Genomic DNA, 72,089 nt, shown 5'->3' with positions numbered 1-72,089 from the left:
ATTATTCAGCAGGTTGCTTAGAAGATACAAAATGTAATAAAAGATGCATCATTTGCTGACATGTACGATACATACAATAACTTTGTTGCAAAATATATAACAATAACGTTCAATCAAATAAAAAATACCAAAATTACTCACACCAATGATCTAACTGCAGTGTTGTAGTCTATATATAATATCTTGCTTTCTTCCAAATCTCTCTGGGTTGGATAATATTTTTTAAAATAACTTCTGTCTTTTGAAGGAGCACGACCCAGGTGCATTGGTTTACGATATCGAACTTGAAGAATACAAGACGGGATGGCGCATGCTTTGCATTGCAACCTACTCCAGATATTAAGCAAGGAGTATGTTGTGCACTGAGCAACACTTCCCATTACATAAGCTATGGGGCATGGGCGCTACATAAACAATTCAAGTATTTGCTCAGGTAAACTAAATCAAATCCTACTCCTGAAGGTTTGTATACAGACAAAATCAGTTAAGTGCATACTGCTTAAACGTATCAATAGTTTTATTGTATTAAAATCTGAAATCTCAAACCAAATCCTGTGTAATGTTAAATAAATCTAGCGGTTTAACATATCCGACTTAAAGGAATATATACTGTATCAGATAAGTGTATCAAGATTTGCTTCTCGTTTGCATGCTTCATTAATTTAATTGTATCATTGTCATGCCATACAAACATTTGGACCAGTAGCGTAGCATCTCAGGGGCATGGGGGCAAGTTCAGGATACACTACTTTATGCTGAATTGTTTTTATGCCATCACAATTTTCAATCGCAAAGCCATGAAGCAGCCAAAAAATTCAAATGCAACTTCCCAAAAGTCTAGACCTGATAAAAGAGAACGAATAACATTTTCAGATTCAACATCGAAAAGTACACCAAGAACCGTCAAGGCGTCAACAACTTAGCAACCTTAACATTTACCAAGCAAAGTTTTATTTTTGTTTACATTGAGGTCCAAAAAAAAGAAATTTTGTTCTGATATCAGAAATTACAACAAAGCTGTTTTCTGAGATGGAATAAAAAAACAAAAAATGTGTGATTGATAGAAAAAGTTCTAAGTTTTTTGCCTGCTTTATTTTGCGGTACACGACAACTGGGCGAGACAAAGTGGGCGATACCCACTTGGGCGAGACCAGGTGGACGACGAGACAAGTGGGCGACGGACCAAGTGGGCGACGAGCCAAGTGGGCGACGGACGAAGTGGGCGACGAGCCAAGTGGGCGACGAGCCAAGTGGGCGACGAGCCAAGTGGGCGACGGCCAAAGTGGGCGACGGCCAAAGTGGGCGACGGAATCGAAAGTTTAGCCGTTCGAAAAAATTTGTAGAAGGGAAGCCATGAGAGCTCTCAGCCTCTCACGCTGAGTTTCACGAAGCATTAGAAGCAACATTTTCATTATTTTTTGTGTAATAGCGCTTTGCATTGTGACATCATCTTGTCACATTATTTTGCAATTTGCGGCGTCAGGGTTTATCGTGAAGCTTAAGAGAAACCTCTCAGGAAAGAGACAAACGAATGGCCAAAGAGTGGTTGAAGTCAGTTATGAACGTTCCCTAACCGTTGTCAAAGCTTGTCAGTATAAAATATGATTTTTAATTTTTACTTTAAAATACAATGGTTGATTTGTGGAAGGGAAGCAATGAGAGTTCTCACGCTGAGTTTCACAAAGCATTGGAAGCAACATTTACATTATTTTTTGTAGTCTAGTAATAGCGCTTGCTGTTTGATGTTGCATTGTGACATCATCTTGACACATTATTTTGCAATTTGCGGCGTCAGGGTTAATCGTGAAGCTTAAGAGAAACCTCTCAGAAAAGAGACAAACGAATGGCCAAAGAGTGGTTGAAGTCAGTTATGAACGTTCTCTAATGATGATGAACTGTTTTATTTCGATCAACGACGCACGAGTACAAAATAATTGACACGGCAAGAAGAACACAATAAACATAGCCAGGTCAGAGACTTTAAAGAACCGGCCTGCCACGCCCCGTGGAGGCGGGGAGCGGCGTGATTATGGGGTGGCGATGCACCCGGAAGGTAAGTCCACCAGCTTAGGTCACGGGGGCCAGGCTGGGGATAAAATATGACTTTTAATTTTTACTTTAAAATACAATGGTTGATTTGTGGAAGGGAGGCAATGAGAGTTCTCACGCTGAGTTTCACGAAGCATTGGAAGCAACATTTTCATTATTTTTTGTAGTCTAGTAATAGCGCTTGCTGTTTGATGTTGCATTGTGACATCATCTTGACACATTATTTTGCAATTTGCAGCGTCAGGGTTAATCGTGAAGCTTAAAAGAAACCTCTCAGAAAAGAGACAAACGAATGGCCAAAGAGTGGTTGAAGTCAGTTATGAACGTTTTTTAACCGTTATCAAAGCTTGTCAGTATAAAATATGATTTTAATTTTTACTTTAAAATACAATGGTTGATTTGTGGAAGGGAGGCAATGAGAGTTCTCACGCTGAGTTTCACGAAGCATTGGAAGCAACATTTACATTATTTTTTGTAGTCTAGCATAGTCTAGTAATAGCGCTTGTTGTTTGATGTTAATTTGCATTGTGACATCATCTTGACACATTATTTTGCAACACACAATCCAGTCTCTGAATATTATAAACACTTGCGGTAGGTCACTAGGTCAGCCAGTGGTGAGATCTTAACTACTAAGTAGCTGGTTTGGTAGGTACATGCATTAGACATTTGAATGTTTGTAGTGATTTTCAAGCGAAACAGAAGTTTTTGTTAGTTGTTCGAGTGTGTTATTGTTTAAAATACATGTAAAAACTTACATACGAATCATTAACTACGGAGATAAGCATAAATTTGATGCTCTAAAAATAATCCATTAAGATAAAAATTTTGACAGAATATCTAAAACTAGTCATATTTTTCAATTTTTAGGTCATAAACAAAATGGCCCTAGTAATGACTGTCAGTCACAATGTGTTCTGTAAACTGCTGATGCGGCTACGCAGCGTCTAGACTAGAGCATTCGGATTAAAGTTTTATTGGTACTTTCACATACAACATTGTAAATGTAAGTTAATGGCAAGTCTCTATGAGACATTGGATTTTCCGCGCACATACGATTTATAGCGTCAAGAACACTAATTGTGCGCTGTTTTTTTTTTCGGTCATTGACCGATTTTTTAGAAAAATGTCCGAAAAAAATATAGCCTAGCCAATTCGGTCAAAATGTGCACACAAATATATAGTCAATTCGGCCAAGTGTTGCAAGGTTGAGTTTCGCTGATAAACGTTGAAGAAACGTTTGTCTGTTCCAACTTTTCTCAGATAAAACACAACGTTTCTCAGCGAAACTTAATGTTGTGGCGAGTCAGAAAGTGCAAATTTTGGTTTGTATCAGCTACTTGAAAGGAAATATTTTCATCAGAAAAAATGACCAAAATAAATAAAAAATGACCGAATTTTTACAAGTCATTTCGGACAAATGACCGAAAAGTCTCAGCGAAAAAAAACACAAACAGATTGCGCGTGCTATGTTGGTGGCTGCAGCGTTTTTATTAGCATCGATGGTGACCGGAAGTTTTTGCAACATAGGCTACTCCATCGATAATGACGTTTGAAATTCTTGATGATACGTTGGTCTGAAAGATGGACAGAAGAAGTTGTGTTTGCTGGAAATAAAACACAACTTCTAATTGCTTAAGGTGAGTTTTGTCGATGTTGTTGTTACGATGGTTGTTCAAGAGCTTTTCCCGTGCCTTCCATATCCGTGAAATTTGTGCCTGTGCCACATCAAATTTTGCTGCAACAACTCTCTGCGGCGTTTTCCTTTCTAACTCTTTGATTACAATTAGGCTACTCTTACTACCACTCTTTGGCCATTCGTTTGTTTCTTTTCTGAGGGGTTTCTCTTAAGCTTCACGATAAACCCTGACGCCGCAAATTGCAAAATAATGTGTCAAGATGATGTCACAATGCAACATCAAACAGCAAGCGCTATTACTAGACTACAAAAAATAATGAAAATGTTGCTTCCAATGCTTCGTGAAACTCAGCGTGAGAACTCTCATTGCCTCCCTTCCACAAATCAACCATTGTATTTTAAAGTAAAAATTAAAAATCATATTTTGTACTGACAAGCTTTGATAACGGTTAGGGAACGTTCATAACTGACTTCAACCACTCTTTAGCCATTCGTTTTGTCTCTTTTCTGAGAGGTTTCTCTTAAGCTTCACGATAAACCCTGACGCCGCAAATTGCAAAATAATGTGTCAAGATGATGTCACAATGAAAATTAACATCAAACAGCAAGCGCTATTAGTATTACTAGACTACAAAAAATAATGAAAATGTTGCTTCCAATGCTTCGTGAAACTCAGCGTGAGAACTCTCATTGCCTCCCTTCCACAAATCCGCCGTCGCCCACTTGGCTCGTCGCCCACTTGGTCCGTCGCCCACTTGGCTCGTCGCCCACTTGACTCGTCGCCCACTTGACTCGTCGCCCACCTGGTCCGTCGCCCACTTGTCTCGTCGCCCACCTGGTCTCGCCCAAGTGGGTATCGCCCACTTTGTCTCGCCCAGTTGTCGTGTACCGTTTATTTTGTTGTTTATTAGCCAAGCGAGATCGTATGATAAAAGCAAAACTAGGCTACTGTCAACCCAGGTGAACCGCCTACTGGCGTACGCAACGCATCCATAAGCCTCCTGGCAGTAGCGTATCGTCTAAGGGGCACATACCACCAATCATTTTAACACTCAGTAATTTTTTTTTTATTATTTGTTGAAAAAAAATTTCATAAGCTTGGTTTGAAAATTTTGGTTGGTTGGTTTTGAATCTTTATCCTTGGACTGACAAAGCCTTGATTGGTTATTTCTGGTAGTTTCACATACTTGTAGCTCTAGGCTCTTAACACAGGGCCGGTTACCGAGATTGGCAGAATAAAGTTTTCTGATTGTTGAAGTGCTGTTGCTGGGGAGTGGGGAATTGTTCCATTCCCTAGGTGCCGCTGAATGGAAAGCAGTCCTGAAATGTGTTACTAAAACGCACACCTCGAGAGTCAAACTTGCGCCGCAAGATCTTGAGACGAGATCTTGAGCATAACTACTGAGCTAACGGGGTGGACAATTTTCTAAATTATGAAGTATCAAGGGTGTGGGACCACGGATATTGTTTACCCTTTAATTGATTTAAAACATTCTCTGCAATGCAGTGAAATTGAAATTTATTTCAATGCAAATATCATCATCTTACTTAAAAATTGTTTAACTTTGAATGAGCAATAGCATTATGGAACAACTTGCTAATATAGCTTCAAGAGAGAGTTTGCTTTCTTGTACCAAAAACAGGCAAGACACAACAATACAACAGAGTTGAGCATTATAACAATATATTTTACATATTTTCAAATAATTTTAACAGTTGAACGTTTTCAGCTTAACTTAAAAGCCCTTATCAGGAATTTGAAAATATTTATAAAAATGCAATAAATTTCAACTTCTTGAAGGTAACTAGCTAACTGACTATAAGCATCAAGAAATATGCAGCGATTAAAAACAATAGTGTGGATAACAGACATAAATAAAACTTGCTAATAAGTCTACATGCTTTTCAGGCTGATGGGTTTGAATTAAATCCATTGCACTTTGATTAGAAAACTTCATCTTCAATTTTGTACAATCAATGTACAGCTACCGCAAAATGACTTCGGACCTTTCTAAATTTTCAAGAAAAACTAACATTTTGTATACAATGACCCCTTTCAATAAAAACAATCGACGATTCCTAATATTTTGTCATTATTAAAATCTTCTTCACATTTTTCACAATCTTTGCATTGTTAGTCATTATGCTTATTGTTAGTCGTGTGATCTGATGTAAAACGCACAGCTACAAACTGGCGTAAATTTTGCTGTACGCAAAAAAGTCCGAAGTCATTTTACGGTAGCTGTACATGCCGGTACCGTAATAGAAGTAGAACCCTTATTCACAGGTCAACAAAAAAGATAAAAAAAAATTGTGTCTGCAATGTAAGATGTGATTTAGGGTATATTGAGGCTGCTGATTTAAAAAATCACATTAAATTTTACCCATCACATCAGGTTTTTGAGATTTTTGCATGATATTTTCTCTCATACTATTGGCTTTTTGAACGAATTTTCTCTTGCTGTTACCGTTTTATAAAGACTTTATGAGCCAATAGTGTTTGAAAATTTGTCATAATCATGGAAATGATTTTATTTTGTAACATTTGGAGATGTATGATGACACCATGACCATTGGAGTGACCGGACGGTACACGACAACTGGGCGAGACAAAGTGGGCGATGCCACCCTGGGCGAGACCAGGTGGGCGACGGCCAAGGTGGGCGACGAGACAAGTGGGCGACGGCCAAAGTGGGCGACGTGCCAAGTGGACGACGGCCAAAGTGGGCGACGGCAGCGAAAGTTTAGCCGGTCGGAACGGTGTGACATATATAATTTATGTAGTTGCTTTGTGGCGTCACGGTTTATCGTGAAGCTTAAGAGAATAAAGTCATATTTTCTGTTTTAGATCATAAAATATGACTTTATTTTTACTATAAAATGCAATGATTGAACCCTAGTAACTTCTTAAATGCAGTTCAAACAGCTCCTGTAGACATTGAAATTTGATAATTTGTGGAAGAGAGGGGATGGGAGTTTCACGAAGCATGCTGTAATAGCGCTTGCTGTTTGATGTTAATTTGCATTGTGACATCATCTTGACACATTATTTTGCAACACACAAACCAGTCTCTGAATATTATAAACACTTGCGTTCGGTCACTAGGTCAGCCAGTGCTGAGATCTTAACTACTAAGTAGCTGGTTACGTGCATTAGACATTTGAATTTTGGCAGTGATTTTCAAGCGAAACCGAAGTTTTTAGTTAGTTGTTCGAGTGTGTTATTGTTCAAAATAGGCCTACATGTAAAAACTTACATACGATTCATTAACTACGGAGATTAGCATAAATTTGATGCTCTAAAAATAAAGTCATATTTTTCAATTTTAGGTCATAAAAAAATTGCCCTAGTGAATAGTAATGACTTATTAACTTAACAATGACTGTTGACTTAACAATAAAAAGTCATATTTTATGATCTAAAACAGAAAATATGACTTTATTCTCTTAAGCTTCACGATAAACCGTGACGCCACAAAGCAACTACATAAATTATATATGTCACCACCGTTCCGACCGGCTAAACTTTCGCTGCCGTCGTCCACTTGACACGTCGCCCACTTTGGCCGTCGCCCAGTTTGGCCGTCGCCCACTTGGCTCGTCGCCCACCTTGGCCGTCGCCCACTTGACTCGTCGCCCACCTGGTCTCGCCCAAGGTGGCATCGCCCACTTTGTCTCGCCCAGTTGTCGTGTACCGTGACCGGATGCAACCTAGTTCGTACCATGAACAGTTCGGACCGTCAGTTCGTACCTTGAAAAGATCGAGAAAAAAATTTAAAAACCCGAAGTCGCTGATTGCAGTTTCTGCAATCATTTTAAAATTTCCCTCCTGAAAAGATCAAGAGAAAAAATAGCTAAAAACCGAAGTCCGCTGATCGCAGTTTCTGCAAAAAATTTTCCGCAGTTTCCGCTTACCCTAACTTTAACCATCGAGTAATCTATGCTCTAACCCTTACCCTTGCTGATCGCAGTTTCTGCAAACATTTTTCCACAGTTTCCGCTAACCCTTGAGTTTGTTTCAAATTGTTTGGAAAAACTCCGATCAGCGACTTCAGCTTTGTGCTATTAAACTGCAATCAGCGACTTCGGCTTTTTTTAAATTTTTTTTCTCGATCTTTTCAGGGTACAAACTGACTGTACGAATGGTTCAAGGTACGAACTAGGTTGCACCCGGAGTGACCGACCTATCTTCAGAAGGTACACTAGTCAGAAGTCCCATAGCTAGATGGTCAAAAAAGTCACCTAGACCATCTGGCTAGTGGACCATCTGTCTATGGTAGACCATTCAACTTATGTACTTTCTGAAAACTGTCCATAAACCACCCTTTACAGGCAGGGTTACATTCACTTTTGCCTGAATGTTTAGTACCAATCCACTTTTTGATATAACATCAGTTTTATCTTTTTTGCTGAACGTGGAGATTTAAGCTTATGTGAAACTTGTCTATAACTCATTCTTATTTGAATTTTCATGTATTCAGGTTCTTTCATATTAGCAAGGTGTTAATTCTGTTTGTGGTGTAAATAAGTACAGGGGTCGATCTTAACTATTTTGTTCACTAGCCCACCGGACTTGTTGCTCCCCGTTTTCACTAGCCCGCACGATTTTTCACTAGTCCGACCAGTTAACTGACTTTTCACTTGTTTGATGATGTATTAAGATAAGTGTTCTGGCTTAGACTGAAACTAACTAAGGTAAAGGCTTTCAGATTTCAGTACGCACAAGAGAGCAACAATACGCACAAAATACCTTCTCGTACTACAGACGCAAACAATGCAATTTTAAAACATAAAAAATAAATGTGACCTCCTGACTTGTCTGGCTTGTTGGGTCAGCATAACTCTTTAGGTCACGGATGCTCACAAGCTCTTCATCTACGACAAGGTAGCAATCCAAAGAGAGAAAAAAACGAAATAAAAATCAAATAAAATATTGTTTTGTGCTGGCGTGCTCACTACCACCACGTGTCGTGTCTAGCAAAGTTGCGAGAAAAAAGTAGTCACGTGCTCAGTTGACCGACTTTGCACTTTGCAGCCTTCTTCGTGCAATCTCGCCTCTAGCAAGCAAGTTTTTGCAGTATTTCAGAGTGACCTCGCCAATTGCCATTTTGTAAACCAAAACTTTTCACGGTGAACGGTGACACCGGCAAATATTTTCACTAGCCAAATCGGACTAGTACTGCAACATTTCTACTAGTCCGCGCAAATTTTCGCTAGCCATTGGCTAGCGGACTAGCGTTAAGATCGAACCTTGAAGTAGCAGGATGGCATCTTCAAAAACGTGTGAAAATGACCCTGATGTTTTTTGTTACATATGTGGCAGTTATACTAGTCCTAACCAAAGGTAAACCATAACAAGTTTTGTAAAAAAAGTATATCTTGCATACTTTAAAATTTGCCTGGGTGATCAGGACAAATCATGGGCTTCACATATTGCATGTAAAGCTTGTGTGGAAACCTAAGACGCTAGATCATTGGAAATCCTAAATCCACTCACAACATTCACGAAAATCATGCAAGCGAAAGTTTGTCCCAGAGTAACGTTTCCCAAATGTGCATGTGAATTTCCATTTTTCTGTAGAACTGAACGTATTTTTATGTCTCTATTCTATTCAATTTTATTTATATTTGCTGGCGCAAACATATAGCGAATGACATTACAAACACACAACTGTAGCAAAAGGAAAAGAGGGCAAAACCAAACGGTTTAAAATATGCATTGGGGATTTGCACAGCCACCAAACCTACTTCTTAACACGAAAAATATAAAATAACAATGTAGGCTACTCTTGTAAAAAAAAGGACGTTGAATGTTTAGTGTCAGTGTTGTACGTTGACGCTGAGGCTAGCGCTGTCAATTTATTTTTCAGTTAACGGAAGTGATAGCGCCATCAACTATTTTGTCGATTTTAAGCGTCAAGCGCTAAGCGTCAATTTTTGTTTTCATGGAAAATCTCGTTTCACAATAAGAGTTTCACAATGTATTCTTGCCAGCGCGACTCATCCGAATTACCAGTTTTTGCGTTGTATAGAATGGCTCCCTGGAATACATGCGGAACAAGTTCGCCAAATGATGATCACCCATGTATTGAGAACGAGGGATCAGAGACAGAAAGCGAAAAATCCATGAATGGCATCGCGGACGTTGAATATACTTTATTTCAAAAGCTCTATGCCCCTGAAAAGAGCGATGTTGGTGTAGTGGACCTCGTTAAAAGATTTATACATGCTAAATTATCACAGCACGCTTGGAACAGTGATACCTTTTCGACTAAACGTTTTCAACTTGTTTTTGAAATACAACACACCAATAGGGTGGGCTGAAAAAAACTTTTTTTTGAAATTGAAAAAGTGGCCCCTCTCAAAAGTTGGCAAATTGTCCAAAACCATCTGTTTCACTAAAAATTTTCAGTTGCTCCCTCTAGTGGCCGAGCAACATCACACTAAAGGTTGCAAAAAGGTCAAATTTTTGGAAAGTGCTCTAACTTTGTAGCCGATGGTCATAGAGAACTAAAACTGGTATCAAAAGAAGCATGTTTCATTTGTCTTAAGAGAACATTTTGCCATAAAATGTCTAAAAATGAAATTATTTTCAAAAAACTCTATTTTGAGGCATTATCGCAGTCCTACAGGTTGTTAAACTGGGCAAGGGTTCCATAAGCATGCAAAAGTGAAAAGGAGGATAAGATCTTGACCAGCCATAGTAATCAGGTAACCACCATCAAATTTGACAATTTTTTAGGTTGCATCAAGATTTTTCAATAGCTCCCTCTAGTGTTGAAGTAACAAAACATTGAAAATTATAGAAGTGAAAAAAACTGGAAATGTGAAGTTTTATGTAATTCTACTAACTTTTTACAAGTTGTCATAGAGAGTTAAATATAATTATGTAATTTTAACGACCTGTTTTAGCCTAATGCTGCGAGTTCGCTGTGGTGATAATGGATTGCACTAGCTTTCAGGACACAGTTCCCCAGTCATGTGCTATGACGAATAGTGTTAAAGTCAGTGATTCGTTCTTTTATGCGGCTCTTTTGTTTGGCTATAATTAAACACAGCACTAAAATCAGTAGCCTAGTTGCAAGGAAATAACTAATTATATAGGCTGAGCAGCTAATTACAATACAGTCTCAAAACTTAATACCTGCTCTTTATTTATAGCTATTGTTAGCCTGAACTTGGTTGAAATATTTCCGTTTTATGAGATGCTGGCAAAAAATACCGTAGCGCTAAAAATTAGCGCTGACGCCGTCAATTTCTTTAAGAGCTTACGCAGTCCTTTACGCCGTAAAGTTTTTAGGCAATTCGCGCTGACGCTGACGCCGTCAAATTATTTCAATGATGCGTACAACACTGTTTAGTGTTTAGCAGATAAACTTTGAAGAATTGGGTTCAAGTTACCAGACTTCAATAAAATAAAAAATAAAATAAACAGGTCTTGAAATACCTCAATGTCTTCATTGTGTTTGTATCTCTAAATTGATGAAAATCTCATTAATATTATGTTTGTATCTCTTGTTTAGACTTTAGACTTGATCGTGATGAATTTAAACTTTATCACAGACCTTGTTGACAAAAAAGGGTTCAAATTCCATGAAACTCCATAGTCTACCAATATAGATCAGGAGTCGATTTACCAATTTTTACCAAAACAGCATTCAGATACTATAAAACCCTGACATGATACGAAAAATTTGATGTGATTTTTGAATTCAGCACCCAAAATATACCCTAGAATGGCATTTACTATGCTGACACAAAAAGTGTGTTGGCTTGTTGGTGTTACCAGTGCAGATTCCTAAACCCAAACATTCTATCCTAATCAATTGGTAAGCCAAATGAACTAACGGTAAACTTGTAGTTTTCAACTTTCATTACTGAAAATATTTTGGCTAGTTTCCACTTACCTCTAAAAGAAATTGCCTGTCACAAAAGCTCTCTTGATACCCTGTTGCCTGTTTTGCACCATTGAAAAATCAAAGAAAGTCTATTTTGAGTAAGTACTGTGAAATAAAGTTTTTTGTTTGTAACTGAAATTAGGCTACTGAGTTAGTGAAAAATAAACAAACTGAACTACTGATTTGGTTTGGTTTTGGTTTTTGAATCTTTATCCTCGGACTGACAAAGCCTTGATAGGTTATTCCTTGTACTTGTTCGCATACTTGTAGAGGCACTTGACGCAGGGCCGGTTACCGAAATTGGCAGAGTGAAGTTTTCCGATTGTTGAAGTCTTGTTGCCGAGAAATTATTCCATTCACTAGGTGCCGCTGAATGGAGAGCAGTCCTGAAATGCGTTGCTCAAACGCACACCCCGAGAGTCGAACCAGAGCCGTGTGATCTTGAGCCCGGCGCGTAACCACTGAGCTATCGGGGCGTTTCTATACAACGATCAATAATTTTAAGTTTTTGTACTTATTTTTAACTGTTTTCCACATTTTTAATCACTTTCTCACCAATTTTTTCTGTTATATATTTTTTGAAGCCAAAATTAAAATAAGCATCAAGAAACCTCACAAAAATCAAGAATGGTATCATAGATAAGTAGTCACGCATTGTTGATTTATCACGGGTGAGCGCCCACAATCTCATCAAACAGCGCGCATGCGCAGAAAAGAGCATTTTTGACATTCGCAAATCGTGAAGAAGTGCGGCCATATTTTTTGTTGATAGCTTTGAAGCGAACAAGATTTGAGACAAATCGGTAATGAATTTTTATTGTTGCGAGTGCAAGCAGTACCGTACGTTTCAAAAAGAATGTTTTGTTAGATTCTACACTATTAATAGTACAAACTTTTTTTGTGTTACAGTTTTTTTCGTTGGTGATTAGCCTTTTGACAACTGAGCTGAGGAACCATTACTCAGGCAAACGTGCTTGCTCGCTGTTTTGCACTGCTCTTGTTTTTATGTTTAGAACATTTGGAGGTAAATATGAATCCAGAAGAGTACGACAAGATATACAAGTATTTGAAAGTCGGCGATATTCCTTCTGGCTTCGAAAATTCTCATGCCAGATTTGGTTTCAAAAGAAAGTGTCGTAGTTATGCTGTGGATGAAGGTGAAAACATTTTCATTAAATTTTTTTATTTTGGTAAACAAAGCAATGGACTGCTCTCCATTCAGTGTTTGGAATAATTCCCCCGGCAACAAGGCCATTGCTGCCCCCGTCGGCAGCAATGGCCGAGTGTCGGCAGCAATGGCCGAGTGGTTAGCGCGTTGGGCTCGCAGTCGAGAGCCTGCATGTTCGACTCCAGCCACCCGCACTTGCTGTTGTTTCTCTGGGCAAGAAACTTTACGATAATTGCCTCTACCCAGTGATCGATTTCGAGTAATGGGTAGTACCAAATTTAAGTCATAAATAGAGTAGACAACCGGAAACAGACATTGCCGTCGGCTGCAGCGTGGGTCAGGTGTACGTCGGAAGGCGTACACCGATGCATAGCGCTCAAGTCCGCTTTCTCGCAATGCAGGATAAAGATAAACAAACAAAAACAAACAAACTTCAACATTTTATCATGCTTTCATTCATTCATAGTTTGGTGTGGCTTGTGTGTAATAAAAGGCAGTGGCTATTTGACCGGCTCCGGTCTTTGAATCTGAAACACTATTTGACCGGTCATGGCGTCACTACATAAGCACTTTTATCTTTCAAAGCAAAAGACGATAAGCGCGTTAAGTTTAAAATTTAACACGTTTTTTTCAACTGAGTCCGTGGCGCATACGTAACGTCTCGGGCTGCCAGTCTATAGGGAATGAGTTCGATACTATCCGGAAGCGTTCTTTTTTTTTTTTTTTTTTTTTAATTACAAAAGGATACAAACTGATATGAATGAATCAACAAGTGAATAAAAAAGTTTCAAAACGAATTAAAAAAGTTTTTTCTAGTCTTTATTTTTTACAAATTCCTTACATTTCTTAGCACAAATTCTCTGAAAAAATCACACCCTCAAATAGGCTGTAAGATTACGTTTCGCTGAAGTCCGAAGTTAAAAATTAAATCCAGTCTCATTGTCGCACAACAATCAGTCAAGTTTCAAATCATCATCTCAACCAACCCTTCAAGACAACTTTCCACTTTCACTTTACTACGCTACGCTGAAGAGGTCGGGAGATCGAAACACTGGCCTTTGTCCGTAGTTGCTTTACATAATGTCTTTTTAGACATTCTTTTTGGGTCAATAATGTCTTTTTAGATATTACTTTTAAAGAAATAAAAAGGAGTCAAAAGGCATGTAAATTTCACTCTGTGTGGAGCTACATGTACTTGAGAGGTTAACTGTTAGCCTATTCTTTTATTCACAAATTTAAAAAACTTAACTTTATTACTCACATTTGGAAAGATTTAAAAAAATGGGCTGTAGGCTACTCAAATTAAAAATTGACGACAAAAATGCACTTTGGGTCAAAATTTAGTTAAAAAAAAAAAAGAACGCTTCCGGATAGTATCGAACTCATTCCCTGTAGAATGGCAGCCCGGGACATTACGTATGCGCCACGGACTCAGTTGAAGAAAACATGTTAAATTTAAAACTTAACGCGCTTATCGCCTTTTGCTTTGAAAGAGAAAAAGAAAAAAAGTGCTTATGTAGTGACGTCATGACCGGTCAAATAGTGTTTCAGATTCAAAGACCGGAGCCGGTCAAATAGCCACTGCCGTAATAAAACTTGGATGCAACCTACAGTATTTCTTCCTGTTTGTCCCCCAATTTCCTCCCCTGAAAAGATCGAACGAAAAACTAAAACAAAGCCGGTGTCGCTGATCAGAGTTTCTACAGACATTAAGAAATTTTCCCCTTGAAGTAATCATTTGTTTGCTCCGATAGCTCAGTTGGTCAGCGCGTCACTTCTGGAACGAAGCAAGTTAAGGATTGCTCTCCATTCAGCGGCATCTAATGGATGGAATAATTCCCTGGCAACAAAACTTCAACAATCGGAAACCTCACTCTGCCAATCTCGGTGACCCGGCCTGCGACAGTGATTTAAAGCATCTACAAGTATGCGAAACTGCCAGGATTAAGCTCTGCAAGAAGCTTTCTCAGTCCAAGGATAAAGATTCAATCAATCAATCATTGAATTTTTATGGGCCACCACAAAATAGGCAGTGGCTATTTGACCGGCTCCGGTCTTTGAATCTGAAACACTATTTGACCGGTCATGACGTCACTTCATAAGCACTTTTTTCTTTTTCTCTTTCAAAGCAAAAGACGATAAGCGCCTTAAGTTTTAAATTCAACACGTTTTTTTCAACTGAATCCGTGGCGCATACGTAACGTCTCAGGGTGCCATTCTAGAGGGAATGAGTTCGATTCTATTCGGAAACGTTTTTTTTTTTTTTTTTTTAACTAAATTTTTAAAAGTGGAAAGTTGTCTTGAAGGGTTGGTTGAGATGATGATTTGAAACTTGACTGATTGTTGTGCGACACTGAGACTGGATTTAATTTTTAACTTCGGACTTCAGCGAAACGTAATCTTACAGCCTATTAGAAGGTGTGATTTTTTCAGAGCATTTGTGCTAAGAAATGAAAGGAATTTGTTAAAAATAAAAACTAGAAAAAACTTTTTTAATTCGTTTTGAAGCTTTTTTATTCACTTGTTGATTCATTCATATCAGTTTGTATCCTTTTGTAGTTAAAAAAAAAGAACGCTTCCGGATAGTATCGAACTCATTCCCTCTAAAATGGCAGCCCGAGACGTTACGTGTGCGCCACGGACTCAGTTGAAGAAAACGTGTTGAATTTAAAACTTAACGCGCTTATCGTCTTTTGCTTTGAAAGAAAAAAGTGCTTATGTAGTGACGTCATGACCGGTCAAATAGTGTTTCAGATTCAAAGACCGGAGCCGGTCAAATAGCCACTGCCCACAAAATAAGTGTGACTTTTTCTTTGTAATTTGGGTCTAGACATGTTAGTTGGAAGTGAATAGATCATTCCAGTGTGGCAGCTCAGGATAATTGTAATGGAGAAGCTACAATCTTAATTCGATAACCCTAACCCGAAAGTGAGGTTCGGTTTATCAACTACGCTATTATTTCAAAATACTTAGCATGCTCAGCTGTCTCGGCAACTCTGATCAGAGACTTGAAGTTTCTGTATTTTTTCTTTCGATCTATTCAAGGGAAAAAGTTTGAAATGGTTGCGGCAACTTCATTAGTGACTTCAGCTCTGTTGTATTTTTTTCTCGATCTTCTCAGGGGACGAAGTGTTCAGGGAACGAAATAGGTTGTACCCGTAAAACTTACTTGATGTTTAATTTGCATATTTTAGCAACATTAAAAAGTATCAATATTGATATCAGTACCGGTAGGGCATAACAAGGTAATTCCGGACAGAATTTCCGTATTCGGATTACCATTGCTAGCCTGTTGCTTTTAAATCGACCCCAATGCAAATTTAAGACATTCACGCATATGTTAATAGTATGCTACAGCAATTTTCTAAAATTATTTTAAGATGGCCACAAGATAAGGCCTACATTTCCAGTGTCTACATTTCCAGTGCCTAACTGTTCGGAATTACCCCGTCTGTGCCTGTGGCGTAATTCCGGACATGCACACTTTTAATGCAAAAAACGGAATTTCCCTGTAGCCTTACCGTTACAGGTAATTCCGGACATCACAGAAACTTTATTTTTTCAGTATTTCACCACATTTGGCGCTTGAAAGCTAAATTGTATGTATATAAAAAAGGAACATTTTGCTCACTCTAAAAAAGATTGTGTTAGAATGTTTTTTTATCCTCGGACTGGGAAGTCACTTTATGAACGCATTAATGTATTTGTTTGCGTTGTGTTGTTTACTTACTTTGTTATTTTATATTTACGTGTGCATTTATTCTTTATACTTCTGTTTTGAAATAAACTGATAACACGATTAGAACAGGAATTACCCCAGGCTGTCTGGAATTACCTCATGTCCGGAATTATCCCATTATACCCTATGGTAGGCCTACCCATAGGCGCCTAAGCCGTGGGGGCCAGGCCCCCACACATATTTCTGCGTGGGAGCAACTTTTTATGCTGCATTGATACATAAAACAATAGATGAACTAGCGATCGGCAGCAGGAAAACATTTTTAAATTCAAACCGCAACAACTTCGCGATAAATAATCACTAGCATGTCTGCAGATGTTGAATCAATGTAAAAATGACTGATTTTGCTGTCTGAGACATACCGTAGCAAAAATCTACCATTTTGCGTAGATTCAATATCATCAGATGTTGAATGCACCCAAAAACAACATAATTTGCTAGGTTGACGCAGCGTGCGTTTAGCTTAATGCGCTTGCAAACAGACTCGATGTCGCTTTCGAAAGTTGAAACATCTGCGGAGAATTGTCGCGGCAGTGAATCGCTTGCTGTGAAAATGAACTTGAAGTCTCGGCCCGAGGTAACCACTAACCAACGCAACAAGGGCTGGTACAAACCGCATTGCGCACACGCGGCATAATCAACACAACAACGGGCTCGCGCAAACTGCATGGCGCACAGAGGATCGTTGCCATGGAAACTCGATCAAAGGCGGGGAATATGTGCATGTTTTATTTTATCTGCCACACGAAAACAGGCGTATCACAACGAATTGAAACTTGAAAGCTGGTCAGCGATAAGTTGCGATATTGTAGTGAAAAGGGAGCAATGTCAAGTCGAAAACTTAATCAAACATCTTTCCGCAACTATTTTTCAAGGGCTGTTTACGGATGTCAGCAACTTTTAAATTTATTCAAGGTGACATGCTGTTGAATTGATGTAAACATGAATGATTTTGCTTTCAACAGGTATATTTTCAAGCATATGATCAAGTTAGCATTTTCATTCCATTTACAGTATACCTTTTAGTAAACCTTTTTGTCTCTTGTTTCATGCTGATATATCTAGTTCGTTGCTAAACTTTATGTTGTGCTTAGCTTAAAGAGTCGCAGTCCATCAACCGCTAGCCAACGCAGACGCATAGCATGTGTTTTGGTCGAGTTTTGTTTATACTAATTAACGGTAGGTTGAACGTAGCGATAACTCCGAGTGTGGCAATAAAAGCAATCCTAGTGTGACGACATAATTACGTCATCCATCTGCGTGACATTTTGCTGAATTTACGTTGCTGCTGATGAAACACGCTTTCGCCCCCACGGCCAAAAAAATAGTTAGGCGCCTATGGGCCTACCTGTAGTTCCAGTTCAATTGATGTCTTTATAAACGGATGCAACCTAATTCGTACCGTACCGTCAGTTTGTACCTTGAAAAGATCAAGAGAAAAAATTAAAAAAAGCTGAAGTCGCTAATCGCAGTTTCCGGGAACATTTTTAAATTTTTTGCAAAAAAATGAAAACTCTTAGAATCATTACCAGAAATTATAAAATGTTTGCCAAAACTCCAATCAACCGTAACCCTAAACTTTTTTAAATGTTTGCGGAAACTCCGATCAACCCTAACCCTTTTAAAATGTTTGCAGAACTGCGATCAGGGACTTCGGCAAACTCTTAGCATCATTACTGGAAATTTTAAAATGTTTGCGGAAACTGCGATCAGCGACTTCGGCTTTGTTCTAGTTTTTTCTCTCGATCTTTTCAGTTTGTTTGTTTGCGGAAACACCCTAACCCTTTTAAAATGTTTGCTGAAACTACAATCAGCGACTTCGGCAAACTCTTAGGATCATTAGTAATGATTCATTACCGGAAATTTTAAAATGTTTGCGGAAAAACGAAAACTGCGATCAGTGATGTTCTATTTTTTTCTCTCGATCTTACCTAACCGATACTCCGATACCCTAACCCTTTTAAAATGTTTGCGTAAACTGCAATCAGCAACTTCGGCTTTTTTTAATTATTTCTCCGGATCTTTTCAAGGTACGAACTGACGGTACGAATTGTTCATGGTACGAATTAGGTTGCACCCTTTTATCAAAGCTTTCAACAATTAATTCTACTTTTTAGTCGACTCCATTTCCACCTAGAATTGCATTTCAAAACTGTAAACAAGTTTTTTTTTGCTCTAAATATATCATACTTATTTGACTTGATTAAGCAGTGTTATGATCACATAAGTTTAGTGTTTTTTGTTGTTATTTTGTAGGCTATGCATTTGCTTTGTTGTGCTACATTTGCTAGTTGTGTCATCTTGCAGTGTTGTGCTGTCTACGATGTATATACCTGAGGTAGGGATGGGCAAAATAGAATACCGAATATAGAATAACCGGTTGTGAAGCCTAACCGGTTTCAAAATGCATATAAAATCGGATCTAATTGAAACCGCTTTAACGATCTACTCCGTTTGGTCGCAACGAATTCGCTGCAGCAAAAGTAGAATTGTTTCGATTTAGTGCGATGCAGCGTAGGAAAAACACACAAGTTTTGTTGTTCGGATTAAAGAGATCTTTCTTGTCAAGCGCTCTGTAGTCCTCACAGTCTTGCGGAAGTACGTACGGGTAGTTGGCTTTGTCTTAGCTTTTACTATGCGAGTACAGTGACATGAACGACTTGTTGAGCTATGGGATTGAAGATGCTACATGCAGTAGCCTAGTGAAGATGAATCAGCAAATTTGGCTTCCCCACCTTCAGAAGTAGATACCTATCTTACGTTGTTGAAAGCATCCAGTACATTTGTTAAAAACACTACATCTGTTGTTTGGTAGAAAGCAAACAAAAACCAATTAGTTTGAAAATATTTTTGTGTACCTGCCACACCTGCTTCTTCAGAGAGATGTTTTTCAAGTGCATGTTTAACTGCCACAAAGTTGAGATCTCGTTTGACTGATGAAAATTTAGAAAGCCTAAATTTGCTATACCGGTACTGCAATAAGAAATTTTTGTGATGTTCATTGTTTTTGTAAACTCATAAAAATCATTAAAATGTGTTGATGGTAAAAACTGTCAATTATTCTAGAATAGATATCTGTATTCTATATTCGGTTTCAGTATTCTAGAATAGCTAATTATTCTATTTTGCCCATCCCTAACCTCAGGTAGCATTTGACTATGTTTTCTTGGTGTTTGTTTCTCTGTTTTTGGTTTCTTTTGGTAGTATTCTATTTTTTCAATGTATTTATTATGTAGTTTCTCATGTAAGGTGAAAAAGCACTACTGTGCTTGCAATACCATTATTATCACCTAAGGTTTAAGGTTATTATAGTGTCTATAAGTTTGACTGTTCATTGATGAATATGGTCATGTTATTTCAGAAGAAGAAGTTCTTTATTATGTTCAAAAGCATAAAGATGGCACACTCCGGCGTAGAGCAAAGGTTGTGGTCGGAACAAGTGAAAATGCTAAAGCAGTTTTTCAGGAGGTTCATGCTCCAAATACATCTTCACATCCTGGGTTAAATCGGTCCATTCAACAGATATCAAAGAATTATTTCTGGCCTCGAATGACGTACGATGTATCTATATGGGTATGTTATGTTATGTTGAAATCTCAGGATTTTCTTGTAATGTATTGTAATCAAAAATGTCTTGGGTTGTTTAAACACTTTGTGATGCCATTTGCTTACACTTTCCTAGCCACAAAATAATTTTATCAGCCCGCAGTTGGATAAATTGCACCATTTAATTACACAAAAATTTTGAGTTTCATTGCAACTACATTGCTTTAAAATTTTGAAATTATAATCACTTCCAATATAATAAATTACACGTTTCAAATACAAAAAATATATTGCTCATTTATGATTTATTTACAGTTTGATTTTATCGAAGACAAGTAGAATTGCATATGATAAAGATCAGGTAGCAATGTAGAAGTCCCTTTTGGACCCTAATTAACGTCTTAAGCAAATTATTCTTATTGTTTGTTCGACATACGAAATGTTATTGTAATTTGGATCTAAATTTTTGAAATTACACTTACACAAAATAAAGTCCTTATTACTTCTGGTGGGATCTAATTCTGAATGCAATATGATGCTTTGAGTTTTGACCCCTCCCCCCCCACATACACACTTCCAGGGAAGTTATCTAAATATCCTCCTATTACTGTTAAGAAAAATTGTGAAGTTACGTTCTAATGCTACTAAGTTAATAAAGCTCTTGTCACTTTTTGTATTTAAAACAATCTTGTTTATTTTAATTTAGATACGAGAATGTCCTGTTTGTTTGAAATCCAAGGACACTGATAAAGTTAAACTGAATCAACTAAAAGTAAGTGTGTTAACTGCCATATTTAATGTCTTACATACAACAACATAGTGTTTGTTTGAAGTATTTGTGAATTAAAGTTTATACATTAAAAGTACACCACAGTTGTACACCCCTGTCCCCTAATGCATGTTACACTGCCTGCAAATGTATTTATAAATGTTGTTTGTCTCCAAAGGTAACTGGACCTTGGGAATTTCTCTCCATGGATATCATTGGGCCGGTGAATGAAACTCCAGAAGGTTACAAATTTATTTTCACAGCTACAGACTATTACAGTAAATGGATTGAAGCATTTCCAATTTGCAACAAATATCCTGCAGAAGTGGCTGCCTGTTTGAAGCTAATCTATTACAGGCATGGTGCTTGCAAAACAGTGTTATCAGATGAGTGCTTGGAATTTTTACGTGAGGTAATATATGCTTATATTAAAATACAGATTGTTAAATTTTGTTAACACCCCTAGAATCAAAAGGTTTTGTAAGTGAAAATTCAGTCATCGCTGCTTTGAGTGAAAGTTGAAATACACTTGTATGCTGTATTGCCAAGACTTTGTTTATATCCAGGTGAATAATGAGCTGGGGAAGCAACTTGGCATGCAACATCATGTGGAAACAATCTACCATCCTAATGTCAAGACTTTTGATGATACTTCCAGCGAGGAACAAAGAATGTACGAGATATAAATACCGACTAATTGAAATACAAAAGAAGACTTTTCATCGGGCTATTAATTGTGAAATAGTTTATTGCGTTCTTCCGGTGATTGCGTACTACAATACGTTTTGTGTTGTGTCATTTTGCTGTTAAACAGGTAGTTTTCACCTGTTTCAGACCTCTTGATAAAGTCAGTCGCGCTGGAAATAAAACTGGTTATCATTTTCAACATCTTGTACAGCCAAATTCTGCAGTAGCCGGTAGAACGCAAGTGATTACTTTATAACTATATGCGAAACGTAGCATTTGCTTGTTAACTATTGGAAAGACTAGAGCAAGCTTTCTTGAACAGTGTTTCTGATTTGGTAGAGTAAGCACTCACTGCAATATACTGTAGTTTGGTAAAGCCAAATTTACTTTAAATAACCTTGATATGAAACGTACTCTTTAAATTATCTTTATGACAAATTATCAGTTTTTTGAAGTTGGCGTGATCGTTAACGGCACACTTATGATTTTCAGGTCTTTCACTAATCTTGTTGTAGATCATGCTTTTGATTGGCCCCACTGCATTGATGGATTGTTGTTTGCACTAAGAACTAAAAAGCATTCTGTCACAAAGCACACTCCATTCTATCTCATGCACAAGCGCGAAGCACGAATTGCTCCTGCTCCTGAAACGGATCCCTTTGTCTGCATTGACGGCGTGAGTTCATGATGTTGTTGCGTAGTTACTAGTTAGCTATATTGCCGTAGCAGTCTTGCCCACCATCACCAGGTGGAGCAGAAATTTGTTTATCATCAATGCAAAGATCAAATTTTCGCGGCTTTCTTGCATCTTCTCAGTGGAGTTTGAGTAAATATCGAAAAACCGGCGAGGTGGATAGGTTCTCGGACTAAAAATGCTTTAATTCACTTTTAACGTTTTTTTTTCAGGACTTTTTGACCACTGGTATAAAGCAATAGACACCACTGACTTTTACTAGTTGCGTTTGGTTTATCTTAATGTTTTTTTGTGAACTAAAATCCATTAATTTTACGACCACCCGCAGGACTTTGATCTGGAGAATATTCTTCAACCAGACTACAAAAGCACTGCGGCAAAAGACCGTGCAGCAGATATTCGTTGCCATCAGCGAGTCATTGATGGCGTTGCTGCCGCTCAAAGAGAACAAATAATAGTAAACGCTAAAGCAGGCACTGAAGAAAATCACGAATTCGCTGTGGGTGAAAAGGTATTGTTAACCAACAGTAGAAAGCGTCCGATCGACAGTTCATCTTCGGATTTCACATGCACCGGTCCTCACGTCATCACCGACTTAAAGCCAAATGTGGTGAGGATCATGTCTATAAAAGACTACACTCAAGTTAAAGTTTTAAATGATACCAGTCGTCTTCTCCCTTTCAAAGAAACATACAAATTGACAATGTTTGAGTCTCCGGCTGAAAGAACTTTTCTGCTGCCGCTAACATCTGCACAAACATAGACTAGTACAGTCATTCTCCGGCCGGTAAAAAAAAGTGTCTTTTTCACACTGATTTTAACTCTGCAGAAAATGAGCTAATTTTGCCATCTTGGTTGGTTCAATCGTGATATTCAATGCTGTTTATTCAATTCGTTTTCCATCGTGATCACATAGTCATTAGTCAGCTCTGTGATTGAATTACAATCATTGTACAGGTGCTGCAAAAGAGCCTTTTGGAAACACTTGTCTTTGTAGTTGCATGTGTAGTACGCCACAATAAATTGCAATTTGATTTAGTGGTTTGAGTGTCCGCCTTGGAATCAGTAGTCATAGGTTCGATACCTTGTCAGGTCATTCAGAAGACCTTTAAAAGTGGAACTGAATCTTATTTGTGTTTGGTACTCCAGAAATAGATTCGTAGCGGCTGACACTTGTAAGACCTGTGAGCAACGGATAGGCTACAGCTCTTGTTTATTTTTTGGAATGACCCTTTATTATTTGTTTGGGATCTCACGCGTGTGATCTTTAACAAACGAGACTGCGTGAATTTATAGGAATAATCGTATCAATAAAAGGATGAAGAGTGCGACGAATTAGTAGTTTCTAAATTCCTGCCATGAGACGTTAGAAAAAGTTTAGTAAAGATTTAAGAAGTGATAATTTTAAATCAGTTCAAATTGTTTTTTCTGATCATCACAAAGAAACACAATAAATGTCATGTAAGCAGAGGTCTAAAAAAACGGTAAAAAAAACTGAACTGTTTTGCGTAAAAGACAAGTAAATTAGAAAGCTTTACCTTAAAATAAACATTCCTCAGTAAGCTACTAATTGGAGTTGAGTTTTTGCAATTTGCCGATGCTTGACATTTGTCACATTAAGAACTGGGAAGCAGCTGACTCGATGACTGAATATAGTCTTTCGCTGCTTCCTGTCTGTTGTGGTATTTAGATAGCTATGGTACTATTTTATTCGAATTGTGTATAACTGTACCGTACTATTGTCGCAACAGACAAAAAAGGTTTCTCTCTCTCTATTTCAAAATTAAGATAGCCTACTGTGGGAGTGAAATTACATAAAACTGAAGTGCCGTACAATATCAAACAAACTAAGTTGGCCTAAACGCGTGAATCAAATGGCGAGTTAGCCGGACAAAATGTTTCTCCGGCATATGAAGAGTTGACATTTAAACGAACCGGAGTGTAGTAGGCTACAATAGTACACAATAGATAGGAATTCTGTAGGGACCGGCACAAATAAGACAAAATAAACGATGACTAATTTCACTGTAGCCTATTATAATTGGAAAAACCTGATCTACCAGAAATATTCACTTCTTCCAAATTACTTCGTGAACTAGGAAGCTTCAAGATCAAACGGCGCTAGTTCGACTCTTGGGGTAGCCTAGCCTACCGTATGCAGTTGAGCAACGCATTCTATATGAACTGCTCTCCATTCAGCAGCAGCTAATAGATGGAGTAATCAACAATTGGAAAACTTCACTCGGTAACCGGCCCTGCGTTAAAAGTCTTTACAAGTAGGCTATGTGAAACTACCTTGGATAATAATCAATCAAGGTTTTGTCAGTCCGAGAATAAAAATTCAAAACCAATCACCCAAATATTTACTGCAGGCAGATTTAAATTTAAAAGCAGGAGTAGACTACCTAAAAATATCTGAGGCCCCGTCTGGGCTCAACCAAGCCAAATTAAGTTGTCTATACTGCTTATGACCAAGAAAACGTAGCAGTTGTGGACAGATTTTCTGGAATTTTGAATTCCAAAACTTGATGCCGCTGCCAAGACTAGCGGAATGCAGTCCAAGGCTACAAAACTTTTGGACACCCCTGGTTCAGAGCATGAAGATCAAATAATAAACTTATCCTATTATCTTTGACGTACTAATAGGCAGTGGCGTAGCAGCACCATTTGCCATATTTAGATAGTGCTAAAAATTGATCCCCTTGCACCAACAAACTTTCAAAAGTGCAGTGGGTTGATGAAAATTTTCCATTATATAAAAACTACCAGTTTTAAGAAATAAATTCGAACACAAGAATACATTGGAATTACGCCAGAAGTGTTCAATAATCCCAGCTTTTGAGCGGTATTTAGGAGTTGGACTGGAGTGGGAGTCTGAAATTCTCAAAAAATCAAGAACCGTAGTCTACAACATCCACTGGGTAGCTACGCCACTGCTGTGGTGTCGAACCGAAAATACGTTTCCGAGTTCTGAAAAAGCATATTCAAAATGAGAACCTAATACACAGTTTTTTGTTGACAGTTGAAACATAAACACCTTGTTGCGGTTGAAATTTGGGAAATTTACATGAAGTTGATAAAATTTTCCAACAGACTAGGAAGTTTCTTTGCAAAACGTCTGGCAACACTGTACTTAGTTCCTTTTTCTTTTCCAACTTCAGTTGTTCAGTCTTCACTCTTCACAGACTTCCACTTCACTGACGGCCAGTTTGTCATGGTTTGTCCCTGTGACATGCTCTCTCTCGTCTTTAAGCTTCAGCTTTTCTTTTAAAACTTTCACTGGTCCTCACAGTTGTCACCCTATTGAAATTTTATATTTATTATATAGATAAAGACTAAGGATAAAAAGGAAATGTAGTCAATTTTTGTAAACACAAGCAATGAGTGGGGAAAAAGTTCCGGTGATCAAGCTAAATGAAAAATCATTAAGACGTCTGAAAGAAAAAATTGGAAAGCTGCAAGATGATAAAAATGTAAAAGGTATAAAAACAGATTATTCATTAATTAACTAAACATAACTTTGAACTACATTAGCCCTGTTGAATTGCCTTGGCAGTGGGGCCTTTTCCAATACTGGTAATGCGAACCTGGTTCGACACTCGGTTTAAACTGGTTGTTGATAAACATCGCCCCCCTTCTACTTGGGTTGTAATAAATTGTGTGGGCATAGTTGCTAAAGGAAAGGTAGGCGAGAGAAAAGAACTGCCTACCCTACTCTCATTGTACTGATGGGCGATGACCTAAGTGTAACTGTAATAGGAACCGAACCTTATCTTATCATCCCCCAAGCTCATTAACTGAGTAGGTATTAGACCTTTACTATAATAATGAACACAGTTGAAATTTGGCTTCAATTCCAGGTTTGGTGGCTGTACAATTTTAAGATAGTGGTAGTTCAGCTAGTATGGTACTGTTTTATCGATGTGTATTTTTAAATTTTTGGGTTTTGCCATCTTTCCCTTTTGTTGGTGTCAAATTCGTATGTTTACTTTGTCGTTCCGTACATATTTGCGCCAGCAGCAAAAAATACAATTGATATGATGTCTTTGCCATTCTGTTTTTGCAAGACACTTATTGACATTCAAACGTTTAACATAAAGATGGTTACAAGATTTATATTTCTTTCAGTTTAAATCAGAGATCCCTGGTTTAAATATTTTCAATTTTTGTTGTTAATAAACCAGCACATGAGATGAAGGAAAATGAGTAATGGTGTATTATTAATACAAGCTCAAGTTAGCCGATGATGATGATGAACAATAAGAATACAAACACACAGTTGTTTTTTGTTTTCAGGTAACTTTGAAGCCAAGAAAACAGTGCGTGCTCCAAAATTTTCTGTTTATACACCTGGTGTTTCAAGATTGTCTAACCGCCAACCAACAAATGAAACTGCAAGTTTTTCATCTCCACTATCAAATACTAATACCAGGTAACAAGTGACATTGATGTAGGTAATGGAAGGTCAATTTTTGGTGTGCAAAATAATTCTAGTCCAAGTATACATAATTAATTGTGCCCAAATAGTTTTTATAACATGCCATTGTCTACACTATTTTTAACTTTTCCATTACTATCATTAGTCTGTTATGATATGAATATAAATGTTTCTTGTCAACTACTTATATCTACATTGTACAAATATTTAGTGCACTACTTTTATTATTAATAATCATTCGCTATCTCCGCTTGCAGCAGATTACGCATCAACAATGGTTACTTGACAGGGTTCCATGTGATTTTATGAGCCGTACTGCTTCCATGCTGGCTCAAGGCAGATTGGAAGAGGGTGATACATCACCAGATTATTACTCGGTTTATCCTCACTGCGTTATGCAAGAAAGAACACAATCGGTACCCTTTTTAAAGTCTTTGGTATGACCCGACCTGGAATCGAACCCAGGGCTACCAGCACCGAAGACGATAACCACTGAGCCACGGGTGCTTTTATTATTATTAGGCCATAAATTTGATCATTTAGAGACTAAACAAGTCTGAAATTTTGTGTCAAAATATTTACCTAAGCTGTCCAAATCGTAACAAGCTAAAAATATTTCTGAAATCTTTCAAATTTAAACATTTATAGTTTCAGCTGAGCATGTATGAACGAACTTTGTCTATATAATTATATAGACAAAGTTCAATATAGACCAGTGGTTCTTAACCGGGGGGGCGTGAAGCACCTCTCAGGGGAGGTGCGAGCTCTACAACAATTTCAATTTTTTTTTTAATTACGTTAATGTCCTAGGACCTATGCTGTTCGTCATATTTTGTATTTTATCTTATTTTATATTGTATTCAGTAATTCTTGCTTTATTAGTTAGACCAGAACTTTACAAAACTATTTTGCGCTGAACTCCTTCAGATTTATCAAATTTTCTCAACGCTGCTTCATTTTTACTTTTTAGTTCAAATTACTTTTTTACAGTTTTATTTACTTAATTCTCGATCACCTTACTTAATATTACATTGTTCACTCTCTGGAGTTAAACCTCACATTAAAAATCTAGTCGCTAAGAAGCAGTGTCAAGTATCTCACTGATGTGTACAATAAACAGACAAAAATGCAATTTTTTTGGTATGATACTTATTTAAAATCTCGGGAGGGCGCGAGGCACATGACCATTATTGAAGGGGGGCTTGATAGAAAAAAGGTTAAGAACCACTGATATAGACAATAGTCAAAATCATGGCCTTATAAAAGTACTGAAATGAATTATAATTCATTTTATAAGGCCATGATTTTGATTATTTATGAAAGAAAATCCACAGAAGTTTAAAATCATGTGGTGATTGATTTTTCAAGAGGTCAAAAGATTGTTTTTGAAATTTTACAAACTAAAACACGTTTTTTTTTAATTGAATATATAATGTGAAGTTTATTTGTGAACTTTCATTTAATAGTAGAACATAATTGTGATTATTTAAACAGAACACCAAAATATACTCAAATTTTAGTAAAATTTGGAGAACATGGTAAAGTTTTTTGCCTAAATTCTTAACAAATTGAAAAGTCTGGAGCCTTAAGCTTCTACACTCAGGACAGGTGATATTGCCAGATATTAAACAAAAGTGATGATATCACTGAATGTTGAATAAAAATGGTGGTGACTTTAAATTAAAAAGGTTTTTTATTAAATCACCTTTACATAATTATAATAATATGAGAAAACGTACATTTCCATGCATATTATAGCTGATCAGATTTTTTTGTTTGTTGTATATGAGTTGTGAACTTTCAAAAAGCAGTTTTGGCAGCAAAACATGCATTTTCTTAAGGTCACAAATATGTCTGAAAATGTTTACTCCAAAACTTTTTTCAGAATTTCTGATGAAAATGAGAAGCCACAACATGATGAAGTTGTTTTTTCTTCTAGAAGGAAGAGTTCAAATTATGGTGATAGCCCCGATAAACGAGGTGTAAAAGCAGGTGGTAAACTCATATTTTCGAGTGATTTTATTTTTTGACTGATACAGACAAAATCAATTGAATGCATATATTGGTTAAGCAATAATAAGCATATAAACTCTACAAATCATGATAATGTATTGCATTATACTATTATTTATGTATGCTACTGTAAAATGTTACATGTACTATATTACAAAGTTTATATAATAATGTATTGTTGATATAACCGCAGACAATGATACACCATTTTAGCTAATGTAATGTATATGTAGTACATTGAATTACTATTATCATTATTAACATCATTATTTTATCAATTATTCACCTTCACTTTGCGGATCATTAGAAGGTGCATATTGCTCTGCTTAGCTTTGTGCATGGCATTGAGCACTCTTTTGTAGTTACTAGTAATGTAGTATTAATACCATTTATCATACTACCATGTACATTGTACAATGTACAAAATCGTTCATGTATAGAATATATTGTGACATTAATATACAATATACATTGCTAAAGTAATGTGAAACAAACAATAAATACTATCAACACTACAAAAAGGCACTCAACGCCAAGCAGAGAGCAATTAAAGTCGGTGGTCTTCTGAAGACCTTAACAGTCTGTTTCACTCTTATTGAGATCGTCACTTGTCACGATTAATGTTTGTAATTTTTTCACCCTTATTTGGAATCTACAGTATTTGAGTAAAAACCTTTTAACAATCCCAAAAAAAGTGAAACAGGTTTTCACTATTTCAACTGTTTCAACTATATATATATATTTGCTTTACTGTGCATAATATGTATGTATAGCTGAAATCATGTGTATGTGCACTGTGCAGCATATATATTATTCCAGAGATAAAATGCAGCACTGCAGCAGTTACAAATATAGTTTTCCATTTTAATAAGCTTTTGTACCTGATGGTTGTATCTGATGAAATGTAATGTAGCACAAACTTGTCTGTCATTTTTTGCTGTAAAGTTATAATATAATATGCATAATATATTATTTGTAACATAATACATATATATATATGATATAATTATAAACAATATAATATCATTATAAGGAATAATATTTTTAATTCCAAAACTGTAAGCATCTATAAAAGAAAAAATATTGATTATATAATCAAAAAATTGCATATAATGATTTTGTTAATTATTCCTAAAACCAAAACGATTTGGCTTTATTATTGATATCTTGCTGACGAATTATGATTTTTACTCATGAGAACTTAGTTTCTGTAGCGTCATTAAGTGTTACTGCAACGAGAGTTATGTGCTTGAAGCCAATTTTTTTATCTGAAGCATCCACAAATTGCTAATTTGGACAATGCATATATTGGTTAAATGCACAGAAAGTGTTCACTAATTGACCCTGTAATTCAGAGGTTTTATCTGCAGCTCTAAATTGCAAAGTTAGTGATTGAACTATCACCAACGATTGAACTATCAACTTTTTTAGGTTACGGACGTGGACGTGGCCACACCCGTGGAAGATCAACACGTGTCACAAAGCAAGCTTTGATTAATAGAACAGACCAACAACGGTAATTTTGTGTATATAAAGTGTGTATAAAGATTAGGTTCCCACCAACGAAACATAAATCTTCAACTGCAAGTTTTATTAATCCGGTTTTTAAGATATATAGGTCTGGGAAGAGAGAAGCTGTCACTTGTCTTACAAACTGTTTATTTTTCTGCCTGTGGAAATACAACACTTCTTTCAAAGTCGGAAGTTGGAGTTGAAATCGAATTCAACCCACTTTAACTTTTGAGAAATCTTTATTTCATTTTGGAGACAGAGATGAGTTGTTTTCGAAACTGTAATATAATGTAAAATATTTTATGAGAGGTTTTGTTAAATAAAGATGAGCTGTTCAAGTGTTCAATAAACTTTGTTTTTTTTTATGGAATGGCGATTCAAATTATTGCCATGCAACAGAGAGAATTCTGTTGAATCCGACTACAGTGATGAAGAAGGGTTTTTAGCTCGACATAACCGAAGAAGAAAACAGCAAAATCCAAATTTTAATTCATCGCAAGAATATTCTGAGTAAGAAAAACTTTTACATTTTATTTGCTCACTTTAATGTTGCAAACATTTGTCAAGTCACACTATGTGAAGAAATTATTTTAATCCTCAGCCATGAACAAGGAAACAAACTGCATGACTCGGAAGATGAGTTTATATGGGATGATTACCATGGACACTTCTTAGAAGACTGGGAGGATAATAGACAATTGTCAACTTCTGATGAAGTTGTGGTTAGTGATGGAGATATAAATTGTTGAATGTAGGCTTAGAATTTTCTTTTGTTATCAACAGTTTGCCTTTTTGCTGTAAGTTCAAGGCCATGTAACGATAAATCTATTTGATTTTGGAAGATCTGTTTTTCTTTTGATTTTAGTTTTGCTGTAATATACGTTGTATATCAATGTCATAATTTGTATATACAGTATGAGTTTTTCAAATAAACCATAACTAGGGACATTGTTTTGAGTTTTGGCCCTATGCTCCTTTGAGTGCTGAATACTAAAAGTTTTGAATAATTGCAAAGCTTGTTAGTTTTTTATTTGTTGTCTTGACAGTAACCACACTAGGCACTTTCATCACCTTCCCCCAGTGCTAAAATGATTTGACCAAAAAACGTTATAAATTGCAAGCAACACATATATTTTAAATAGTTTTATTGTTGTGTCTACTTTGTTGCATTATGTACCCCCAAATAACAGTTCACAAATTCTCTTTGTTTCTAGATTCCTGTTGATCAGAAAATAAAACCAATTCAACAAGTAAACAAAAACCTCGAGCACCCTGACATGAATGTGAGTTAGAACAAGTGGCCACCGCCATACACCATTTTACTTTTTCACAGATATAACACAGCTATACCTTATTTCAAATGCATTCTCATGGATTTTTTTCCATCGTTGTTAAAGTTGTTTTTGAACTGAAAGTTTTTGAAATATATAATTTACATGTTGAATTAACTTCTACTCATTTTTGTATGTTCTTGTTTAGTCTCCAATGGAATCTGAGAAGGATATGGTGTTAAAGAGTGCTGGAGATGGCATAACAAAATCGAATCGAGGGCTTTTAATAAAAAAACCTACAGATGCCGAACAAGAGCCCCCAAAGGTATTATAAAATGCATGCTGGGTCAAAACTGTGAAGAATTAACAAAGAATTACTTTTTCTTAACACCAACAGATATTATTTTAATGAAACTATGCACCTTGACAGATGACACGAAAGCATCTCTTCAATCCTGCCAATCCGGATATTCCCATAGTTGTAAAGTCCAATCAAAGGTCTCAAAAGTACAACAAGGATAAGGCTGCTGTCAACCCCGAGCCAAAAGACACTGGCAAACAGGTTGGTTGTGCTGTGTTACATCCCCATTTTAATCTAAGAAACTTGAAATCTGTTATTTTACGCATTTTCTCAGATTTGATCGTCATTTTGTTTTCAAACCGATTTCATTCGTGTTCACAGGAACAACGACAGGTTGCTGCATCACCCAACACACTTCGACCTTTGTATCCACCCAGTGAAGGGTAAGCAAGAAGAGTTGAAAATCTCATTTTCGATTAACCTGTTTCCACAAAATGTCTTCTGACTGTCTAAATCTGGGTATTTTGATCAAATGTGGCACCAGGTTTAAACCAAACAAGTTGGTCCTGCCACACATATGAACAAATAGATGCTTCGTCTCGAAGGTTCTTGCACCAGTGAGAGTAAAATAGACCGACTTCTTACTCTCTTCTTACTCTAAATATGCTTGCCAAATTCTGGTTATAGGGATATTAGTAAGCTTTCAAGCACGGTTAATACCTTAAAAGTGCATCACTCTCTTGACTATGTTTTAAACTAGAAAAACATTCATTTTTGAATTTTTTTTGAAATGTACAAAAACTGAGTGTTAAGATGTAGGGAAACTTCACTCACATAATTTTAAAAACAGGTTTTATCCTAACGGCCGTCAGGATCAGGCAAGGTACACCAACTACTCCCCCGCGATCCCTCCCAGCTACAGATCACATCCTAACCACTGGGGAGCCTCTTCTGGAATCGATTATCACGAAGAGTACGACAGACACGTATCCACACCGATGGTACGAGGCTTAATTGCAAAATTGTTCCGTATTTGTAGATTTTGGCAATGAAAACTGTGAAGTAACCGAAATCGTACGCCCCGGTTTCTTTGTGTCAATATGGATTGTTCTGGATGGTGTTAACATATCTTCTTTATATGATGGGATTGAATCAGCACGTCATGTATATACATTCCCTTCTTGTCCCAGTTTACAGTTAAAGTAATTTTGAAAAACATCCACCGACACATCTTTAACGAAACGATTTTTATGAATGAAGAAAGAACAAGAGGATGTGATCGCTCTGTCTGCTTCCGACCATCCCCATCATTCTTACGAAAAGCTCCTCAAGGAAGCGGAGATTCTGGAATCGACCATCACTTCTCTTCTTACTTCTTCCAACTTCTCTCTTAAGAATTTTAACGAAAAGTTACAGATTTCAAGGTAAGGCTTTGCAGTTAAACAATGGTAAGCAAATAGGTTGAAAACTTGAACAAGTTTTACAGAAGATTATCGTGACTTTTCCCTGGATTAACTTGGTATCTACCATTGCCTTGAAGTTGAAATATTGGCCCTCATAAAGAGTTAGAGTTGTAGCAAAACCACTGTCATTATCAGGAGTGCAACTGAAAAGAGGTATAAACCAGCCCTGGCTAGTTAAGTGTGAAAACGGAGTTCATTGAACTTCTCTTGCCTTGTATGACGCAAAACTCTTCGTAAACTACTGCTGTATAAAGTAGTTCATCAGTACATAAAAGTCGGCTGCATAGCTGAGTGTTGAGAGCCCTGGTACGACGGTACTCGAAGGGGTGCTAGTTCGACACCACTCACTAGCACGCGGCTGAAATACTTTTAATGGCATGCCTGAGGGTGGACACGAAGATTGTGGCTTCTTTGCTTTTCCGTCCACTTTAATCTAAATCTTCAACCACCGAGTACATAAGTACGAATAAAAGCTCTTATCTTTGTCACAATGTGGTAGTGATTGCGGCAAGACTTGTTGTTTATGTTTTGAAATTCAAATTTTTACTTTTTCGTTTCAGGACGAAACTAAAACAAATTTATAAGACTTTGATCCTAAATTACATCGAAATAGCGACGAAACACAACGTTGAACAGATGCTTTGGAAGAGCGTTTATCATCAGGTTCGGAGCTTCATTGTTTTGTGCGAAATTTCTCCACCGATGTCCCAAATTATGTAGAAATTGAAACAAAATTTCTTTTCTAGTTAATGGAACAACTTCGTGGTCGCATTGCATCTTTATCTGGCGAAGAAAAAACTGACATGAAAAACATCTTGATTGTCGTTCTGGATCAGGTAACACTTGCACCAACATTTTGTTTTGTATGATGATATTGGTTGATGATGATGATGATTCTATATCCAGTTGTTTTTTAATACATAGAGCCAATCGCAAAAGATAATTTTTTCAAACGTAAACAAAATTAGTTACTAATGTTTCACTCTGTATGGACGGACACGTCATGTACATTTCAGGACAGTATTCGATCTGCGTTCTTGACAGTACGATACATTTGTTACAGACTAGCATAACACTTCACGTTCATAACTACTGACTACGCCATTTGACTCGGTGTACTTGGTGTACTTAGTTTTTGAAATTTCATCCAGGCAACAGAATTCTACGAAAATCTCTTGATGCGATTGCAACAGACTTATAAAATAAACTTGAAGGAACTACTTGCCAACATTATGTCTTCTGTCAGCAGCCATAAGCGCGCGGGAAAAAGAGTAAGACCTCTAGGTTAACATGTTTTAACAAATGCAATTTGTCAGTTTCATTGATTTGTTTTTAAAGAATATCATTTTCATAACAATCTCTGCCTGGAAATCAGTTGTTATTTTACATTGATTTAAAGTTTCCTGTTTACTTCTTCTTGAGATGCAGGGAGGTGATAAGTAATAAATACATCGTTTATTGGTCTACTAGGTAAGATGTCGACATTACATGCAATTGTTGTAATGGTCAACGGTCGAAGACGTTAATTTGTATAAACTCACCTTCTGAGCTATTTAGCTGACAATTCAAAAGTGTTGGTACAGATAAAACATTGATAAGCATTTTTCTCGCTTTGTCAGACGAAATTGGCGATCATGAGCTGCCAAAGAAGCTTGATTTGCTTGGGAGATATTTCTCGGTACAAGGAAAACGCAAATGAGACCTCGAACTTTGGCAGAGCAAGACAGTGAGTTGGAATTGATGGTCAATTATATGCTTTCTTACGTATACCCAATTTGGTTTTACGTCAGTCATCATCATCATCATCATAATCCATCGTCGGTTTGTTCCCCACTAGTGGGGGTGGCCGATTGTTTCCGCGCAGCAATTGTTTTAATCCCTTTTCTCCATTTCACCCTGTCCCTTGCATCTTCCTCCTTCAGTCCGACTTTTTTAAATTCATCCTTCACTTGTTGTTTCCACGTTCTTCTTGGACGACCGCGTTTCCTCTTCCCATCCACCTTTAGATCTAGTGCCTTTCTAAGAAAACTTCCTTCCTCCCTCCTTATCACATGTCCATACCATCTTACTCCATTTGCCCTTGCCAGTTGGTCTATGGTCTCTCTCATCTCTAGCATATCCAACAATTCTTCAGTCCTTTTTTTCCTTCTCGTTTTCACCCCACACATTGCTCTCACCATTGACCTTTCCGTTCTTCTCAGGATTGCCAGTTCACTCTCTCTCAATATCCATGTCTCGCTACCATATAGCATTGCAGGCCGCACACAGCTCCGATATACTTTCCCTTTCATCCTTAGTGAGAATTTTCTGCCATACAACATTTCCCCACATTCCCTGAACTTTGCCCAGCCCAATCTTGCCCTTGTTGTCACCGCTGCTTCACATCCACCACTTCCATTTATCCGATCACCCAGATAACAGAAGTCTGTCACTGTTTCGATGCCATGGCAGAACTCATCATCATGGCCTTCCACTTCATTCCTTCCTTTACTGCATTTCCCACAAACAAAACACTTCGCCAATCTTGTTGCGGCTCTCTTGACATTAGCACATCTTGCATGTACAGTACCCACTTTCCACATTCCTTGCATTGCATTGAATTTCTCATCACTCTCTTGCCACATATTCCACAGGGATCTACTTTGCTCTCAACAACTGTTCCTTCTGCTCCACTCACCATCACTTTTGTTTTTTCAAGATTCACCTTCATACCCTTGGTTTCAAATGCTTCTTTCCATTTCTCAAACTTTCTCTCCAGTCCCTCCATACTATTACTTGTCAAGACCAGGTCGTCTGCATACAAAATTTCACTCAATAAGCCCTCCCTCACTCCTTCAGTTACAACGTCAACCACAATAGCAAATAATTTGATCCAACTCTCACTTTTGTTCTTGCATCCTCATACATAGACATCACAGCTCTCACTAATACCTCCGGTATACCTCTTTTCCTCATTGCCCACTCCATCACTTTCCTTGGTACTCTGTCAAATGCCTTTTCTAAGTCGACGAAACACATATATAGTTTTCTCTGCTTCTCTCGGTATTCCTCCTGCATTCTTCTCAATATAAACAGAGCATCCACTGTACCTTTTCCTGGCATAAATCCAAACTGCATATCATTTAATTTCACCAATGTTCTCAACCTCTTTTCTAGTATTCGCTCCACAATTTTCATTCCATGCTCTAGTAGTTTTACACCTCTATATGCACTGCAACTTCTCACATCCCCTTTTCTCTTGAACAATGGAACAAGAGTACTATGCTTCCACTCCTCCGGCATTCCCTCTCCATCTAATACCCTTTGGCTAAGTTGTAGCATTACTTCAATTCCCAACTCTCCACTTGCTTTTATCATCTCTACGCTCACTTCTGATGGACCGGCTGCTTTATGCAGTTTCATTTGCCCCATTGCCTCCACCACTTCATCACGAGTAACCTTTCCCACTGGACCCTCCACCAGATCAACCTCTGTCATATGATTCCATACATTCTCCTTATTCATAACATTTTCCATATGTTCTTTCCACACTTTTCCTCTGCTTTCCGGGCTGAAATGCAACTTCCCATCTCCACTCCTTATACATCTTCCCCCTACAATATCATTCCCATCCTTTTTCATTTGCTTTATGAGTCTGAATACTTTGTTTTGGCTTTCCCCCATTTTATTAAGATGTTGAAATTCCATCAGTAGATGTTGAAATTTTGTTTAAAAAAAATGGTTTATTTCAGCAATCGTTCCGTGTTTGATTCTAGAAGCTTCAACAATTTATTCTTGCAGCTATTACATCCAAGCGCGTTCTCTCGAACCGAGGAACGGTCGGCCTTACAACCAACTCGCCTTGCTGGCCGTTCAAACCAGAAGAAAACTGGACGCAGTTTATTACTATGCTCGAAGTCTAGCCACCTTGGGGAACCCCATACTCACTGCTAGAGAAAGTCTGATCGCTTTGTTTGACGATGCTCGGAGAAAAGTAAGTTTGTTGTTGGAAAAGTGAACCAATGTTGGAACGAATGTAAGTTAAGTATTGAAGACATCACACATATGTTTTAGATTCAACATCTCAAAAATAAAGACCAGACAACGCAAGAAAAGTCAAAGTCATCGGACCCAGTCTCAGACTTAAAAAAGTCAGTATTTGTGATATAAAATCACCACATATGTTGTCTCATTAAATAGTCTCTCGTTTTATATGGCGTTATGCTCAGCATTGGTTATGTGACTTCAAAACTAACTTTGGTTTCACCTATTGAATACTGTATATTTAAACTGCAGGCGAGCTTCTCAGCCGAAGGTCGTCTGGGTACTGCCTGGTCAAACGGAAATGTCCAAACCCACCACCGATTTAAATAGGAAACTACCGGGTTTCGACCAGCCGAAAGAACAAGCAGTGCCTTCCACAAACGCAATGTCTCCTGGAGAAGTCAGTTTGTATTTTTCTTCTTTTTTTTTACAAAACCTAATGCGAGTGTCTTCGAAAGTGTGGAAGCTCGAATGGTTTATTTAAACTATGTTTCTTTGTTATCGTAGATGCTGAAACACTTCATCCTTATTTTCACCCACGCACACGGGAAACTGTTCACGAGAGTCGGCTTGGATTCCTTCGACAGCCTCAAGAATGAACTGCTTGGTTTGTTCAATAAAGTGAGTTGTGTTCACACACGATAAGCTGGTTGCCGTTTAACGAACTGCTAAATTATAAATAAGACTTACGCTTGCGTATGCAGCGATTCTGTGGATCTTCCCAGACAGCAAAATCCGTCGCTTTTTACATTGATTCAGCGTCTGCAGACGTTGAATCAATGTAAAAACGACGGATTTTGCTGTCTGGGTTGCGGATGTTAATTTTGTAAGTTTTCGCACCGCTTATTTTATAGAAAAATTTGAACGCCACTCCGTAGTCTATTTTCTTTGTTTTTCATAAGCATGTTCCGTAGTGTCACACCAAGGCTGCTTATTGATATAATTTTACTTTATCTCGAAAGATTTATTGGTTGGAAAAGACCAAACAAAATACTGAAGATTTTCCGCTTTGCGTTTTGTTTTCTATATTTTTTACTCGATTTTTTTTTTTGAGAATTGATAGACGTTGAATTAATGCAAAAGGGACCAGCTTTTTCACCTGAGTCATGATCACTAACTAATCTGTTGTTATTATTTTCTTACCTTTAGATATTGGGATGTGATAAAGCGGTGATAAACAAGCAAACCTTGCTTCACCTCTTCGCAATAAACTACTTCACGGTATTCGATCAACACCAGAGAAATAAAAAAGGTGCTCGATTCTTCTATGTTACTTAACGCTCAATTCTCCAAGTTATTTTGTTATTTGGTATAGCTTGAAAGATTTTATATTTATACCCCAGGGCTACGCTCGCAGTGTTGTAAAGCAAATTTTACGCTGTTGGCTTTGCAGATTGACCCAAAGTGTCAATGACCCTAACTCAGTAAAGTTACACCATAATTCTACTGGTTTGTCTGCCATCAGGAATGAAAGATTCCTTTCCACAGTATATTTCTACCTTACACAGTGGCAGATCCAGACGGGGCGTTCGCCCACCCAAAACACAGGAATTTAACTGCATTTACGGTGTATTTGCAAACTTAGATAATATAGACCTATACAATATCATCACTGCGTTTTGTTGAAATCCTTCCCTAAAGCTACTTAATGGATCCGCTTCTGCCCAACATCAACTTAGATATTGTAACGCAACACGTGTTATGGACATGGTTTGTACTGTTCTTTTGTTTAGAATCTTCTAGCTCTCAACTGTCATCCTGGGCTGTGCAACTTACCTTTTCCATGATCGCCATCCTTGCTCGTCACGTGACCTCGTTGTTGCTACAAATCCCTTCTGACGCGAGACAAGTCTACGACCCGAGTTACGTCAGCCAACTCACTGTCTTGCTTCCGTCACTCAAAGTATCCTTTGATTGGCTGTACAGCAACAAGATCCTGTGGTATCCGGACCTCCCTCGCAGACCAGACGACAAGTAAGTCGTTTTTATCGGCAGTCAATAGCTAGTCGAGTCAGTTAACAATGAGAAGGTGTAAAAACTATATTATTAAACAATGTTATCAGTGGTTACATTTTTTAAAGAATGGTTTGAGTGAACTACGCTAAATGCAGTGATTCTGTGATCAACCCTCATGTAAGTACAAAAAAATCATTTATTTTCTACTGGTAACGCTTTAAATCTTGTTTACAGAAGCCTGTGTAGAACTGTAGATACACGATAAAGTAATCAGTAATAATGTGATCACATTTAAACCTAAAATGAATTGATCACAAGTAATCATAATTTGGGTGATCACATTTTGATATGTGTTTTGTTGGCTTTTTTCGGTGTTCGACGTTTTCTTCGTAAACAATTCTTCGTAAAATTAATTCTTTTTGAACCATAGGCGTACGAAGCCGAGTAACATGATCAAGTTTAACACTTGTGTTAACGTTTAACACAACACAGTAACGTTTAACACAACACAGTTTAACAGTTTAACACGTTTGTTGATCACGTTACTCGGCTTCGTATGCCTATGGTTCAACAAGACAAACTTTCTACCGAAGCTCTATCAATTAATTCTTTGTAAAACAATTCTTCCCAAAGCATTTCTTCGTGCATGCAATTGAGATTTGATGTATACAAAGAAACGCTTTACGAAGAATTGTTTTACAGATTTCGTTTCACCAACAACTGTTTACGAACAATTGTTTTACGAACAACTGTTTACGAAGAATTTGCCTATAACCCTTTTTTCATACCAACGTCCCATTTGTTAACATTTCAATGTATATCTGTCACAGAGCGTATGATCTTTGGAACAGCCTGGCAGAGCTCTGTGATTGGTTGATTGGCGACTACAAGCAGTTCCCCATGCGTATTTACACCAAAAATCATCACGACCTCGAAGAAGTATGTAGTCTGACAACTTTCTCCTTTTCATATCGCTTAAATGTCGACAGACACCGATGCAATGCAAGCTCGTCTTACCAAGTGCGAGTACACTGCCTGAGCTAGCAGATTTTTTTTAGTTTGGCTGTTCAACTGAGTTGTTAGTGCCCATATTTCACCAAGCTGGAAGTTGCGTCCATTGACTCTAGTAACGGCGGAGAAATTTTGTATGTGTGCCTCTTCCACGAGTTCCACCTGTCAAAAAATGTTGTTTTACAGATTAACTTATCAGAAGACTTCGAGTTCTCTGGCTTTTCCCCTCTCGCCAGTGTTGAGTGCGAGCAGAGGTACGTCATGATTTCTGAATGCACCAACACAGAACAACACACGAGAGCAGCTGATTGCATTCGTCTTGATTTAATTCGAGACTTCCTTGAGTATCTTTGCGGCATGGAACAACCACCCCTTGCATTCAAACAGGGGAGGTATGACATACAAATAAATCTTTTTCATTTTTAACGTATTTTGCGTTTGTTGGCAAAGTTATCAGCCAAGTTTAAGGTGACTGAATTTTTGTTTGTTGTAAGAGAGAGAAAGAGCGAAACCTATTATTTTGTCTGTTGCGAGAAAAGTATACAGTACAAAATATAGACAATGCAAATAAAATAGCACCATAACTAGAATCTACAACAGACATTGTAAAATATCACGATCTTATCAAAAAATAAAAAGCCCAAAATGTAGATACTAAACTCATGTTCAGCAAACAAACGTTTCGAAAACTATACTGGGTTCATCTTCAGTGTTATAAATGTAAGCAATCCCTGATGCCGCATAGATTTAAATTGAATTGCGGCTGACGTCACAAAGACTCATCAACAAGCTATTATGAAAGTAAAAAACGTAATAGAAGTCAGGTTTTTTCATGAAATGATGCGTAAAAGAAGTCAGTATTTTACGATAAGACTTTACGAAAAAACAAATTACAATTTACTGGATCAACGAAATGGGTTTGACAAGTCAGAATAAGTGCTATACGGTATATCAGTTCAACAATTAAATAAATATAATGGTGCAGATGCCAAGTCCAAGTTCAATTGCGGTTCAAGTTGCAGATGCCAAGTTCAAGTAAAGTCTCATCGTAAAATACTGACTTCTTTTACGCATCATTTCATGAAAAAACCTGACTTCTATTACGTTTTTTACTTTCATAATAGCTTGTTGATGAGTCTTTGTGACGTCAGCCGCAATTCAATTTAAATCTATGCGGCATCAGGGATTGCTTACATTTATAACACTGAAGATGAAGACAGTATAGTTTTCGAAACGTTTGTTTGCTGAACATGAGTTTAGTATCTACATTTTGGGCTCTTTATTTTTTGATTAGATCACGATCTTGTTGTTGATCTTTACCAACTTTGAAGCTGATTGTGCTTTTCAAAATAATACTCGTATATAGCAAATTACTAGGCAACGACAACAGCTGAAGTAACTTGCTGCCTGTAGTTCGAAAAGTGTGCAACCCCATGAATTGGATAACCAAGCCACATAAGCTGCGATATGAACTTGCGAAATTTGTAATGTAAATCTTAACTTATATTTTTGGCGTACATCTTTTGATGATTAATTCTTCAGATACGTCGTGCTTGTTCGAACCCCTACCGTGTCAGAGGAACCTTGTCCAAGGCTTTCCACTGGTGATGACGTTTCTTCTGAATTGGTAAGACAACTTTTCCGTCTCTATAATGACGTTTGTTATTCATTTCAAAAAAGGTATCTGCTCGGTTCCATTTTGAATGTGTTTTTAACGTAGTAGTAGTAGTCCAGTTTTAATCCGGTGATGTCCCCGTTACCGAGGGTGGCCGGATTCACCTCCAAATGCCGCAATCGCCTTCACACCCTGCCTCCACATCGATCTGTCTAACGCGTCCTCTCTTGTCAAGCCCACCTTGCTGCTTTCTTCCTCAACTTGCCTTATCCACGTTTTCTTGGGTCTTTCTTGTTTTCTACGACCCTCCACTCGCAACTCCAGCACTCTTCCTAGTAGATATAGTCCAGAAAAAAAAATGAATAGAATTGTCCGTCACTACTGGCTTATGCAGATTGGAATAGATAGCATGAAAATGTAACGTTCTTCACAGGGATTTCTAGAAGTATCGGTACGGGATGCGAAACTACCTTCTCAGAGTAGGATGTGTTAAATAGCAGTGTTGCCAATTTTTTTTGTTTCTGCATAAATGCTATTCTTGGTTTGTGCAAAAGTAAATTAATGCGTGTTTGTTAAATCAATTTCAAAGTTTGCGAACACAAGACTACAATTTAATTTATCAAGTCATCATTGCAGTAGTGTAGATTTTCAGAGCGACTAAGCTACAACCTGAAACATTATGAATTTATCAAATAAGTTAGAGTTAGGCAACATCATCAGATTATCTAAAGATAGCATTACTGGATGAGTCAAGTAATGAGTGTAATCTTTGTTATTTCTTTTTGAGTTTTTTATTTTTGCAGGAATAATTGGTTTAAAATGTCAACACCATACTTTAGTTATTTTGTAGTATCATGGCTTACATCTCATTGATAAGTTCACAATACCATGCTCGAAACACTTTAGAAATTTAGATACTTCGTACGTACAGTTGTTGTAAATTTTAGTCAAGGCTTGACTAGAAATCTTTGGCTGATTTTTGAGCTACTTGATTAAAAATAACTTTTTGCATAAAAATGTTAAAAAAAATCGATAACATTTTTTCCTAACACACCCTACTAAGATGGCGAAAGTTGCGCTTTCCAGTGCGTTCTTGATTTCCCTGCGTTTTACACCTCAAGTTTTATAGATAATTGCGAAGACTACGAAATTATCTTAACTCAGATGATGTCTTCGTTCGCTGTCAACAAATCCCGAGTACCAACAAGACTAAGAACAAAGTTTACTTGAACCTGAATCATTACAATTCTTTTACGAAAGGTTCCAATAAACGCTTTTCTTGTCAGGTTGAAAATGAGCAACAAGAATTTGAGGAAAGTTCAGTTGAAGTCAAGCACGACGAAGACTTCAACCAACTTCGTGCTTTGCGGGATTCCTTGCAACAAACTAAAGATGTTCACGACAAAAGAAAGAACCACATTATGGTGAATACATCCTCTGTCTCTGCAGTGTTTCCGTATTTAAAACTGAGCGTCACAATGAGGGCTCTTCACAGATCATATTACGATCATGGAAAGGGCATTTCGGTATTTTATTCTGTACACAGGGTGATGAAAAATGACGTCATTTAATACTTTAACAGCAAGCACATCTTCTTTAGCATGATAGTTAACGATACCGCGTTATTTCCAGGCTTCTTTGGAGGCTAAAGAGGCAGACGACACGACCACTGTCTTTGTAAAACCAGAACATCTGATACCAGACACAAACTGCTTTATCGATCATTTGGCGAGTATCGATTCACTTCTCAAAACTGGATTCTACACTGTATTTGTACCACTTGTAGGTAAGGCTAAAACAACGAATGAAAAAAGTTGGGCTAAAAATAGTAGTGTCTGTGTAAAAGAAGCAATCTTCCTGGCAGTCAGCACAATTCAATGAAAACACGTGTCTGTCGCTGTTAATATTGCTACACTCGATTGTCGAGAGTCGGTAGCCTACTATTTTTGTAAGAATATCATACATTATACTTGCAGTGTTGGCAGAGCTGCAGGGCCTCGCACAAGACAGCAAAGGGAGAGACGATCACGCCTTGAAAGTCCACACCAACGCTGTGCGAGCTGTTGAATATCTTGAAGATAAATTTACTTCTGACCGCGATAATAGGTTGCAAGCTTTGACAAACCAGGGCTCAATGTTGCACACCATCACGTTTCAAAGTCAATCGGATGTTGGAAGCAAGGTAAGTTGATAAATGATATTGATAATAGTAAAAAATTTTGTGTTTCCGGTACGTATTTTTGTTCATACGGCAATAACTGGTGTATTAATTTTATCTGACCTTCATTGTGACGTATTTTGTTGGGGAGTTTATACAACTCATGCAACGTTTTGCATTTTCAGGCAACCAACGACGATTTAATTCTGCAGTGCTGTATAAAATATGAAGAAAAAAGCAACCCAAATCATCCAAAGACGAACTTCACAGTCCTGCTGTCTGATGATAGAAACCTACGCGTTAAGGCTCTTGCAAGGAACATGCCGACCAAATCAATACCAGAGTTTTGTAAATGGGCCGGTGTGGGAAGGACTTGAATGGTTTTTGGTGTCATTTTGCTTCCAGGTTTAACGTGCCTTCACCCAGTCACTGTTGTACTTTTAATGCCATCACTTTGCTTACATACTGTCATTCATCCCATTCCCGTATTAATTGCATGGCGGTGTTATAATAACACGATTTTATTGCGCTGGTCAAATACAGAAGCTTTATACTGAAAAGTTTGGGTGTTCACCAGAACGATTATCGTTTTTAGATCTAGTTGCAACGTTTATCTGATAAAAGTAAAGCAACTAGTGCTAGCAACAATACAGAAGCTTTCACATAAAATTGGCTTGAAGTTGAAATCACTGCTATTACAGTAGCTCACACAAGGCAGTGTACCACTATTGCACCAGCTAAGACGGCATGAAAAATAGCACGGGATTGACCAGGGATACGAAGGCTCGCATTGCAGTTCAGCTGGTACATTCAGCTACAGAAGACAGTTAGCAAACGTTACATAGAGCAGAGGTTCTCAACCTTTTGAGATTCAAGGACCACTTAGAAAAATTGTGTCTCAGTCACGGACCACTACTTCTCCCCCCTTCTCCTCTACTTGTAACGAACAAATGTCACTTATTGCTTGCTAAGTCATAAACAGTAGTTGGTTTTAGAAAGATTGCTACATTTAGTGCGAACCTTGAGTTTGGACATTTGAGCATAGCATATCCAAGCGAGGTGTAATACTTGAAAAACTCAATCGGAGTTCATCTTCGACTTAAAAGTCGAGAACAATACTTTCTTTTTATTGTAATCAATGCAGAAAATCCACATTCACAAAGATGAGATGTTGCAAAAGGTGGTAAAATTATTTTCAAAGCTTTCTGAGACAGCTGTGGATACTCATGTGAAGCTTGTATCCCAAATTTTATCAAGCTCACTCTCAGATGGATGCAACATATTCAAAATAGTACGGTAGTCAGAAATAAAATTCATCAACAGTTGTTTATTGATTTCAGCATTCTTTGGCTTCTCAGTAAATTCATGCAATTGATAAAACATGTCGAAGTTGCCCTGCAATAATCTCGTCCTCAAAAGATAAAGTTTTTTTTAGTAAAAGCAGACACTTTATCACGAAGGGTAATTAAATTTGTCTGCTTTTCTTGCAGCGATGAATTAAGTTTATTCAGTTTTTCAAAAATGTCAGCCAAATAAGCTAGAACAGCAACCCAAAAGCTATCGTTGAAATGAGCAACAAGCTTGGATTTTTTTTCTCTGAGAAACTCTCTCACAGCATTACGTAACTCAAACAATCTATTAAACACTTTTCCCCTTGATAACCAGAGAACTTTAGTAGGCTATGCATCAGTTGCTGTTCATGATCAAGATCCTTATTCGAACATAACGAAGCAAAGAGACGACATTTTAGTGGATGAGCCTTGATAAAATTAACAACTTTTACGCAAAGGGTTAAAAAACAACGATTTGAGAGTTTGCTCGTGGACCACCAGGCAAATGCCCGCGGACTACTAGTGGTCCGCGGACCACAGGTTGAGAGCCACTGACATAGAGCATATTTAAAGAACACTTGTTCGGAAAGACAGTTCAAAAGTTACCAGAAAGCTGTTTTTCTTGACAAAGCCTTTGCAGTAGGCTAGATGAAGAGCAAGTATATGGGTAGTTGAATTAACAAGTAGTAGGCCTAACCACAAGCAAGCAGTGAGTATCCAGGTCTGATGCTACTAGTGCAATGCAGGTTATCATAACACGATTTATTAAACAAAAGCACTTCTATTGTCAGACGTAATAAAAGCCTTCGCATCCCCTTCTTTTGATATCCCTGGGTGACTGTTTGAATCGACGGTAGAACAGTGACAAGGTATTGAGTGCAATGCACCAATTTCAAAAGATGTCCAGTATTGCTTTATTCCGGCATAAAGTCAGTCACTTGTAATCTCGACATAGAAAGGTTCATGACAATCTCTCAAGCTAAGCGACATCTCCAGTTGATCATCCTGTCACGTGGTTTCGCAGGAGTCAGCCATTGGTTGTTCTCAACCTGGTAAGAAATGATTTTAATTAAATTTGATAATGCAGATTCAAACTTGGTTGCGTTTACGGAACATTTGGCGGAGAAGTCGACAGCACCGACAATTAATTTAATCGTATTTGAGACGAACACCTAACTTAATTTAGACTTCAGAGGGTTCTAAAACATTTTGGGCAGCGCCCTCTTAACGTGAACTTGAAACTTTATACTCCGCCGTTTCTAGTTTGATATGAATCGAAGTCAAGCTATACATGTTTTGGATTTTAAAGCAAACAAAGTTTACTCTCCATCTTACATTGATCAAAAGATTAAGTGGAACACAATCTCCTTTTCCTCGCATTATTGAGAAAGATGTAACTTCTTTTTTAATTCGTGGCTTAGTTGAAGACAATGCTCATCGCATGTTAGAATAACAGTCAAGTTTGTTCCTAGCTTGTTTCTTTACACTTGCAAGTGCAGAGAAGCCACTTTCCCCCAAGATAATGTCACAAACAGCCATTGATACCAAACAACGAATTAAACAAAAACCGCGTGAATAGATGCAGGAAAATGAAGTCAAAACTACACTAGGTCACATTTCCAGTTAACAACCGTGACACAAGATAAAGTGTTACGAATATTTCTGTTTAACAATTGTACAATACATTGGCGACGAATTTTTACTGAAAGTAAGCCAACTCCAGGGGGCGAGAATTTCCAGTTAATTCAGAAAGCAGTTTCTGAAAGTTGCCTATCTTCAACTTAAACGATTATATTGTACTATTGTGGACATGCAGCTGCATGTCAGCCTGTCGCAATTGTCGTGCAAAATTCTGCGCATTATTTAATCTGGCTGTAATTGCGTAACGTTGACCAAACGCCCTGGAAGACACACAGCCATAGCCATCTTTAGTTAGATAATATAGCTAATTAGCTATATAAAGAAGGTCATGCACATAGCCTTCTAATTTGGCGCCTGCAATTGCCGAGTTAATAGGTAAAGTAAATGCTGAAGTAGCCTAATTGTACAAGGTATGAACTGCGTCGGCATATATCGGCCAGACATATATCGCCTCCCTATGTCTCAGACCCGAGGGGCGCCCCTTTGGAGAATCTTCACGCCTCCCAATTTAAGAACCACTGCCCTAGCCCGCTACATTCGGATTGGGATTTGACATGACTTTAGTGTAAACCAAATTGAACCACACCGAACGAATAACTCCACCAGCAATGTCGTGAGTAATTGCAGTTATTTTATCGTTTCTGCCTTGGAGCAAATATAATTTAGCCTACTATGATAAAGGCAATTTTGAACCGCATTTCAAGAATCACTGAGAAGTGGATGCATTTTATAGACGAAACAGATTGGGGTTGCCGAACAACCAAACATCAGAATGCTGCATCTCAACTGGAGCAAAGGAGAAAGTTATAAACGAAGTAGGCGAAGTCTTACATTTGTAATTCTCTATTGGCATCTTCTCCAGTGCACAGCAAACTCAGTGTTTGTTCTTTCACCACAACCTCTGCGGCTTCTTTTGTTCCAAAGTAAACACGGGCTGCTGGGGCCAAGTTACTCTGAAATGCATTATAAATGGGAATTAAAACCACGACACTTTGTGAATTGTGGAACCATCCACACCATACTTACGTCAAATAACGTCGTTTCTTTGTCTGTTAACATCTGCTTCGGTGGACTTGTGACTGAAAAATGAAAACATGTTATTCAATGTCAAGTACGTGACTTTGCGCACAAAGAAACCTCATGCGGCGCTGATTCCACTCTCGGGGTGTGCGTTTGAGCAACGCATTTAAGTACTGCTTTTTATTTAACAGCACCTAGTGACGGAATAGCTCAAAGACAAAAACACTTCAACGGAAACTTCACCTGTCGATCTCGGTGACTGTCTGCGTCAGTGGTTCAAATCCACTACAAGTATGTGTATACGAAACAGCGAGGATAAAGCTCTCAAAAAGCTTTCTCAGTCCTAGAATAAACATTTTGACAATCACAAGGGTTTAAGCAACTACAGCAGTTGATCTGGATTTTGTAGCGAGATATGTTGGACCAAAAATCCAGTCTGGTCGCCGACATCTGTGGTACACTAAAATCTCGCAAATCGAACCCACACTGGAATCTGAATAGCAACCAAACGGTCTCATTGGTTGGTTCGCCCAACCAAGCACACTGAAAACTGAAGCTCAACTTACACAAATAAAATGTTTCAACAGTTGTGTGCTCCTGAACAAACTCATAAAGACGATGAAGTTTTTCGAGGGGCCGAAAAATACCCTGAAATTAAGTGAACATAAATCCGTATTAAAACAATCAAGAGCCAACTTGAGAAAAGTAAGTTTAAGATGTTGTTAGCACGATTGGTGAGATGGTCATTAGTCACACAAACTATATTACTCCACTTAAATACAGATCTAACTCTTGATTGTGAACTCACGACCTGAATTAATTTTAGAGCTTTGACTAAGTACAGCATAGAACACTTTACCAAGAAACAGGAAAAAGACTTTTGCAACAAACCTGCAAAACAATCCGATCTGGTAAGATGATTCTGATGACGATATGGGGATACTTGGAAGCCAGTTGGACTTTTCGCTTTTGCCTCTGTTCCTCTGTAAGCATTTCTTTTTCTTCGAACTTCTTTCTAAATTTAAACTGTGGTATAACCTTCCAATCTGTCAAGTTTATGATATTTATTTTTGCAAAGGAAAATATCGGATCTAATATTTTATTTTTCACAAAATTACACTACGAACGGTCCATCCAATAAGATGCCTTAACATTGCTTCAACCTTTCCAGGTGTTGAAGCACAGTGAATGGGCTACCTTCACTCGCTCAAATAATAACATACTGACATCATCAAGAAACTGGAAAAGGTTCATGAAATGCGATCAAATTGACAATGAAGGGGACGAAAGCAAGTACCTCCACGTGGTCGTCCCCGCAATTACCGACTCTGGAAAACTAAATTTGCTACAACTGTCGCTATAAAGTTATACAACACGAGAGAAGAAACTGACAATATGCGGAGAGGGTCTAGGATTTATTTATTGAAGTTCTGGAAAAGAAGCATTAGTATCGTAAATTGTGTCGAACCTTTCGTGCTTCAGATCAGCCAGCATCTTGCGAAGATCGTCAACTGTGATGTCAAAAAACTCATCGGAAACGTTGGTGGCGGCTGAAATCGGAATTATGTCATTTGCTATTATCATCGACGTAACTTTTCCAGTGAGCAAATTTACACTGATTTGTTTAATTGAAATGTATAAAGAGCTTGATTGACAGTACCAGTACTTAGAGAATAAAAAACAAAAAAGTAAGCAATTGTAAATTAATACAAATGCCCAATAATGGAAAAAGTTGATTGATAAACGCCACAATGGCTGCTTCCTGTCTACTTCCCAGTCAAACGACCTCGATGTGTATGACCAGTCCACATATTATATGATGCCAGCTCCCTACTTTTCGTCATCCACTTTCCAAAGGACCCCAAATGTAAAGTAATATGATGATTCTGACCACTCCGAGAGTGTCATCTGAATAGCGCCCTTAGGTTGCACTTATTTAATATAGGATACTATAAAGGTATGGGTTAGTCACGTTGGTGGATACTGAGTTAGCATAGCATTACCGGGGCTTTCTTTTTCATTTCTTTCGTTGAAGAGCATAGGACGTCGTGGACATTCTTTGTCCAAAGCAAGATCTTTATGTTGTGGTTGGCAGGAGGAGGGGCTGAGATCGCTATTTTCAGCCGGAAGCTGATGCAAAAATATGTAAAAACATGATTGCAATCTGCTCACTGCTGCGCTCTTTATTAGAGGCTATGATGTATGATATACACAAGAAACCAAGCATGCTTGTCATGACACTTTGTCAATCGTAGCTGCATAGATAAAAACCAATTGTCGCTTTTAAAGAAATTTGCTGTACACATGGCCACCTAAAGATACGGCCTGATTTGTCACATTTTGCAGAAATTTCCAGGTTTTTCTAACTTTGGGCAAACGTTTAAATAATTTTTTCTAAAAATTAGATTTTTACGCTTTCTTTATTCTTTTCCCCAGATGACACAATAGGTTTTAACATCCTCACATGTTGAAAAACAAAGAAAATTTGATTTCGAAGATTTTAGTCAGACTGTTAATTTTCAATAACAGTCTGATGTTGCGTTTTTCAACTTACTTTTTCTCATTTGCTACTGCTTCCCCAAGGCAACAAAAAAGTTTTATGTCATTAGGAAACCGCAAAAAGTAATAACATCTCAAAAAATGTCAGTCAAGCACTAGCAGTAGCTGTAATCAAAATATGCAAAATGTGACAAATCAGGCCGCATCTCCAGGTGGCCATGCTGTACAGTAGCACCATGGCAATAGGATGGAGAATAAATACAATGACAGCACTTTAACTTGCTCGTATTCTATAAGTTACTTCAGATTGAGAGACGTCGATTAAAACGGGATTCGTAGCAGATGCAGGATGGTTCGTTTCCACTTTGGCAGCAGTCGCTGACGTAGTTTCAACTTTCAAACGCTTTTCCGAAGAAGCTGAAAACTTTTCTCCCTAAAAACACCAACATTGTAAAAGGCCTAGACGCATGAATTTCATTGACCAAGTATTGCAATTACAAATAAAAAAAAGTTTCAACTTAATACCGTCTGATTAACGAATAATTAGTTGACTTCCGGCAGTTCAAAAAGACAGTGAAAAAGAAATATTAAAACAAACTGATACTAAAAAAAAATTGACACACCTTGCGTTTTACCTTTCTTTCTGTTCGAGGCATAGATTGTTTCTGTGAGCTTGAAGTTTGCATAGAATTACATGCTTGAAGCGGAGGACTGGTAACGACAACATAGTCCATCTTATCAACAGCATCAACAAACGTGGTAGAAGAGGAACTGGAATCATGGTCACTTGTTAATAAGGCCACTTCTTGGACGGTGCTTGACGAGTTTTCAAACGTCGGTGTTGCAACTTTATGTTTAGGAAAAACGGCAGGAAGGTCATGATCTTGTGTCACTTCCTCTTGCTTCACCACAGCTACCGCTTTAGTGTCTTTGTTTGGTTTTTGCATAGACTCACTGCAACTCCCGGCATTGCTGTCTTCCGTGCTAAAGGACAATCTAAAACGACATAAAGTTGAAACTATACCGGTAACTTTGTTGAAGTTGTAACCTTTGACGAGACATAAGCACAAAACAATACCTCAATCCCATCAGGATCAAAGCTACCCTTCAAAGACTGGATGAGCCCAATCGATTTCGTTCTTGAGTGGACATTTTAATTACAATATGTTTGTATGGGTCTTGTCGAATTATCATCCTGTGTGTGTGGATCAGCTTCTCAAACCACATAACACATCGTTCATCAGTGTCCCATTTACAGATCTTAAAATGAAAATGCCAATCTCACAGCGCCTGGATGGAATAACATGACTGCTACCACCTCATGCGCATGAACAGCACAAAACACTTCTAAAAGTATATACCTCAACAATGCACTTCCTTTGGTAATTCCAAGCACTGCTAAGCTTGTGGAAGACAACACCTCATGTCCAACCAAGTTTTGTCTCATGTAAACTAATGTTGGAACACCCTCAACTTCAGAGTTCAGAATTCTGCATCAAAACAAACAGTAAAACAGTAGCAAACATTAAGACATCTTTGACAGTTTAATCAAAGAATGATATCTTAGGAGTGTATTTGAAAAAGTAGGCCTACTTTAAACAACAATACAGTTTCAAACCATAACATTACCTTTTGAAACGGTTAAGCTGCTGTTACATTAATAAATTTACTAACTTTTAGGCTTCACATCTAACCTTCGTTATATACTTTTACAAAATATATACCTTTTTAGTTGATCAGAAAAATGTTTAAGAATGTCCACGAGAAATGTAGTAGCAGGAAATTCGCCCATAAGTCGTTGACCGTTTTGTAGTTGGAGTGCAATATTTACATTGCCAGGAGTCTCATTTGCCTCTTCATTTCTGTGACACAATTCCAACTTTGCATTGTTGGGGAGATTTGCATATCTCCATAGAAGAGTTCTGTCTATGACAGCTTTTGAAGTTCTGAAAAAAAAATGCTTTTTTTTATTGCAAAATTATTAGCTAGATTTAAAATAAGATTGTATTGTTTTTTCCTGTCAGATACGTAAGAAACACAACTGCTAAAAACTATATAATTTCTATTTTATTTCATATTTGATTCCACAATGGAATGGTACTGTATTATAACACTATATATTTGTTTCATGGTGCAATAAATATTGTCTAAAAACAAAATAACAAGCTTAAAATAACAATACACTTTGTATTACAGCTGGTACAGTAAGCTACAGAAGACAGTTAAAAAATGTTATGTAGGGCATATTTAAAGAATATATACTTGCTTGGAAACACACTTAAAGATTACTCAGTAAGCTGTTTTTCTTAACAAAGCCTCTGCAGGAGGCTAGGTGTAAGGTCAGTATCCAATACGAGTTGTTGAGCTGACAAGTGACGAGTAACTATGAGCATGCAGTGAATATCCAGGCCTGATGCTAATAGTGCAAGACAGGTTATTATAACATGGTTTATTAAATTAATTAGTGCTAAATTGCCATTTTATAATAAATAGAAGACTTTTTATTGTCAAACATAATAAAAACCCTTGTATCCCCTTTCTTTAGATATCCCCGATATAAATTTTAGATAATTTTATTTCACAAAATATGCAGGCCTACAAAAACTAACCTCAAGTCATACAGAGAAGCATCAATGTTTTCTTTAGCACATACATCTTTTATTATCTGAAAATTCCAATGAGTTTAAACGGCAGAATTTCCAAATTGTAACTAAAACCAAGATTACACAGAATATGATTACAATGCCAATACATAGGCTGATCATGTCAGTTGCATAGCTGAACAATGAGAGCCCTGGCGCGATACACAAAAGGGTGTCAATTCATTATCTATCCAAAGCATGTAACTGTGTCTTTGGCAAAACAACTGAAGGTAGCCTATGCCTAAAGTGAAGACAGAACTGAGGATTGGCTTCCTTGCTTTCCTATCATAAAAATCTTCCATCACCACAGCAGATGTAAGCCTAGATATGACACAAAATAGTTTCTAGTGTAATATAAACAAGCGCTGTTAAAATTTAAATATCTATTGTTTGCACATACAAAAGAAACTCGAATTCATAAAATTTACCTGAGCAACAGTGTAGTTTGGAGTAAACTTTATTGTTCTTCTCCTGCCATTAAGACAAAGTATAACAACAGATTTTGACATGACCCAAAACTGAAAAGCTGACTGTTATAATCAAAACCAAACCTAGTTAGCCTACATAGCCTAATGGAGACTTCATTCCTATCACAAAATTTTCAGGTAACAATGTATTACTGGTATTTACTTTCTGCAAGTCAGCCAGCATGAATATAGTTTGATGTTTACTAATTTCAATTCTTTACGTGTTTTCAATAATATTTAACCGGTTGTTTTTGACGAGTTTATGTTATTTCTAACTGCTTATAACAGTGGTAACCTAAGGGCAAGCCATGAAAGAGCACCCATATTTCACCTATAGTCTAGCCCTATCCTAACGATGTCTGAAGGCCAATGTACTGTAATTTTGATTACTAACTCTAGGCTACATATACTTTTATTCTTTTTAAAATACAAGTTATCAGAAACAAAACTGCTCAAGTGTGATCACTCCAGCAGTCCTGCTTTCATTCTGGATTCTGGACCGTTTTTTTTTCATTGAAGTGATTGGTGGGTACGCACTTTAACATAGGACAGTTTTCCGTGCGAACCAGCTACCACCATTGGCACATTGGTTAAGAAAGGTAGGAAATTTTCCTTATAAACTCAATTGATTACAGTCATTAAGATTCTTCTTGCACTCAGTTCAGTTGCAGAAGAAAAAAGAACATTAGCAGAGGGGTGGGAATCGAACCCATGCAATCGAAATGACTATTCCCTTGCCCTACCTTAACCCATTAGGCCACGCTGCTTGTGGCGATACATTCACTTAATTTTCTTTGCATCAAAAATCTTTCGAGTAGATCCGTCAGAATATCACGTGCTGAGTCGCATGACTGAAATCAGCTGATGCAAGAAAAACTGTCTTATATCAAAGTGCCTACCAAAGTGGTAAGTGTCTAAGTCAAGGATGTCCAACCTTTTATCTCTTGCTTCACCGTAATACCGTTGGGCCGCATTGTCACTTGAAATAATTCAATGGGCCGCAGAACCTATTAAATTTCAAGAAAAGTCGGGACATAGCCTCTCTAAAGAAACAATTAAAAAGCATTAATTTCATCTTCGAAATCAGGAACAAATAACACTAACTTAGGCTACCCAAGTACTACACGCGTGCTTTAACTCTTCCTAGGCCTATATAATCCTGATGCTCCCATACTATAGGCTACTATTACTGCGCCCCTAAAAGCTGACTGGAAATAATTTAATTAGGCTAACATTCAAAGTTCAAAATACTACTTGGAGTGAAAATGACTGGCTGGCCGCACAAAAATCTCAGGCGGGCCGCACTGTGGTCCACGGGCCGCAGGTTGGACATTCCTGGTCTAAGTGATTCCCTTCAGAGTTGCTAAATTTAAATTTCAAAAAATGCTAAATGTTTTTTGAAGGTAGTCGGACTGGTTGGTTGTCAAGTCAATTTATGTTGTTTCAACAGCATCACATATAAACAAAAAAGCAAAGCAAATGAATAGTAAAAGAGTTTTTGCATCTTTTATCTTCGGACTGACAAAGCCTTTGCCCTTTGATAGGTTATTTGTAGCAGTTTCGCATACTTGAACCACTGACGTAGGACCGGTCACCGAGATTTTCAAGGTCAATAAAGTTTCCATGGTTGTTAAAGTGTTGTTGTCTGTGAGCTATTCATCCCTGGAGCTATTCCATCCGCTAAGTGCCGCTGAATGGAGAGCAGTTCTGAAATGCGTTGCTCAAACGCACATCTCGAGAGCCGAACCAGCGCCGCTTGATCTTGAGTCTGGAGCAGTGGGGCTTAACCACCGAGATAACTAGGCGATTAACCATTAGCCTACGTCGATCAACAAAAAAGTTTGTCAGATAGAGTTGTTGGATGCTTTTTTTTTCGAAACAAAAATAACATGTGGCTAATGCAGAAGGAATCGAGCAATTTAGACCATTTTCATATCATCTTCACTACATTTTTCATCATTCATGATCATCAGTTTAATATCATGCTCAAATAATAAGTTAATTAATCTAAATTCCTGTACCCATCAGTTATCAATTCCTATTCAACATCACACCACTGTCGTTGCTGCGAACACTCCATTTTACTTAAAACGATGCACTGTACAGTGTACATAGTATTTTCTATTTTGTATATGTAATATGTAAATAATATGTTTAATATGTAAATAATATGTAATATGTTTAATATGTAATAATATGCCGTATGTTCATTGTTTATTCTTAAATGCTCGTGTTGTTAATTTTTCTTTTTTATATTGATTGTAAGGTTCAGTCGTCCCCGCATGGTTTCATCCGTTTCATCAACTGGCACACCTCCAGTTGCTTTAGGTATGTGGAGCCAACTGGTTCTTCCAACTAATTCATCTACTTTAAACTGTTAGGTTTGGTGGCCGTGCTTAATTTACTTTCGTGTACGTAACCTTTAAATTTGCATCGCATGCACGTTTTAAACTTTTGTAGTTTTGCCACCTTTTCCTTTTGTTGGTTTTGTTGCCGTTCACTATTTGTAATTTTTTCATGGCTATGGTGCTATTCTATTATGGCTATGGTGCTATTCTATTTATGTTGTGTATAATTGTACCGTGCTATTGTTGCAACAGACAAAATAAAAGTTTCTCTCTCTCTCTCATTGCTGTTGTTTTCCGACAAAGAAAAATAAATTGAATTGAATCTATAGCCTACCTGACATGATGCACAAGACTTATAGGCTACACAGTAGGCCTAAGCCTACACACAAGTGCAAAAACACAAAGCCCACATAAGTTGGTGGATACTGAGCTAGTATCAATAACTGAAAGCAGAATTTGGTAGCCTACGCAGTGTAAACCCAAACACAAAAAACATGTTGTCAATCACTATGAAAACTGGATTAATAATTGTGCGAGTCAGACACATTCTCTCCAGGGCCGTTGACAGGATTTCTCGGGCCCAACAGTACCAATTTATTTTCGGGCCCCTTTCATCGACAATGCTATGAATATAAAGGTTGTGTACAAATTTTTATTGATGTTGGTTAAGCATGGTCATTTAACAAATCTTGAGCAATCTTAAAATTTCCTGAACCGCAAAACTTATTAACCTATATCTCTATCTAGCGATTGCTTTTTTAAACTTTTATTTGTCACATGGCGCTAGAGTATTAGGCTACTTCCCGATTCCATTGATGTTTCACTGGTCATTCGATCTAGACTCAACAGAAAAGAATTCACAGCAAAGGTTGTGGAGACAGTTTTCAATTTGATTTGGGAAAGATGTTTGGGTCTCGGTCAAACATTTGCTGATTGCTATAATCTGAAAAGCTGTTTTGGTATAATTTTTATTGCAAAAATAAGGATAATAATCTTCTTACCTGTACCATTAGTTAAGCAGATAACTTTAGATTTCTCGTAAAATACTTCATTTGGTGACACAAGCATGAAAAGTGGCACATGACTGTCAAATTTGTGAAACCCTTTCTCTGTCCATAGTAGGCTGAAGAAGGCTGTTACACACTTGTTTTTGTTGAATACCATCTTAAATCATTCATACTGTCTTAAAAGTAACATTTTCAAGGTAGTAAGAAATGAGACACATCTACATTGCTTTCATAAAGCAACTTTCCTACGTCAGTACAGGACCTGCATGGCGGCTATTTTGAATTTTGATGTCACGGGCCGCCGCTTTGAATTCGTTTGGTTAATTAAACTTTTGAAATCTACATGGTCCAAAGTAGGCTACATGTGTGCCAATTTTCATGCTTGTGTCACCAAATGAAGTATTTTCAGGGTTATCTACCTCACTACATTTCAGTTTTTGAGTTTGAACAAATATTAGACTGCTTATTTTGAAATTCATGTATCGGGTAATATTTGTGGTTAGAGAAACACTATCACTATAATAATCACTACCCTATACTAGATTAAATTCCTATTTTACTGTTTGGTGGCTGAAAAGGTTATTTTACCACCAGAAAGCTGAAGTGGGCCCGGTACTTTACCATCTGACGGCTGAAATGGCTATTTTAACCTCTGATGGCAATCTCTTTAGATCTGATTATATTAAGATCTTGATAATGTATGAAGTCGAGGGATTTTTTTTAAATCCAGGCCCCTTGAATATTCCGGGCCCGGGTCCAAAAGTACTACCTAGACCCTCCTGAATCTCAATGTGATAAATCAAACTTCATAGCCTAATCCTTTGTTATAGATTCGAGGTTGGTAGCCCAGATGTAAGCTACAAAAAGAGTCGGGGTTTCGGAGTATTTTAGGAGCCTGAGTCTTTGGCAGAAACAGCAGCCGGATTGGATCCGGCTGATTTTTTGTTAGTTGATATTTTTAAGTTTGTTTGTTTATCTTTATCCTGCATTGCGGGAAAGCGGACTTGAGCGCTATGCATCGGTGTACGCCTTCCGACATACACCTGACCCACGCTGCAGCCGACTGCAATGTCTGTTTCCGGTTGTCTACTCTACTTATGACTTAAGGCTGTAGGCTATTTGGCGCAGTTGTTATATATTTGTGCACCGCTACTTCTATGTCTACCAGTAGCCGCTGAATGGAAAGCTGTCTTTCAAATGCGTTGCTCCAGTGCACACCTCCAGAGTCAAATGAGCACCGCTTGATCTTGAAGTTTCTTTGTTCAAGACTTAACTAAGTTATCGAAGCAGGTTGGGATGCTTGCGAGTGTTGCGACTAACGCTTAACAAATAATCGGAACTTTTTAGCAAGGCAGTAAGATGTGTAGGAAATGCAGGCAGCTTTGTTTGAATAATACGGTACTGTAGACTAGGCTGAAGAAGGCTGTGAGCTAAGTAGGGTAGTTTCCGTAGTTGTATTTTTTTTTTTTTGAAGAGTTGATTGGTGGAACAGAACTTGAAAAATAGCGACTAGAAGGTTGCTCATAGCTCGAAGCTGCAGTTTTTTGTACAAAGACATTTAATCGACAAAGTGCATTAAAATACAACACAAATTCAGAATGTCGGAATAAACATGCTACGGTACATCATTAGACTATATATTTGCATCCAAAACGGTTTATGGCTTCGACTTAAACTACAGCTAAGAAAATAAAAAGTTATTGCTAAAAAACAACAATCATGAAGCTTATCAATAAATATGTTGAAACTACGTACTCTAAATACACTCACAGTATGAAGTAGAAAGAGGAACACTGCAAAAATACTTTTGAAAACAAACAGATAGCTAGCCTATAGTTTCAAGTAGGTAAAAAAAAGACAGCAAAGAATTACACGGTTTTAGTTTTAAGCACTAAGGGCGGTCCTTGTGCTAGATTGCATATCATCCAACACGTACTGTCATTGCCAGCTAGACTGACTCATTTATAATTTTCTGTGTTGATCTAAAGTCAATTGAACTTATGTGGATCAGCCAGGCAATACAGCATCACCTTCAGGTTTTTCTTGAATTAGGCTCTTCACCAATTTGCGGGTTATACCATAATTTTTGGAACTGAACTGTTGTATGACTGAATACAAAAAGTTATTACAAACATATCCAAAAGAATATAATGATTATTTTCAGTCTATAATTTCAAATATGTCAATCTTCAGTGGCCAGCACAGTTTCACTCCCAACCGATATTGCAGCCTTCAATGAATTGTCCAAGTGTTCCTATCGGCAAGGAACTTCTTTGAAGCTTTCCTTTGTCAACCGGGAGCTTGGTTATTTGCTTTGGAGTATAATCGAGATTATTGCATGTATCGAAATATCTTTCGTCGCGCAAAGGCTGGTTGAAGTGAGTTGTTTGCAGATTACCAAGAGCAGTGCGAATACATTTTGCGCTTCGTCTCTTTGGTGTAAAATCACTGCGCGTCGTGGAATTTATTTCGAGATCACCTGATAAAGAAATTATCGTAACCTTCCAATAAGGTTAGACTAAAAGAGTTTTCTACGCGCAAAGTCACGATGATACAAGGGCTACCTTATATTTGGAACCGGTGGCCTTCAACGCCAAAACTCTTCCTAACACTCTCTAATAGGCCAACTTGTTTGGTTGGTTTAAATTATATTAAAGTGTCACGTACAAAGACAAAATAATTGTGTGTGTGTGTACAGTATTGGAACTGTGTGATAGAATTGTGTTGAAGTTTACAGTGTGATTGGGCCTGATTGTTGGTAGCCTATTAAGGCCCGAAGCAAACCTGCCTAAGGTTAAAATTTCAACAAGCAAACGCAGTAGTTCATTTGATAATGTAAGCTACATAATGATAATTGTCACCAAATGTTGAGATGTTATCTTGCAACAAACTGCATCAAATCTTCCATTGATTGAAACAGGGGTGGGGATTGAGTCATCACTATCAACTTTATTAGTCATCAAATAACCGTGTTCTGTTTTAAGACAGACAATTTGCAGGGCTTTTGTGTTGGTTTATATTTTGATTGTGTTTGAATATTACCTATGCATAGTTGGTTAAACAAATTCAAGTTTAAGTTGTCCTTAGATATAATAAGACGACAAAAACACACGTGCAGCATGCTTTGATTATGGTTAGATTCGTATGATATGAGGATATGTTTTATATTGAACAAATATGAGTTCAAATACTTGAAGTTAAGTTCGCCTATTTTATTATTGAATAAGCATCATTGCAACCAGCCTCCGCACTATCAGTAATTTATTTGTCCCGTGAATGCAAAAAAGTTGCTCATCTCTGGTTTAAATCATTATCCTCGGACTGACAAAGCTTCTGAAAGGTTATTCCTGGTAGTTTCACATATTTGTAGAGGCTGTTGACACAGGGCCGGTTGCGGTTACCAACTTGAATAACTTGAGGATGAAGACATTTTTAAAGATCGGTCTGGGCTGATAGGCTACTGATTAGGCTGGCGCAAAATCTCGAAAAAAAAAATTTTTTCTTTTAAACTTTTCGTCAGTTTGGAATATTGTTCCTTTTGGTAAATGTATCTCCTACACCAAATTTCACAAAAAAATATTAACGTTTGACCCTGGTTCACCTGGTTTGAATTTTTTAAAAATATCGAATTTTTGCTTATCCCCGAAACTGCTCACCAGCTATCTTCTAATGCACTCTAGCATCTTAATGGACACAATAAGAGGCAGTAACACAAACTTGTAGCAAGCAAAGTGGTTTAATTAGCAACTCCATGAACACTGACACCTGTATTACTCTCAAAATATCGAATTCTACCACATTTCAGACATGATTTTCTTTGTGCACCCTTCACCGTAGTAAATATATACTGCTTTCAGTTTCTTGAATCATTTGACGATGTTTATCGATTTTCACAGGCCAACAAAACTTTTTTTTATATAAAGGCAGTCATTTTAAGGTATTTCGAGGCCCCTTATTCTGAAAATGCACTAAGTTTTCTCGAATTGGCTCTAGTTTTTGAGTTACAGCAAAAATATTTTTTTCGTAATTTTGAGGCCCTATAGATTTAACGTCGTGTCGTTTATTACATAGACAAAACTGGAAGTAATCCCAGGCACATTTCTGAGTTGTATAAACGCTATTTGGAACCAATCACGTTGATTACAACCCAAACAAACAGCTATTTAACGTTTACTGGCCTAGTAACAATCAAAATATGATGTGAAGTAAGCCTGAGGATACAAGATGTAGAATATATAACTTTCGTTTTGCATTAATATATTTGTTGACTTCAACAGTATCAGACTTACTAAGTATAAGCTACTAAGTACAAACAAAATGCATACATTGTTTTGCTAACAAACTAGACAAATAAGCAAAACAACGCTATCGATGAACAAACGCAACTCTTTATTATGATTGGCCTACTGAGCAACACCCGTCAAGGTATGAAGGCCATTTATATAATTACAGAATACAAAGTTATGTTATTCAGTAAAGTAGCTGCTTAGAATTTTATCCTTGCTGCGGAAAAACGTAATCTTGGCCTTGGAGTCAAGAATGCCATGTTGATCGAGATGAGAAGCCAAGATTCCAGCTACCACTTTTGATAACTAAATCTTTAACTACTACAGTAGGTGGTAGAAATGGTTTTGAGAAAAAAACTTGACCTTGCTCCAAAACACTACTGAAGGTATTGAGGTTGCTCTCAGTCATGCCCGTTTTCCTATTGTTTCAAGCAAATCACCACTTGAAACTAGAGAGGGCAAACAAAAAACAGAAATAGCAACGTCCATGCAATGACTGCCTTGCACACTCCATGTAAACATAATGTTCCAACTTCTTTCGAACATCCTCACCGTGCAGAAGTATCAATTTTCATGGTGATGCCACGGCTTTCTTCTGAACTTCTTAGCCTTGAGCCCAAAAACGGGTTTGCGTGCAATGTTTGCATACTTTATAGGAGGAACCCAGGACTTATCTTGATCACCCAGCTTCATGTCAAAGTAATAATAATGCTTGTTTTTATATAGCGCTGTATCTATCGCAGAATGCGTTGCTCCTCTGCGTTGCCTCATGCAGCAAAATATATCTGGGTTGTTTGTACAGCATCCTACTTGTCAAAGGCATATTTTATTAGCCTATATGCCATTTATTTAGCTTATAGACCAGAAAAAAACTTCTTGCAGCAAAAACTTGGCCTTAGCAAACGCTTTAGAATAAAATTTCATTTGTACAGTATCCATTTCAGTAGGCCTACCTATTCAATATAAAGCTGCATTCATAAACACATGACTTTCGGGATATTTTTCTTGTGATGTAGGCCTACTGATTCACAACTGTTTTCATTGAATATTTATGTCTCCCTTACGTTAAACACAGTTCATTTCAACCTTTGCTTAATTGCGTTTTGTACTTTCCTGCAATATGAACCAATTGAGCTAGACAAGTGGAACTATGACATCATAATGGTAAACAGGGCTGAAAATAAGTGATTTGCTAATTGAGAGCTTTTGAGAAACAATTTCAAAAATATTTTCATTGTCGAATATCTCGAAAACTAGAGCCAATTCGAAAAAACTAAGTGCATTTTCGGAATCAGGTGCCCTGAAATACTCTATAATGACTCTCATCTTTTGTGCCAAATTTTTTTTGTTGGTCTGTGTTATAAATTCACTGACTGCGAAAAGGCTGTAAAATCAACTAAAATGACACTAAAAGCATGCACTATTAGTGACTCTCAGACTTGGAGTAGGGTGAAGATGTTCCATGTGGAAGTTAACAGAGGAAGTGACGTAAAAATCACGTGGTCAAATTTTGAGAAATCCCCTCTTCAGATATTGCTAAACCACTTCGAAATTTACTAATTTTTCAGAAAAATTCAGAATTTCTCCTTGGGTGAACCAGGGTCAAAGGTCAAAACCCAACAAAATTTTTTGGTTTACAAATATCAGTGAGCAAAATGGAACATTATTCCAAACTGACAAAAAATTTAAAGAACATCAAGGAAAATGAGCCACCCTACTACTGATAGTTCTGTAGACCCCCACGTTGATAAAACTTCAAATCATGGATGTACACCTATATCTCATCATTGAAATGGTTTTCACAGGAACAGTTAGAAAATCGTATTAAATTCTCTCCACTAAGCGTAAAAAATGTTGACATTAAACTACAATGTAAACTATAACCTACGCAGCTTGCACTTTGGAATTCATAGGTCAGTGTAAGTGAATTTAACATTCGCGTTTTGACTTTATAATTGAACCATAAAATTAACAATAATTACTAAATACCTTACCATAATAGTTTAGCGGAACAACACTTTTCGGATAAGGATTTGCGATGAAAACCGGAACATCAAAAGCTTTATATGTGGCATCACAGGTCGTATCATAGAGCTTGGACGCCAATTTTGTTTCTCCAAGCTTCACATGGCTAGCTGTGCGTTGATCTGCTCCCGAAACCACACAACCTCCGTGCTTGCTAACATTGTACTGAAATTCAAACAAAAATTATTTTAGCCTACTTGTCTTTATGTAGTCTACCGCAGTTAATGTCTGTTTGAAGGAGAGAGAGTGTGGACTCGAAGACCTCTTACGCCTGCTCAGAGTTGCGGTCTTTCGCACTCTTTCGTTTCATGTACATTAAATGTTTTCGTTTACTTTATGTACGTTTTGTTTTGCATCCGAACAAAACTAAATAACTGACTAATGTAAGTCAAACATGGTTAAACTGCTAGCTAAATTTGCGTTGAGTTTATATTCAGTAGAATACACAAGACACATGTCCATAATGTTGTACTTTGAGGTTTCATCGTTTCAATTACCGGTATACGCATATCCGCACTTTTCTGTACGTTGAAAGGAAACCGTGGCCTAATCCTCTCCTCAGTAACGGTGAGTCCCATACTTGAATAAAGCATCGGGGGATAAAAAGATCACGTTCTCATTATACTAAGCCTTAGGCACTAACGAAAGTAGGGTGGCCAGTTCCTTCCTCTCGGCCGCTTTTCCTTCAGCAACTACGCTTACTCAATTTATTAAACCCTAGGTAGAGGTGAGCGGTGTTTTCAACAATCGCTTTATGCCGGTAGTCGAACCAGAAGTACATGATTAGAAAGCGAGCGCCTTATCCGCTGCGCCATCTCACCGCCTCCTCTCTTCGGTAAGGAATCCAAAAAAATTTGGGAAATCAGTAGAGTTTAAACAAAGCAGAAATTTAAAGAAAAAATGTACAATGAAAAAATTGAGGTTCTAAAATGAAAATAATATGGAAGGGGGTCAGGGGGGACTTTCTTTCTAGGTTTATTTTGATCAATTTTACCTTGGTTGGTCAAAAAAAATTTTTAATACGCATTTGTATTTGACCAAATTCATCAAATTAAAACTAAATTTCCGAAAAAAATGGACTTTTGTATAGCTAAGTGTCAGTAAAAGATCGGTAAAACTATCGAAAGATCGGTAAAGATAAGTAAAACTTCGAAAACCTGTTTTACGCGTCCCCACTTTCCCTTATAACCTGGCATACATGGCTCATTACACCCCATGCCTCTATCGACATTTGAATATGTTAATTAAATTGTTAGGTAGTATTGACGTGTTTACATCGGAATATTTTAAAATCTCCTCGGTGTTTTAGGAAGGTATGAACCATTGAATCCACTACTGGCTCTTCCCCGCATGAGCAGAAGACATCCATAAGGGGCAAATCTGACGTGAGGTCTTTTTATATTCAGCGCTTTTCTTGTTTTGTGTCGGGGTCATTTGCAAGGTTAAATAAACTTACGAACGTTTATTCTCATTGACATTTTACCATTTAATTTGGAAGTTTTCTTGAAGCTTATTTACAAAGGCTCTTGCAAGACGTGAAATTCTTTTTAAACTTTCGTTTATGGTGTTCCTGACGGTGTCCCCTACCGATTTACAATTATAAGTAGGCTACGCTTAAGCTAATAAATAACATACCGAAATCTTCCCTTAATTACCATTGTTACGATCTGAAGCCCCTATAGCTCAGTTAAGCGCCTTACTTCACGAATAAAGAAACTGCAAGATCAAGCGGCGCTGATTCGATTCTAGAAGTGTGCGCTTGAGCAACATATGTCAAGGACTGCTCTCCAGTCTCCATTCAGCGGCTACTGGTGTTGGTGTATGGCAGTAGTTCTCAAACTGTGCGTCGCGACGCCCTGGTGCGTCGTTTCACTTTTCCAAGAGCGTCGCAAAATAGTTCCGTTTCTTGGCTGAACTCAGTTTAAGATTATAAAAATGAGGTTAACCCTTTGAGGACCGCTGGAACACATGTGTCCAATGCACTTAGCTGATTAGCCTACACCGCAATTAACTAAAAAATTTGCCACTATGCTGATACCCTAACGTAGTATTGGATGTCTATCCTTCAAAAAAAAATTGGAAACTCTGAATCATTTTCCTTGGTGTTATTTCAGTTTGAAAATAGTGAAGAGTTGAGGTTGCAAGTGCGTTTTCTTCTCTTCAAATTTGCGAAGCATATTTATTTACATTTGCCCAAGCTCGAGTCGAAATTTTCAAAATACTTCCCGGAAAATTTTTCAAACTACGAATGAATTCGTGATCCTTTCATAGTAGGAAATCCGGCAAATTTTTGGATTCAATAAATGACGATTATCCAGGTTTGGTGAAAGAAAGCACTGCGAATTATTATCCCATTCGCTACGTCGTATTTATGTAAAGCAAAATTTTCTGCCTTGGCGGTGATCAAACCAAATATCGATCACGAATAAACACTAAACAGTGAAAGAGAAATGCGGGTGGCAAGTTCAAAAATTCTCTCAAGATTCAATGAACTTTGTGACAATAAACAAGCCCACGCGTCACATTAAATAATATGCATTGCTTTTTGTTGTATCAATAAACAAAACTTTAATCATAAGTTTCTTCATTTACTTTTATTTGCTGGTGCGTCGCAAGTCCAGAAAACTTTTCCAGAGGCGTCGCAACAAAAAAAAGTTTGAGAACCACTGGTGTATGGAATAATTCACAGACAACAATATTTCACCAATCGGAAACTTCACTCTGTCAAACTCGGTGACCGGGCCTGCGTCAGTGGTTCAAAGCCTCTGCAAGTATGCGAAACTCCAAATTCTAAAAAGAAGCTTTCTCAGTCCGAGAATAAAGATTTTTCGGCTGCGTAACCGAGTGGTGAGAACGTCTACGCGACGTTCGAAAGGACGTGGGTTCGACACCGCTCCAGAGCACGCGGCTGTGTTTCGGCAAAGACACTGGCAAGCCAAACTAAGGGGAGCAGCTGACTCGAAGACCATATGTCACTTCGCTGCTTCCTGTCGTCTGTTGTATCGCATCTGTGATCGCAGTGTTATGTATGTTATCGCAATAGGCGCAAACAAAAGCATGATTATTGTTATTTCCTCAATCAATTATATAGGCTAGTTTAGAACTAGGTTGAAAAAAAATACACATACAAACAAGGCATACCATGGCCACCTGGAGACGCGGCCTGATTTGACACATTTTGCAGATTTTGATTACAGCTACTGCTAGTGTTTGAGTGACATTTTCTGAGATTTTTTTTATTTTTTGCTGTCCCTTAACGATATAAAAGCTTTTTGTTGCCTTGGGAAAACAGTAGCACATGAGAAAAAGTAAGTTGAAAAACGCTCAATCAGACTGTTATTGAAAAATTAACGGTCTGACTAAAATCTTCAAAATCAAATTGTCATTGTTTTTCAACATCTGAGGATGTTAAAACCATTGTGTCATCTGTGTAATAATATACAGTAAAGAAACACAGTGAAAAACAGTAAAGAAAGCGTAAAAATATACTTTTTAACAAAATTCATGCAAACATTCGCCCAAAGTTGGCAAAATCTGGCAATTTCTGCAAAATGTGACAAATTAGGCCGTATCTCTAGGGGGTCTGCTACTATTCGGCGAGTCTGATTCGGCTAGTCCGATTCGGCTAATCCGATTCGGCGAGAGCCTTTTTCGGCGAGTGCCCTATTCGGCGAGTTTTTGAAATTTTATTTTTGAAAGGGAATTATCGGGTACCGTAGCCTAATTATAATTGCCGTTTTTACATCGTTAAACGTTGAAATCGTGCAGAAAGGAATAAAAATAAAATGTTTTAACTATTAAATTAAAATTCGTTACGTCAGTTCAGTTGTTTTTATTTCTGACTATCATGTGAAAAACAATACACGTCAACATAGCAAAGGTAGAAGCGACAAAACGCGAACGTTAAAACGTGCTTGAATTCGTCATGTCAGTTCAGTTGTTATCAAAAACAATTTACGTCAACATAGCAAAGGTGTAGAAAAAGGTAGAAGCGACAAAGCGCGAACGTTAAAACGTGCTTGTGACGGAAGTAAGTTATTGAGTTGAAAAAAATTTGGCACGGTCGCAACACCTTCAGAAAAATTTTTATGTCTATTGTTGGAAAGTTTATGTCTATTGTTGGAAGTTTTTACGTAATTTAACGAGGAAAGTAACCGCTCACACATTATTGGCCAATTTTTTTAAATATTGCGTGTTTTATTTTATTTTTTCTTGCCTTCAATCGCACTGCAGTATATAACCTGGTGAAATTTTATTTTGTATGTTATTCGCTCTGAGGATGCGCATTGTCATGGTGCGCGAAACGTCAGTGAAGCAATAAACCATCTTGTTTGTTGTTAATTTTACTTTCAATTTCATCAGATGAACGTAGCAACTAGTGCTAGAAACGATAATTGTCCTGATGAACACCCAAACTTTTCAGTATTCAAATGAAGGGAAAATAAAAAAAAGAAAATGTTACAAAAAAAAATCATGTTTAATGTCTATAAGTTAGTACTTTTGAATAGTTAAAATGATTAGTTTGGATCAACAAAAGCTTGGATTGAAAGGAAATTATCGGGTACCGTAGCCTAGTTATCCCAACCAGCAGAAATTGCCGTTTTAACATCGTTTTAACGACGCTAAACGTTGAAATCGTGTAGAAAAGAGAACTTTGCTGACTAGGATACGTTGAAACTGGGAAACATTCACAGAAGCCCTTCGATTTGTTCCAAGAACCCATTTAGCCTAACAGTTTATTTGTACATTGATTCAACGTCTAAATACATTATCTTAAAAATGCATAATCTTAAAAATGCAACGTATCGAAGGACTACTGTGAATGTTTCTCAGTTTCAACGCAGGCCTTAAAACTCGTGTTTTTTTCCGGCAGCCATCGTGGCCTACCGAGAGCTCCTTCTCGGCGGCCAAATCTGCGTACTTGGAGGCCAAAATACAATAACGGTAGCACAAGTAAATAGCATTAAACTTGCAACAATGTTAAAATAATCACTTAGCGTTGTTGAAGTCTGGGCGACGTCCTGCAATAGAATCGTTGTACCACGCATTAAATGCTCTATCGGGATTGTAATCCGGTATTGCGGGACCATCTAACGACCCTAAATTGTTTTAACTGCTCGCAGCTCAGTAAATTGTTTCACTGCATACCGCCTTTCATAAAACCTGACCATTTATATCGTTATGATGTCACCATTGAGGGTGTGAAGTTACTAACCCACAGCGGGGACATTTCTCAATTATGAAGGCACGTGTTTTACCCACGGATGTCAACTAACAAAGTTCTCCTTTTTAACAACGATTTAATGTCCGACAACATTGAATCGATATAAAAACGACAATATCGCCAGCCGATGTAAATTAGCACTTCGGATTAACACTTCGTTAAAATAAACATTCGGGAATTGCAAACAAGACTTCCAGCGCTGGTGCTCGCAGCTGAATATATTCAATACAACAGTAGTGATTCTGACGCGCTGACCTAATTCGGCGTCACTCTTTGATACTACATATTTTCGACATTTAACCCACGAACATTCTATTGCGAAATTAAATAATTGAGAAACCGGCGGCCAAACTTGGCCGACGGAGGAGGTAGCACAGGCGGCCATTCAAGCACTACTTAGCGGCCATGGCCGCCGGCTGCTTTAAGGCTTGCAACGTATCCTAGTCATCAAAGTTCTCTTTTCTACACGATTTCAAGGTTTAGCGACGTTAAAACGATAGGCCACACATTTGGTTAGCCTTTTCATTCTGTTACTACAATGTAAAAATAAACTGTTAGGCTAACTGGGTTCTTGGAACAAATTTTTGCTGGTAGGGATAACTAGGCTACGGTGCCCGATAATTTCCTTTCAATCCAAGCTGTAGGCCACACATTTGTTGATTCAAACTAATCATTTCAACTATTCAAAAGTACTAACTTATAGACATTAAACATGATTTTTTTTTTGTAACATTTTCTTTTTTTTATTTTCCCTTCACATCTTAAATTTTTCTGAAGGTGTTGCGACCGTGTCAAATTTCTTTCAACTCAATAACTTACTTCGGTCACAAGCACGTTTTAACGTTCGCGTTTTGTCGCTTCTACCTTAGAAACAACTGAACGGACATGACGAATTCAAGCACGTTTTAGCGTTCACGTTTTGTCGCTTCTACCTTTGCTATGTTGACGTGTATTGTTTTTAATATGATGGTCAGAAATAAAAACAACTGAACTGATCTGACATGACGAATTTTAATTTAATAGTTTAAACATTTTATTTTTATTCCTTTCTGCACGTTTAGCGACGCTAAAACGATGTGAAAACAGTTAGGCTACGGTACCCGATAATTCCCTTTCAAAAATAAAATTTCAAAAACTCGCCGAATAGGGCACTCGCCAAAAAAGGCTCTCGCCGAATAGGGAACTCGCCGAATCGGCCTAGCCGAATCGGATTAGCCGAATCGGACTCGCCGAAACGGGCCATTCCGATCTCTAGGTAGCCATGGGCAATCGGGCATACTAATAACAATTCAAGTGAAACACCGAAATACAATAACTATAATACAGTGGCGCCTGCAAAACCCTCCAAGAACAGTTTTTGATACCAAGCTCCTACCGGTTGATGGTAAAACCTGGAAACGCTTGAATCGATTCGATGACGAGAGCGATAATCATCTAAATCTCCTTCAGGGATATGGCTTGCATTTCGATCTCGATCTAGCTTTATCCTTGCATCTGAAACATCATTCAGTGAAAAAATGCGATAACGTTGCTAAGTCAAAGTCAGTTCGGATATCACAGTTCTCGTGACAGCAAAAGATTAAATTATGACTTACAAACCTACAAACGTGGTGGGCTTCATAGAGGTCATACCATGTCTACCTTGATGGACTCTCAATTTGCGAGCCTTGTCATTGCGTTGCAATCAGCAACACTCGTGTTTTATCACACTATCGTACCTTCTTCATTAGTTATAGACCTAATAACTTTGGAGCACACACAAGAGGGTTGAGGTCCCAACAACAGACAAACCTGCTACATTCAAGGGTTGGTAAGAATCCACTTGTGTGCTCTTGTACGTGTCGAATCTCCCGTGACGATCAGCCAAGTTAAAGTTTGTAGAATATATTTTCGTGTATGCGTCCAGGGTCGGATCAGACTGACCAGTTTCTTCGTTTGGTTGATAAGAACATTTCATAGTCGTTGTTTGTTCGATAATCTTTTCTTTATCGCCTTCCGGAACACAAGATTTGGTATGCTGAAATGATTACAAACAACGCAGGTAAAGATGTTGGTAATACTTTGACAACAACAACAGAAAATCTAATGAACAGTTTCCACAGCCAGGCTTATTGTGAATCAAAGCATACAATACAAGAAGATGGGTAAAAAACACCAGGTTTAAGCTTTGTTTGAAATTTTGAACAAAGCTTTCTTGTCCGCCCCAACAGCAAGCGGTTAAGCGATCAACTGCGTGAACGAAGAAATGGTAACTTAGCAAGTAAAGACGGTTCAACTCCCGACGTGTGGGCTTGAGCAACACAATTCAAGGACATTATGTTTATTCGTATGTTACCTTTCGAAAGGGTGAAGCTGGCTTCACTACAGTTCCGTCATATGCTGAATCATGAGTAGTCCAAAACCGTTGTTGATTATCTCCAGAAATTGTGTTTGTGTAACCATACTGTGAATTTTGTCCAACCGTATGGATCAACCCATGCGCAACATAACCGTCCCTAAAAAATTAACATCAAATTATATTCATTAAAAAAAGGGGCGATTACTTTAAACCCGTATCAAATTATTTTCAAATTATATTCATACAGTATTTCATGTAGGCCAAGGCTAGATTTCGTACTAAAAAGAAATACATTAACATACTTAACACAGTCTACTGTATTCTTGCTATGATGTTGATATGCCTGAACTAATACAGGCGTTGGTGATCATGGTCCTATAATCTAAACTTCTCTGTCGTTTGACACTCGTATTAAGTCATCAGTTTTGACTGTTGTGTTTGTGGCTCAATTCATTCAAGCTGTTTAAATTTGTCAACCTCTGCTTCTTTTTCCTTGTATTAAGTCAAACAATGCTACTTTCTTCATCTTTATGTCTGTGAATATGACCTACAAATTACATCTGTAGCCATCTAACTGTTGCTGTTAATCTCCTGTCTGTTTTTGCCAATCCCAAAATTTTGTCATTACTTTTTTTTTTTCAGTCCAAGAAAACCTCAACACTCTTCTGAGAAACCATGTATAAGAAGCCTCTAGTTCTTTCTTCATAAAATAGTTGCCAGAAATACTCATAAACCGATATAATTGTAAAATTTGCAAAGAAATAATTCGCAAAGACATTGCACTCTGCCCCAATAGCCCAGTTGGTTAATTAGCGCGTGACTTTGTGAACGAAAAAGCTTCAAAATCAAGCTGGGCTGGTTTAACTCTTGGGTTGTGCGCTTGAGCAACGCATTTCAGGACTGCTGTCCATTCAGCGGCACCTAGTGAAAGGAATAATTCCCCGGCAACAACACTTCAACAATCGGAAACTTCACTCTGTCAATCTCGGCAACCGGCCCTGCGTCACAAGCTTCTAATCTACAAGTATGCAAAACTTCCATGAATAACCCTATCGAGGCCCTGTCAGTCCAAGGATACCGATTCAAAACCAAAACAAATGGTCTCCAAGTCATCTACTGTAAGTGAAAACATGTTTCTAAGTTTTGAATATCTTGTGGGTTTCGTTTTGAGTTGACAACAAAACGAAATTGTTTTGATTTCAAAACGAAACAGAACGGCATTTTTTCACTGAGAAACTTAGTTTGAAATGATTTTTTTGTTTTGAATAGACAATAAGATTAATGTAATCAATGGTAGTTTCACAATGTCAT

General features: G+C 37.6%; 4 protein-coding genes across 5 annotated transcripts in view; 1 reads left to right on the top strand and 3 right to left on the bottom strand.

Moving 5' to 3' along the window:
- The window catches only part of LOC145786551 (small ribosomal subunit protein mS26-like), a 6,419-nt gene extending 5,969 nt beyond the window's left edge, over positions 1-450 (bottom strand). Inside the window, exon 1 of the mRNA XM_082598223.1 lies at positions 142-450. Within this exon, the coding sequence (XP_082454349.1) occupies positions 142-380 (239 nt within the window). The 5' untranslated portion in view covers positions 381-450. The remainder of the gene's footprint in view (positions 1-141) is intronic.
- Positions 451-25,536: 25,086 nt separating this feature from the next.
- Positions 25,537-44,327, top strand: LOC145786473 (telomerase-binding protein EST1A-like). Its single transcript, XM_082598136.1, has 29 exons — positions 25,537-25,669; positions 26,486-26,621; positions 28,513-28,619; positions 30,072-30,156; positions 30,552-30,662; positions 30,754-30,874; positions 31,367-31,435; positions 31,632-31,748; positions 31,854-31,985; positions 32,106-32,167; positions 32,575-32,725; positions 32,985-33,148; positions 33,748-33,850; positions 33,934-34,023; positions 34,339-34,458; positions 34,807-34,913; positions 36,968-37,160; positions 37,241-37,317; positions 37,463-37,610; positions 37,718-37,831; positions 38,360-38,462; positions 38,944-39,184; positions 39,997-40,105; positions 40,364-40,569; positions 41,720-41,804; positions 43,079-43,216; positions 43,425-43,578; positions 43,769-43,974; positions 44,136-44,327. Exons 1-29 carry the CDS (start codon positions 25,570-25,572, stop codon positions 44,325-44,327), a joined length of 3,741 nt encoding a protein of 1,246 aa, XP_082454262.1. The 5' UTR covers positions 25,537-25,569.
- Positions 44,328-44,503: 176 nt separating this feature from the next.
- Positions 44,504-53,663, bottom strand: LOC145786474 (tether containing UBX domain for GLUT4-like). Of its 2 annotated transcripts, none has more exons than XM_082598137.1 (13): positions 53,512-53,663; positions 53,051-53,106; positions 52,166-52,387; positions 51,803-51,931; positions 51,065-51,437; positions 50,743-50,874; positions 49,946-50,072; positions 49,411-49,492; positions 48,834-48,957; positions 48,509-48,590; positions 47,949-48,001; positions 47,754-47,875; positions 44,504-46,330 (listed from the first exon to the last, which is right to left on the bottom strand). In XM_082598137.1, exons 1-13 carry the CDS (start codon positions 53,590-53,592, stop codon positions 46,309-46,311), a joined length of 1,605 nt encoding a protein of 534 aa, XP_082454263.1. In that variant the 5' UTR covers positions 53,593-53,663; the 3' UTR covers positions 44,504-46,308. The 2 variants fall into 2 exon arrangements, with proteins under 2 accessions (XP_082454263.1, XP_082454264.1); XM_082598138.1 differs by having other exon boundaries at positions 51,077-51,437.
- A 4,789-nt stretch (positions 53,664-58,452) lies between these two features.
- LOC145786666 (stabilizer of axonemal microtubules 5-like) overlaps positions 58,453-72,089 on the bottom strand; it is a 17,508-nt gene continuing 3,871 nt past the window's right edge. The window contains exons 3-7 of the mRNA XM_082598375.1: positions 70,776-70,935; positions 70,232-70,457; positions 69,816-69,934; positions 63,186-63,381; positions 58,453-59,384 (exon numbers count right to left, since the gene is read on the bottom strand). Of these exons, the coding sequence (XP_082454501.1) occupies positions 59,113-59,384; positions 63,186-63,381; positions 69,816-69,934; positions 70,232-70,457; positions 70,776-70,935 (973 nt within the window). The 3' untranslated portion in view covers positions 58,453-59,112. The remainder of the gene's footprint in view (positions 59,385-63,185; positions 63,382-69,815; positions 69,935-70,231; positions 70,458-70,775; positions 70,936-72,089) is intronic.

The sequence above is a fragment of the Aplidium turbinatum genome, chromosome 17 (genome assembly GCF_918807975.1).
Source record: "Aplidium turbinatum chromosome 17, kaAplTurb1.1, whole genome shotgun sequence".
Classification (NCBI taxonomy): Eukaryota; Metazoa; Chordata; class Ascidiacea; order Aplousobranchia; family Polyclinidae; genus Aplidium; species Aplidium turbinatum.
This window is presented reverse-complemented; position numbering and strand designations above follow the sequence as displayed.

Coding starts and splice junctions, on each gene's coding strand:
- LOC145786474 (XM_082598137.1), bottom strand. CDS start 53,592: ATGTCAAAATCTGTTGTTATACTTTGTCTTAATGGCAGGAGAAGAACA. Junction 53,107..53,511: donor CAAACTACACTGTTGCTCAG/GTAAATTTTATG, acceptor TGGAATTTTCAG/ATAATAAAAGATGTATGTGC. Junction 52,388..53,050: donor GCTTCTCTGTATGACTTGAG/GTTAGTTTTTGT, acceptor TTTTTTTTTCAG/AACTTCAAAAGCTGTCATAG.
- LOC145786473 (XM_082598136.1), top strand. CDS start 25,570: ATGAGTGGGGAAAAAGTTCCGGTGATCAAGCTAAATGAAAAATCATTA. Junction 33,149..33,747: donor GAAAAGTTACAGATTTCAAG/GTAAGGCTTTGC, acceptor TTTTCGTTTCAG/GACGAAACTAAAACAAATTT. Junction 37,161..37,240: donor TTGACGATGCTCGGAGAAAA/GTAAGTTTGTTG, acceptor CATATGTTTTAG/ATTCAACATCTCAAAAATAA.